The sequence below is a fragment of the Neltuma alba genome, unplaced genomic scaffold (genome assembly GCF_004799145.2).
Source record: "Neltuma alba isolate B1F8T4 unplaced genomic scaffold, ASM479914v2 tig00010172_pilon, whole genome shotgun sequence".
Lineage (NCBI taxonomy): Eukaryota > Viridiplantae > Streptophyta > Magnoliopsida > Fabales > Fabaceae > Neltuma > Neltuma alba.
In genome coordinates, this window is record NW_021635115.1 from 4,232 (window position 1) to 76,320 (window position 72,089).

A 72,089-nucleotide genomic window follows, 5' to 3' on the forward strand; every position below is an offset into this window, starting at 1 on the left:
TTTCTCATTTAGCATTGCTCTAGCCATTTCCGTGAGTACTCTATTCTTTCGTTCAACTACTCCGTTCTGTTGAGGAGTCCTTGGTGCAGAAAAGTTGTGGTCAATTCCATGTTCCTCACAATAGTCTGCAAATTCGTTGTTTTCAAATTCTCCTCCGTGATCAGACCTGATTGACACAATAGATATACCTTTCTCATTTTGAACCTTTTTGGCAAAAACAATGAAAGCATTAAATGTTTCATCTTTAGAGGAAAGAAACAAAGTCCAGGTAAACCTCGAATAGTCATCAACTATTACAAGAGTATAAAGATTTCCTCCAAAGCTTTTTACTCTTGATGGACCGACCAAGTCCATGTGAATCATTTGGAGTGGTCTTTCAGTTGAAACTGTCTTCTTTGATTTAAACGAAGACTTTGTTTGTTTACCTTTTGACATGCATCACAGATATCATTACGTTCATACTGGATTTTTGGTAAACCAACAACTAGATCCCTTTTTATTAATTTTGAAAGTTGATTCATGTTGACATGTGCAAGTCGTTTGTGCCAAATCCAACTTTCCTCCTTTTTACTAATAAAACAGTTTTCAGATGTTTTAGAATCAATTTGAAGTGTATAACAGTTACCGTCCCTCGGAGCTCTCAGCTTTGTATTCAATTCTTCTTTCTTCAAGGTAGGTCATCTTTGCTTATGATTAAGCATTCTTCAGAATCAAAGATCACCCAGTTGTTTTTGTCCGCACTCTGACTGACACTGAGGAGATTATGACATAGACCTTCCACGTAGTACACGTCTTCGACCTTCATGCCTATGCTACTTCCGATTTCTCCAATTCCAGCAATTTTTCCCGATTGGTTTCCTCCGAAGCTTACTTTTCCTCCGTCTTTTGGTTTGAGTGATGTGAACTTCTCAGTGTCACCCGTCATGTGTCTGGAGCATCCGCTGTCTATATACCATTTATTTGTTATGGATGTCTTGAGACATACCTGCAAAATTACAATCATGTTTTAGGTACCCATACCTTCTTGGGTCCTTTTTGGTTAGTGTGAGTTATTTTTGGTACATAAGTACCTTTGGGCACCCATTTTAATGTTCCGTAATCTCCTTTCTTCTTATAATAACAAGAAGAAGTTGAATGGCCTTTACGGTTGCAGTGAGAGCAAAGTGCAAATGGATTTGAAGAGTGCACAGAATTTCTAAAATATGTAAGATATGATCTACCACTACTCTTTTTCTTTCCTTTTGACTTATCTTGGGTTGGATCGTATCCTATACCAGTTTTGTCCATAGAACACCGTTGAGCTCCTAGGATCACCTTAAGCATTTCACTACCTTTAGTGAATTTTTCTAAGGTTCTGGTAAGATCTTTAATCTTTCTTTCGTTCTTTTCACAACTTTTGCAAGTCGAAGTCGAGTCTATATTGACTTCAACTTTTGATTGTTGATCTTCTAAAAACTTTATCCTTTTCTTAGAGCTTACTAACTCCTTTGCAATTCTTACTAATTCTAAATGTAAAGCATTGTATTTGGACTGTAATTCATCATAAGATGGTTCAGAATTTATTACCTCGTCTATTTCTGATTCCTCGTTTTCTTGGGCCACTAGACAGATGTTAGCGGTTTCTTCATCATCACTTCCTTCTTCTTCATCCCGAAGAACTGTCTCCCCAGATTGATGTGACGAAGGCTTTCTTCTTTCTGAATCTTTCTTTCTTCTTTTCTTTGTCCTTCGTTCTGGAGAGTTGGGGACATTCCGCCTTGATATGTCCTGGCTTCTTACATTCGAAGCAAATGATTGGATCCTTTGGTTCGTTCGGATATGAAGAAATTCTGCGTTTCGGCTGGAACTTCTTTCTGGTTCTGTTTTTGTAGAATTTCTTGAACCTTCTGACTATAAGGCCCATTTCATCATCCTCAAGATCATCTTCATTATCATCTTCGCTCTCTTGAGTTTTAAGAGCGATGCTTTTCCGGTTCTTCTCATTCATCTCCTTTTTGTATTTTTGCTTGCTCTCATATTCAGCGAGGCTCCTGAACAGCGCTGCAACAGAACCAATGGATTCTCCTTTGGTTTCTTCAATAGCTGTTACTTTCGGTTCCCATTCTTTTGTGAGACCGCTCAGTATTTTCCTCACTTGATCTTCTTGACTATATTTCTTCCCAAGTGCAGTGAGGTGGTTTATGAGATGTGAGAATCTGACTTCCATGTCTCGGATACTCTCTCCTTCCTTCATTCTGAACAATTCGAATTCGGTGGTGAGAGTGTTGATTCTGCTCTGTTTTACACCGGTGGTTCCTTCATGAGCTATCTCCAGAGCCTCCCACATTTCCTTCGCGGTTTCCAGACTTGAGACTCTGAAGTATTCCCTCTGACTAAGTGCACACGTGAGTATGTTGATAGCTTTGTCATTTAGAGTCACCAGCTTCTTATCTTCCTCATCGAACTCCCTGGGACTCTTGCGTACTTGCTGGCCATCTATTGTGTTCATTGGGACATAGTTCCCGTGTTCTATTACGTCCCACAAACCATACTCTGTGGCCTTGATGAACATTTTCATCCTCATTTTCAAGAAGGTATAATTTTCTCCACTGAAGCCTGGCGGTTTAGATGTTGAACATCCTTCGGGTAGCACGCTATCTCCAAATCCTGCCATTAGATCTCTCTTCGGACTGTTAAATCCTTAGTGAAAGACCTGCTCTGATACCAAATGTTAGAAACAATCTCACCCAAGAGGGGGGTGAATTGGGTGAGTTACAAAAATTTTAAATTAAATGCGTGACAGTATTGAATAAAAACAGAGAGTCAGAGTCAGGAGAAATTTCACCGCAGAGGGAAGACACAAGATTTATACTGGTTCGGTCTTAACCACTTGACCTACTTCCAGTCCCCAGAACACCTCTGAGTATTTCACTATCTTCCAAGATCGACAGGGCTCTTGGTGCCTCGGTACAGTAATTGAATCGCTCAATCACTCCCCCTTACTCCCGTAAGGATACAAGCCCTCTCAAGAGTCCACACTCTTGAGTATCACTCAAGTATTTAATAAGAGTAGTAATTGGCTCTCTTACAGAGTGAATTTAATGATGAACACTGATGCTCGGTAGTAACGCGAAAAACAGAGTATTGAATGCTAGACTTAATAATCACAGATGGTAGTTCCGGTATTCAATCTCTTCATTAATGCTTCTTCGCGCCTTTTATAGTTGATATCGTTAAGTAGCCGTTAGACGGAAGAGCTTCTAGCCGTTGTGACTCCGTTTGCGTGTTTCGCTGGTTTCAACGGTTCCGCCATTAATGCGTCTGAGCTTCTGACACTGTAGGTTGCAGTCTACGTAATCCCGTTGAAGAGCCGTTGTATTCTTTTTCATTAATCTGCATATTTTAAGCTTTAAACAAATAAGAGTCTTGCGGTGAATACTTTAGTCATGAACTAAGAAGAGAAAACGAATTTATCATTCAATGATTTGGGACGAAATGATTTATCTGTAAGAAGAGCAGAAAGACATTCTGGATATGTTTGATCGAAGAGATGATCGATTACTTGTTGATAGATCATGTTATCGATAAACAGAATGAAGACTTTTCGAATTAGTTCAACAATATTATCGATCAAGTGTTGGATCATTGACTTTAAGAATTATCATAGTAAACGGAAATCGTTCCATGATCGAACAAGTGATCGAACACTTGTTTGATCGAACAGATTATCGATAATTCAAATGTTATTGAAATGAAACTTCAGTCATTGATGATCGAACAACTTATCGATAAATGTATGATGGATAATGTTATCGATAAACCATGAGTATGAATATATTCAGTGAAAGACACAGACTATCTGAAGTGATCGAACAGGTGATCGATCAATGAATATTCGAACAAGTGATCGAATAAAGTGAGAAAAGAAATTTAATCCTGTAAGGTAAAGAAACTGATTATCGATCACGTTTTGTGAAAACATGAGTTTCAGGGAATTGAATGATCGATCATATTATCGAAAAGCCAATGATCGATTAGGTGATCGAAAATAGTTCAACATAAGTTAATGCGAATATAGCAATCCTTAGACTCTTTATCGATCATGTTATGTGAAAAGATATTTATGCAAACAAGTTAAATTATCGATAATGTTATCGATAATTTGGTTGCAGGAAAACTAAATAAGAGTAGATAAAGACATTGATTATCGATCATGTGATCGATAATTTTATGATCAATAAGGTTATCGATCCATCAGTAAAGATGATTACCTGCATTCAGAGAGTAAGAGCATAATGTTCGAACATGTGATCGATAAACAAATGATCGAGAATATGATCGATAAATTGGTAACAGAATTAATGTGCAGAACAAGTAGATTGTGTTACCTTTTATCGAAGTCGTTATTGATAACTGATTTATCGATCATGTGATCGATAAATACACTTCAGATTTGGTTCTCTTTATCAGTAACTCGATTGTTTATCTGATATTATCGATCAGTTGATCGATAATTAACCATAATCTTGTGTGATTTCCACGTTAGCGATAATCGATCATTTTATCAATTAACTACTTATCGAATAGTTCTTCGATCAAAATACCTACTATAAACCTGATTTACACTTGAACAATTATCTGTAACCTTAGCGATAAATGATTGATCGATCAGTTGATCGATCAAAATACTTAACCCAAATTATCTGACTTTGTTATCATCAAAACTATAATCCTAACAATAGTGACAGAACATCCTCTTGATTTTCCAATTTTCCAACATTTATTTGTATTTTTGGAGGGGGTATTTATAGACCAAATAATCTGCCATTTCCCCTTAATTAACACACTGAAAATGAAAGATAAGAGGCTGTGTTGGCATCCATCAAGTACCTCAAACCTTCAGATCTCACCATGTGGCTTTTCTGTAGATTTTTCCAAGCATTTATCCATAAATTTTGCATTTTGTTTAATAAAAATGGAGGAACCTGGAATGTGCACGAAATTGGGCTCTTATTGGGCTCAATGTAGGCCCACAAGTGTTTTGGACTAGCCTAAGAAGTTGGCCCACAAACCAAATCACTATCCTTAACCAATTTGAAATTTTATCGGTTACTATTCACTAATAACATTCCATAATTTTTTCAGACTTCCAAAAATTTATTTCTCTCTATGATAATTTACCTTTTTAATATGGAAATATGATCTAAAAATTTTCAGAATTTTTTGCTGCCTCTAGGTATTTATTTTGAATTTTCTCCAATTAGCCCTTTATCGGTGTCACAACGAGAAAAAATTCTCTAAAATGAATTCCTAAACTTCCAAGGCCTAGAACCAATTTTATAAATTTAAATAAATATTTATATGGTTTATCTATCAATCTTCCAAATTTATTGAGGCCTCTAACTAATTAAAATAATTATTTTTCCTTGCTTTTCTAATATTTTCCTAAAAAACCTCTATTTACGCGAAATTCCATAATAATTTATTTGCACTGAAATTCCATCATTCAGGCCTCAAACGAGTTTCCAAAACCTCTATTCTATACTTTTCCTATTTTTTGGGAATTTTCTGAATTTTTCCCCAAATTTTTTTGTTTTGCCCTTCCTAGACCAATAATTACGGAAATGCCAACCCGAACCTTATTAGGATTTCACATCAAAAGTTTTATTTTCCCGTCTAGTTCTTATATTAACCCTCATCCTAATTTTTGATTCCCTATAACCAAGTAAAAATTCTTGGGATGTGACATATTAGAGGCACTGGTGAGGAGGGTAAATCAGCTAATTTGGGGTCCTTTTAAAAGGAGCAGAGGAAGATTGAGCATAACAGTTAATAAGATCATTGAATGGGACCTTTTGATTAATAACGTATCTAAAGATTTGTTGGTTGATAGAGCACAATGGTATTGTGCAATTCATACAGCTAACCCCATCTAATGGGATAAAGTTTGTTGTTGTTGTAGGGGAGAGGACATATGAACCAAGTATTTGTTTTACTACATTTTCATATCTATTTTCCATATTTTTACCTTGTTATTTGATATCTTTTAGAGGATTTTTATCAACTTAAATGAGCCAAATTGTATTTACTACAATTAACTTGAATCAAATATTGGTTTTTTAAAAATAGAGCAAAAAGGTGTATTTTTGTTATATTTTTATATTTGCTGTTAAATGATTAATTTTGGGACTCTCAATATCAAAATTTCTTAAATTATTTTGTAGGTAATTTTGGGAAACTAGAAAAAAAGAAGGAAAAGAGAAGATACTTTGGAAGGCAAGCACTAGGGCATTGTTTAAAACTTCTTGCTCCTCCATAAATTAGGGACAAACCATGATTTCACACTAAAACCAAAAACCCTAACACCATCGTCCATAATCATCGACCTCACCTTCATCCTCTTCGAAAGACCCTGACACCATTGTCCATATATGAGATATTTATTATATTATAACTATTTAGATATTAATTAGGTTAATTAATAAATATCATGAGTGTGGCCCATAGTCATTTTAAGCCTAGTCCAAGGTAGGTATTTGACTCGATTAATTAAAGTTAATTTTTTGATAGTGAAAAATAATATACGGTATACTGAGTGTAGAGCAAAACTCTAATTCTATTCTTTGCTCACTCTCTAAGTGTTTCCCACTTGTGACAGCTACATTCCAGTTGTCATCACTGTGCCAATCACCAGCTGGAAGATTCCTTGTATCATTTTCTCTAATGGTATTCTTGGATTCACAACTTTCTATCATTCAGATCAAGTTTTTCATCAAATCAATTGAGCTAATGGCAAGAGGTATTTATACGCCTTCTGTTGTAAAACTCTTTTGAGTCCCTTATACATGTATATGCTCTAAATTTGTATGAATAATATATACATGTGTTGTTTTGCTTACATGTGGCATCAGAGCTTGGTGTCTCAATTTATCTCGCCTTACTCTTTTATGATGCTTATTTATTTGAAAATTATTTTGATCAGAGCATCCCTTTTGATTTGTTTAATTTATTTTTGGATCTGAGTATTTTTTTCTTGATTTTTGGATTAGGATTATTGGGATGGAGGAAAGATTTTCCTATGAACATCACCACCTTCAGTTCTTGAAGGTTTGATCAAAATTCGTTTTATATTCAAGTTTACATTGAGTTTCATTTTTTACTAAATTTGTAAGGATTTTGAGCTTTGAATGGGAAAGAAATAAGTTTTCATATTGCCTAATAATGATTGTCATCATCGTTTTGTTTATGTTTTTGATTGTTTAACCTTCAGTTTTGGGTTAATGTGATGGAAGGAGATGAAATTTTATCCCTCCGATGAACCTATCACCGACTTCATCATTTTTGGAGGTCCTAAATCTGCAATCACCCTTTTTTCCTTCAAATTCAATGTCTTGCTTTGATTTTGGCTTAAAATTTTGATTAAGATCTATTTGAATTCTGTTTAGTACTGTTCTTTGAGCATTGTGCCATCAGAAATGCCTCAAAATGGGATCCTTATGGTAAAAAAATGGCAACTGGTCACCAAAAAATATGGCAGAACAATTGCAACACCGGCGACTATGAAGGAATATAGAAATGGGTCACACGCTGGTCGGGAGTCGAGTTAACCTAACCCGACTCCATGCAGAAAACAACCCAAGTCCAAAACAATGTCATTCAAGTAAGCCAAGTGCCTTCTGTTTTGCACCCAAAAACAACGTTGTGCAGCTCCAGTGAAAACGCACCATTTCACTTATTTAGGATTTGGGCCAGAGGCGTTTTGGGCCATATTGGGCCTTTGTTAATTTTTGTTTTTGGTTTTATTTGTTTTATTTAATTTCGAACTTGGCTGAGAGTACTTTGGGCTTTTGTAATTTTTGTTTCATTTTTTTTGTCTGGACCTTTTGGTTTGGGCCGCCTTTGTTCAAAAAAATTTCTCTTTTGCACAATTTCACAATAGTGGCATTTTGGGCCTCGTATTGGGCTCATTTTGCATAGAAATTTATTTTTTTGTCTCTGTTTATTTTCTGGACTTTTGTTTTGGACCTTAACAACTTTGTTTTATTTCTAGAATGCTTATTTTAGGCTTTGTTTGGACTTTTAAGTATAGGCCATTTGGATTTATTTCTAGAAAATTATTTTGGACCATTTAACTTGATTTTCCAGAATATGTTTGCACAAAATAAATTACTTTGTATAATTTAATTTTGTTTTGTAATATGTTTCTTTGAATGTTGTTATATGCACTATAACTGTTTAAATTGAGAAAAATTAATTTCTTCAACATTTTGGCATCTGAAAAATAATTACAAAATTTAATTTGATTTTTTATTTAATTGCCGATTTTGGATCATGTTTTTAGGCAATTAAATTAATATTTAAATTTTGTAAAACTCTTTGGAGTTGAAATGTATTGAAATTAATTTTTAAAACAATTTTGGGTTCATGAAATAGTGGAAGAATTTAAATTAAGCTGTTTAGTGACTTTTGTTGATTAAATTAATTTGTTAAATTCTCCATTAAGTTGTGCATATTTGAAATTTAATTGCACATTAATGATATTTGTGATAACATGTAATTATGATTTATCTTTGCCTACAGGTATATATCTTATAATTACATATTTAATTAGGGTGGGATAGAATGGCTTTGTTATTTTCTAAGTAGCCCACAGGTATTAGAAAATATAAATACATTCTAGTTTACATCTAGTTTCATCAATTTGAGATAAATACATGCAATGCTAATGTTTTTGTCCACAGGTAGACATTAGTGATACGCATTTATTACTTGTATGCTTTATTCATTTAAACATGCATACATGGCACAATGAATTGTTATTGCCTCAAATTCTAACTTGTGAGGTTGTTTGTTTGTTCATTTGTCTGTTTTCAATTTGTAGTTCCAATTGCTGCCCCTAGAATAATGACTGATGTAAGCAACAAAACCATCTTAGATGGTAGCACTAACTACACTGATCGGAGAGATGATGTTTTATTCCAGATTGGTTGGATAGACTTGGATTATGCCTTGAGGTATGAAAAGCCTCTGAGACTAGATGATTTCTCAGATGATAAGGAGGCAGAAGAAAGGTATGAATTATGAGAGTAGAGCAACTGCTTATCTCTTCTGCTTATACAACAAAGGATCACCAGAAGCATGAGGGGAGCAATCCCTAAATATGAGAAAACTGATAAAGCCCAATTTTTATAGATTTTATACCATATTAATTTACAATTTAAATGATAATTTCGAGCTTAAATAGATTTTTATGCATTATTAGATTAATTGGTTGATTTTTGGATTTTTCATAAAAATTGAGTTTTTGGATTGAAAATATAAATATTTGTGACTTCCTATTTTCAGCTTGGAATTAATTTTTCTTACTTCTTTGGAAACAAGTCTCATATTTTTAGAAAGATTATTGTTAGAAAATTTTGCAATTTCTTGCCTAATTTTTGCGCATATCTAATATTTAATTTTGATATAGATTATATTATATTTGAATATAATTTACATTAATGGATGCATTTAAATTCTTGTAGGTTAAAAAAGAGCATATAAGAAATTCAGTGATGCAAGATTATTTCTTAGAATTTAAGCACAATCGAATGGTTAATATCAAATAGGTTGATTAATTACTAATGAGCTTGAGCTTTGAATCCCAAAAAATTTTTTTTTCTCCCATTAAAATATTCCCCTCATCCATAGTCACTATATACGCTCACTCCTCTCGGTCAAAAGAATTATTCAACTTCTCCATTCTTGCAAAAGTGCCCACATACTCCCGTCATTCACATGTCACGTAGCCCATCTTGAATTGAATAATTGTTTTCCGCTCACATTCATCTCTCCCCCGTGTAAGGATTCAATTCCTATCCACGTAATCATCATCTTCCCTTCTTTACTCCTCCTGACCGTGGCTTTTGACAACCTTGGAGTAGGAAGGATAATTTTCATGACAGCTTGAGCTTATAGGTAAACAACTTGGGAGGAACATGGAGGAAGCTTGAGTCTTGGATTAGTACTTAAAGACCACATGGGAGTAACATTCCATTTATCTTTTTAATTCAAGGACTTGAGATTATTTAGTTTTAAATAATTTTGAGTTGTATTTTTGTGAGACAATTTAGTTCTAGATTGTCATTTTTATTTTTGGATTGATTGATATTTGGGTCTTATTTGTGTTGAGACACTTGCTGAAATTTATGTTTATTGTTAATTGAATTTATAATTGAGTTTTTATTATGGATTTAATTATTAATGTGGTTTGAATTGCAAATTTGGGTTCTTTTGCCTCTTGATTATTTAATTGAGTTGGTAAATTATCTAATTGTTTGATTGGATAATTTTAAGCATCATTTTCAGAATTAATTTGAATTATTTGTCACTGGTTTTAATAATTAACCAACCTTATACCCTTATGAGTTCTCTAATGGTTTAAGAGTTTTTGAAATTGAAGGTTCCCTTTGTTTCAATTAGGTAATTAAACTTATTAATTTCACTCTCTTATCACTTCCCTTTAGTCTAATTAATTGATTTTGGTTATGAAAGTTAAATCTATACAAATCCTAAGTTGTTCCCTCTACTGTATCTAAAAAGGAACCTCTCACTTTTACTTATTAATTTTCTTTGCTTTTTAGTTAATTTTTTTATTTATCATTTTAAATTTTTTCTTGTAAAAAAAATCCCCCCCAAAAATTGCAGTTGTATTCATTTAGTTTAATTTAATTTTCATATAGATTTTAGGATATTTGCATCTTGCATTTAGAATTAGAATTTGGTATTTTTGTTTAGGTCCATTTTATTGCATTCTTCATCACCTAAATTTTTGCCTAGAGAAACCCATAATTTGCCCCTTAGAAGTAATGACTTAGATTGATCATAAACCACAAATTAATTGTGACCTAGTTTAATTGAGTGCTTTAACGACAGAGGCATCATCAGCGACCAAATGATACCTAGAAGCTTCGTATAAGTAGTTCAAGCCAACAAACAAACAGATGGGTGGTGCCATCATGTCTGAATTATGTGTAATGAGGCTTATAGGTGTTGGTGGTATGAGGCAACATATAATGAAAATGAGAGACCCAGCCTCTTAGCTAAAGTCCTTTGAAATGGAACCTACGGAACAGTTCCTAGTGCAGTTAATCTTAAACTCACTTCTTACCCAATATGATGCTTTCAAGGTCTCATACAACACACATAAGGAGAAATGGCCAATGGATAAACTGCTGTTTATGTGTGTTCAAGAAGAGACTAGATTACTGATAAGTAGGGTGTATAAAAGGAGGCTCATTTAGCAGAAAGTTTCAAGGCTGGTGGCAAAAGGGGAAAGAAAGAAAAGAAAGAGAAAAAGAGAGAGGAGAAAATACCTGCTATTTCAGCTATCAACATAAGGAATGCCAGATGCTTCTTCTATAAGAAAAAGGGCCACATGAGGGATGAGTGTCTCAAGAGGAAGGCATAGCTAAAAAAGAAAGGTATGTTTTCATCGTGTGTTGCTTTTGAATCTAATTTTTCTAGGATTAATAATGACACCTGGGGAATTGACACTGGTTCAATGATCCATATTTTGACTACCATGTAGGGGTTTCTAACTAGCAAGCCTTCACATCCCAATGAGGAAATAGTTCTTTCAGGCAGTGGGAAAGGAGATCCTGTGAAAGTTGTTGGGACTTTTCATATAATTTTGTTGAATAATCATGTTTTGGACCTTCATGAAGTTTTTTATGTTTTCTCTTACAAGAGGAATTTAATTTCCATGTCAAAACTGATTCCATTTGATTACCATTTAGTTATTTTTAAGAAATTTATGACTTTGTCAAAAGACTCTATTTTGATTACGAACTTAGATATGATTGATGGTTTATTTAAAATTGTTTTTGATTTGCCGCAATTCTTTTCTGTTATGCATGCCACAAAAAGAAGTGTCATTGATGAGAATTCTGTTAGCCCGCAGCATAGGAGATTAGGACATATCTCTGTTAAAAGAATCAAAAGGTTAAGTAAACATGGAATTCTTTCATCTTTAGACCATTCAGAATTTGATTCTTGTATGGACTGCATAAGAGGAAAACACACCAACAAGTCACATAAAGGGGCTAAGGGAAGTTCTGAATTGCTAGAAATTATATACACAGATATTTGTTGCACTGATTTGACTGCGCATGGTCAAAAATACGTTATCACCTTTATTGATGATTACTCATGATATATGTATGTCTATATGCTTTATAATAAAAGTGAGGCATTAGATGCCTTTAAAGAATATAAAGTAGAAGTAGAAAAACAAATTGGAAATCAATCAAGATCGTGAGATTAGATCAAGGTGGTGAGTATTATGAAAGGTACACTAGTGAAGAACAAGCACTTGGTCCATTTGCTGATTTTCTTCGAGAGAAAAGTATAGTAGCCCAATACACCTTACCTGGCTCACCTGATATGAATGGTGTCGCTGAAAGAAGAAATATGATCTTGTTGGATATGGTTAAGAGCATGTTTAGTAGCTCTAAACTTCCAACTTCCTTGTAGAAGGGAGCACTCAAGATAGCATACATATTAAACAGGGTTCTAATAAAGGCAGTGTCCAAGACACCTTTTGAAATCTGGAAAGGTTGGAAACCTAGTTTAAATCATTTCAAGGTATGGGGTGTCCTGTGTGATGACCATTCTTCCAAAAACTCATTTGGATTAAATCAAGTAATTTATTTGAAAGATTAACCATGATAGAAAAGAAGAAACTTTAAAATTATAAAACAACTATCATGGTTAAAAGGATTAAACTTATGACATGAGTAATGTCAGTTATTAATTTGGGCCTTGGACTTCCAAAGTCTAGAAATATCATTCAACCATTAGCCCAAACCAAACTCATATTTTCAAACATACAAACTGATAAATCATTTTGATATAATCTATGAAGTCCATTAGTCAAAAGTTAACACTTTTAAAAGAGCATATCAAGCAAAGTCTTAAAGACCTCTGGTCTTCTAATGGCCCCCTATATTAGATAGTATTAATTAAAAGTATTAGTTTATAACATTGGAGTAGATGAACCCTATGTGGCAATATATAATAAATCAGCACATAGAACAAAAGCAGGAAAGCTATATAAGCTATAACAGCACGCTATGCCTCTAGAACCTTTCCTGATGGACCACGACCAGAACTATCACCTGAAGATAATAGAAACCACGGGGTGAGACAAAAGTCTCAGTAACCAGTTTTCCAACTCATCATAGATACTAACATATGCTAGTGTGGTGTTAAGTGGAACAATTAGTAACACTCAAGAAATATAGATATATCAATGGAAATATAAAATATGTATATTAAGATAATCTCAATCATCTAAACCCTCGTTACAGGGGCTAACACACAAGCCACATAAGTTTATCCCTCACGATAGGGGATCAATAAGATATATAAGCCTATCCTACACTCTGGGGGATGAATAAGAAACCACAAAAGCCTACGTCAATTTGAGGACGAAGGAAGCCAACCAATATGCATGAATGGCAGCCTTACCAGGTGGTAAAACAGGACTCAACTTAAAATTCAAATCACAACTAATCATTCACAATATAATAAGAAATATCTCAATCTTTTCTCAACATATATCCTTAAGATATAGATCATATATTTTTCCAAATGGCTCAATCACAACTCCAAAAGTCCAACAAGACAAATTTTCATAGCACAAAAAGTATAACATATCTCCTTGACTTTTAAATAGCACATCAATACTCTAAAATAGTAAAATACTCACCAATAACATATTAGCACATATAACAAGTAGAAAGTGGTTACCTCTTACCAAAACAATAGAAAGGATTACCACAAGGTCAATCTTTTGTTCAACCAATAATTAATCTACACAATTAATATAACCACATATTAATATAAAATAATTAATTAATTAATTAAGCTTATATATATTAGTTGAATTTTTAATTTAGTTTAATTTTTATTCTAAATTCCCACAACTCTCATAACCCAGAATTAAGTATTTTAGAACCAACATATAATTTTTTAACAAGCCAAATTATTTATTTACATCTTCCAAGATTATTTACTTTAATAAAAAGAATTTTCTAAAATTTTCAAATATGAAATTATTATGTTCTAAATTCTAAAAATCTCATTTGAAATTTAAACCTTAAAATCGAACCATAAAAAATTTAATAGTACCTACAATCTTTATAAATAAATAATCTAATTAAAATTTTAATGGTATATCTATCATATAAATATATATATTTTTCATAAATATAAAATAATTATTTTAAAACCTCCAGTCATCCAATAAATAAAATTAAACCGATTAAAATCTCAATAATATGTCAAACAACTCAAATAAATTATTTAACTTACATTTAATCGGTAAAAATATGATATATGTCATATATAACAGACTTTTCAACTAAACAAATTAATTTAAATATTAAAAACTATACAAATGGACAAATCTAAACCGATTAAAATTAACTACTCATTTACCTCTAAATTTCTATAATCATTTATCATCAAAACTCAATACTTACATCATATATAAGTCTTAAAATTTTCTTTAATTGCTATAGTAATATTATTAGAAAGCTTAAAATATATACAAAATATTCATGAAAAAAATTTGATGAAAAGAAGTAATTTTATGTACCTAAATTATCTTTAAAACTTACCCTCTCCCCCTCTAGTCTACTCCTCTCTCTCTCACACACACACTATTTCTCTCTTCCTCTCTTGCTCGACGAAAACTGAATTGTGGGGTGTTATTTTAACACCCCCCCAAAATTTATTAGGGGGAGCTTCCCCCTAGTAAATTCTCTCCCAAATCCCAACTCCCAACTTTCTTCTTCTTCTTTATTTAATACTCAGCCTTTCACCGAATTCAGTAGAAAGTTGTTTCCCTTTTTTTTAAAAAATATTATTATTTTATTATAATATTATAATAATATTATTACTTTTTTTTCTAACTTTTTTTTTCATAAATCCTATAATAAAATTTAGGATATTACATCCTGCTGAAGTGAGAGTGTACAATCTACAGGAAAAGAAACTAGACACTAATACTATTAGAGCTTACTTTGTAACTATGCGGAAAGGTCAAAGGGTTATACGTTTGATTATCTTCCACTTTTTAAAAGATTTGTAGAATCTAAGAATGTCAAATTTCTTAAGAATAATGTGATTAGTGGGAGTGATTGTTCACAAGATGATCACATAGAGCAAACCACTAACACCAATTATGAGAGAACATCAATAGTTAATTACTCTCCCATTGTTGGAGTTGACATTAAATATGATGTGAATCCTATAGCTTAAGTTGACAATGCTAAACAACGGGAACACATACAAGCTGATCAAATTGTCACACAAGTGGAACCACCACAAAATGTTATAGAGGATATTCCTAGTCAGTAGCCTGAATCAACCTAAGAGGTTGAAATAAGGAAGTCAACCAAAAAAAGAAGACTGACATTACCTAATGATTACATAGTGTACTCTGTTGAAGTTGACTGTGATGTAAGTATTGAAAATGATCCATTAACTTTTACTCAGGCCATGAAGAGTGCAAACTCTAAATTTTCATATGATACTATGATTGATGAAATGAACTCCATGACAAGCAACCATGTTTGGGAACTTGTAGAGTTGTCTAGTGGGTCTAAGGCTATTAGCTGTAAATGGGTTTACAAAACCAAAAGGGACTCACAAGGCAACATTGATAGATACAAGGCTAGGTTGGTAGTTAAGAGTTTCACACAGGTACACTACAAGAAAATGGTGAGTTAGCAGCGGAACATTTCTAGTGGTTCAAAAAAACCACTAGAAATTTAAGCATTTATAGTGGTTTCAAGAACAACCGCTAGAAATTAGCATCGCTTTGACCATAAAGACTGTGGGGCCCGCAACTTTCTAGCGGTTATAACCTAACCGCTAGAAACTCACAGCTAGAACCCTTCCTAGGTTTTGGCGGGAACTTGGCACCAAAATTGTAGCGTTTATTTTCTAGCGGTCTAGGTCAACAAACAGCTAGAGTCTTGCAATTCTCTAGCGGTTCCACAAACCGCTAGTAATGATCTAAGAATTTCTAGCAATTTTGACTAAAACTGCTAGAAAATATTTTATAACCGTTGCACTTTCTAGCGGTTTTCAAGCGGTTATTATAGAGATCGCTAGAAAATTTGGAAATTCCCGCGGTGCCCTAAATGCGGGCGGCTGACCGTTGCACTTTCTAGCGATTTTCTTGATAACCGCTAGAAATTTCTAGCGGTTTTATAGGAACCGCTAGAAATTCGCTGCCTATATATAGCCCTACCGTCATTTTCACTGTTTCAGTCGTTCATGAAGCGCAGCTCTGCTGAATTCTCTCCACAAAACATATCCGAGTTCTGATTCAGTTACAGATTCTTATTTTCATGTAGAAGTAGTAATTTATTTATAAATAATTTTTATTCTTATTTTTTATTTAATTTATTATATTTTTGCTTATAAATAGTTTTTCTTTTTATTTTATTTATAAATAATTACTATTTGTTGTTATTATAATGAGTCGTCGGCCAGGGAAGGAGCTAGTTGATCCTAAGAGGGCTGGACCCAGTGAGGATCGTCGTGATGGTGGTCATGATGCTGGTGAGCCATTTCTTAGTATTCATGACTACGATCTCAGCAAGGAGGATATACTCAATTTAATGGAGCAAGACGATGTTGAACGGGCTGAGGAGGCTCATTTTACTGGGGATGAGCAACCCTATGCTGATGATGATGCTGTTGAGGAGGAGGAGGAGGAGCAGGTTCAGGGGAATGAGAATCCCTAGGCTGCGCAGCGTCCTGCTCCCAGACGTCAGGCCGGTTTTGAGGTGGAATTTGTGGGTAAGTATTTATTTAACTTTTTTAAATTTGACAACTATTTAATTATATAGAAATTGTTTTAATTCATTGATATATAATTTATTTCTTAATTAAATTTTGCAGACTCTGAGGGGAACAGGTCCTATAGGAGGCTGATAGCCAGAGAGCTGTCTATGATAACGAGTGGACGAGTGGTTGTGCCGCTCAATGAGTTGGGCCAATCAACGAAGAAAGGTGGCCAGTTGTACAATAAGTATGTGCGTCTCCTTGGTCAGCAGTGGATGCTGTTCCCCATCTACGTGTAGGATTGGAAGAAGATCACCTCAGAGAAGGAGCAGCAAGGCTGGGAAATGATGAAGGTAATATAAAATTGTTATTTATAATTTTTTAATTTAAATAAATGATTATATATTTTGTTTTCAAATAATTTAATTGTTTGATTATAATTTTTTTTTATTTAATTTGTTTGATATTTATAATATTTTTAAAATAGTTAAATGAATATATATTTTTTATTTAAATTATTTTATTGTTTGAAAATAATTTGTTATTGATTTCATTAATTTATTACTTATAATAATTTTAAATTAGTTGAGTAAAAATATATTTTCATTTAAATTATTTAATTGTTTAATTATGATTTGTTATTGATATAATTTATATTTCATTTATAATATTTTTAAGTTAGTTAAAAAATATATTTTTTTAATTGAAATTGCTTAATTGTTTGTTTATAATTTGTTATTTAGTTAATTTATTATTTTAATCACAAAGTTTATTCTGAGGGAAAAGTTGAGGGCCAACACGATCAAGAGGCTTAGAGTGGCATGGAAGAACAGGGAGGCCGACCTGTGGAGGGAGAAGAAAGGTGACGGGACGAGGCCCCTGCAGGAGATACTGGCAGATACACCTAGTGGAGTCCCGGAGCAAGACTGGTCCAGTTACGTCTATTTTAGGATGACGGATGACCAGATGGTATGATAATATTGTATTAATTATAATTTCTTTATTTTTTGTCCAACTTGACTAATTTAATTTAATTTTTTTACATTTTGCTTTAGGCTATTTCCCAGAGAAATGTTGGGAGCGTCAGGCATCAGACGATACGTCATAGGGCTGGATCCAGGAGCTTTGCGATCACCTATGACGAGATTGTGAGTACTTGAAATAAATTTTTTAAATATGTATATGTATTTAATTTGTAACTAATTATTTCTTTCATTTCATTTACAGAGGGAAAAGATACGACAGGAGCGGAGATACACAGGCACTTATGGCGAGATGTGGCCGATGGTGTATAGACCTCGAGACGGGCGTGCATCGGATGAAGTTGAGGAGATAGCGGTAAGTAATAAGTTAAATATTAATATAATATCACAGTGTAAATATCATTTTATTCTAATTAACTTCTTTACATTAATTTTGGTAGGCATGGATGACTCAGGTCAATACCGAGTTGCGTGAGTCTCAGGGGTTTGCCTTGGATCCCACCGCCTCACTTTTAGCGGGTCGTGGCCGGCCGCAGCACCCTGGTCGAGTTAGCGGGCTTGGACTTGGACCTACACCGACTAGGTTGCCCCACTCAAGTGGTGTTGGCCCTTCATATACTGGCGGGAGCTCTCAGGCCAGTGCGAGAGCGAAGCGGCCGGGTTCCTCATCCTTAGAGGAGTTGCGAGAGGAGCTTAGACAAGAGTTAGAGGCCAGCATTGAGGCCAGGGTGGAGGCTAGGATCGAGGAGCATGATCGTCAGTTGCAAGAGCGTGATCGTCAGTTGCAGGAGCGTGATGCTCAGTTCCAGTTGTAGCTTGACCAACTCTTGGCAGCTGCTACAGCTATGTGTCATGTGGTGATCCGTATGGCTCCAAACATCCCAATTCCTGAGATCCCCGACATACGCCTGCCACCAGTCCCGCCCCTACCCCCCATCAGCCAGTCCAGTCCCAGCACGTTGAGCGGCTTGCCCACCCCCAACAGGAGGATCTAGCGGAGGATGATCACGATGATGCTGCTTCTGCCCCTCACCCATGATTTCTCCTGTTTTCATTGTATAGGATTTTATTTGAATTTTGATTTTATGATTTTATATTCTATTTAGATATTTATTTAAATTTTATATTTATTTGTTTACTTTATTTATTTATTTCTATAATTTTATTTATGTCAAGTATTAATTAACATTGAAATATTTATTAATTTATTACTATATAAACATTAAAATTTATTAAACATGTTAAACATGTTAATTAATTAAAATATTTTTACAATTTATTTCTATAAATTAAATATTTCTATAATTATTTATTAATTTATTAAATATTTATAAATATTAATAATTTGTTAATAATTTTGTTTATATCACGTGTTAATTAATACATTATACTAAAAATGTTATTAATTTATTGCGCAGTATTTAAAATACTTTTGGAATCTTTAATATTTAAAAATATTACCATTTCTAGCGGTTAATAAATCGCTACAAAACTGAAAGTGGGAAGCATTTTCTAGCGGTTCCATAACCGCTAGAAAATTCAAGCCAAATTCAAATTTTCCTCCTCGAGTTCGTAGCGGATTATACGCGCTAGAAAATTAAGAAACTAGAAATTTTATAACCGTTGTCACATTGAATTTGTAGCAGTTATTAACCGTTAGAAAATCAAAATTTTCGTTAAAACTGCTACAAAAAATTGACCGTTACACATCTGTTGGTAGCCTCCTTTATAAGCTAAAACACTCCAACTGAAATTCATTTTAACTTCTCTTTGAGCTTCCTGTGTCATATGTTCACAAAATTTGAGCGATATTAGTGATGGATCAGTCATGGATCAACTTACATCGGTCGTCTCCGTAATACCTAGCTGGTCTAAGCTATTTTTTAATTTTGCTTTTGCCAATGCCGCCGTAAATGGTAAAATTCAGTGTCCATGTCCTAAATGTAATTTCAAGAAGTGGCATCCTAAAGATATTGTTAGAGAACATTTGATCTTTAAGCCCTTCCTGTGAGAGTACGTATTTTGGCAACTACATGGGGAACGGCCAGATATGGTTACTGAGTCAGTTCTAGTAGTTTCACAGATAGGAGTTCGAGTGGATGAAGCCGATGCCGTGAACGATGCTGTGCGTGATGCTTTTGGTGTTTACGAAAGCCTGAATCCCAACGAAGATGAACTAGAGGGGCCTCAACCGGAGTTTCTAAGAAACGAAACTGCTCGGGAATTTTTTGACCTCATGAGCGAAGCTGACAAGCCTCTTTATTCTGGGTGCACAAAGTATTCGAAGTTGTCATTCTTGGTGAGGCTGTATCATATCAAATGCTTGTGTGGTATGACTGACAAGGCGATGTCCATGTTGTTGGAATTACTGGGAGATGCTTTCCCCCAAGCTGAATTCCCTCCATCTTTTTATGAAGCAGAAAAGATTATTAACAAACTTGGCTTGAACTACAAGAAGATAGATGCATGCCCAAACAATTGTATGCTATACTGGGGAGATGATAGAAACAAGGAGATTTGTACGAGATGCAAGACGTCACGCTATAAGTCGGTACAGAAGGGCAAAAAGCAAAAGAAGAAACCGGCCAAAATTATCAGGTACAATTTATTACAATATGTTACTTGTTTCGTCTCTAAATATTCAATATTTGAAATTCTCAATACAATTGATTATGATGTGTTACTTGTTCAATCTTTAAATATTCGGTATTTGAAATTTTTAATATATTATTTTCTTAAATACTTTCCTTTGAAACCATGGTTACAAAGAATGTATATATCATCAAAAATGGCTCAGTACATGAGGTGGCATGTGACTGAGGAAAATCCAGATGGCAGGTTAAGGCACCCACGAGACTCGAAGGCGTGGAAAGCATTTGATGCAAAATTTCTAGACTTTGCAAATGATCCTAGAAATGTACGTCTTGCATTGGCAACCGATGGTTTCAATCCCTTTGGAAACATGAGCACAAGTTATAGTATCTGGCCAATGGTGTTAATTCCATACAATCTACCACCTTGGATGTGCATGAAGTAGAGCTCCTTTTTGCTTTCCATGATCATTCCTGGCAAGAAAGCACCGGGAAATGATATAGACGTATACTTGCAACCAGGAAAATTTCTAGCAGTTTTGGAACCGCTAGAAATTTTGGCGCTATAATGCAAATTTTTAATTCCCGGCAAAATGAGATTTGGTTCAGAATTTTCTAGCAGTTATATACCCGCTACAAACTTTTTCCTTTTTTCTAGCAGTTTCTGTCTACTAGAAATTTCATCTCCTACTGCTAGCATTTTCTAGCGGTTATTAAACGCTAGAAAGTTTCTGGTGTTTTGACCATACCGACCGCTAGAAATTTTTTCTTGTGCTTGATTTTCTAGCGGTTTTTGTAACCGCTACAAATATAAAACTGCTAGAAATGTCTCACTTTAACTGCTACAATTGACATATTTTTTTGTGGTGGTAGAAGGAATTGACTATAGAAAAATATTTTCTCCTGTATCCAAGAAAGATTCATTTCGCATCATTATGGCATTGGTTGCATATTTTGATCTGGAATTGTACCAAGTGGATATGAAGATTGTATTCCTCAATGGTGAACTAGAGGAAGAAGTCTATATGAAATAACCTGAGGGATTCATTGCAGAAGGTAAAGAGCAGTTGGTATTATCACACCTTACTTATATAGTACCTTAGCAGTCATTTAGAACCATTCCAAATCACTTTGGATGGTCTTAAACTTGAAAATTTCAATTTGGATGTTAATTTTCGGAAAATTACTGTTCACTGTCTAGTTTTCAGATTACAGGTCTAACTTTGAAAAATCATAACTAATTCTAGAAAAATCATATGGAGGTGTTCTAAAATTCTATGGAAAGAAATTTCAATACTCTTTAAGGGAAAAATACTCAATGGAACTCATCCTCATTGAAAACGTACAGTTTATTGGATTAAGATTACTATTCGTTTGGTAAAATCTGGACTTTCCAGATTCTGTGCCTTAACTTTGAAAATTCATATCTCTTCGTATACACATCCAAATGAGGTGATTTACCACTCATTTTAAAGCTTGGGATGTGTAATATAATTATACAAAATTTCGTAGATTAGATCATTCATATGATAGGTCAAACCGAAGATTGAAACTAACTGCTCCAGGACCTCCGTTTTATCCCTTAACATCTCTTTACTTTAATTCTTTTTATTTCTTTGGCATGCCTAACATGGGCTTACTTTTTCCCATTCATGCTCATGCACTCCTATACATGCCATAAGCTTTATAATTAAATACATGGCATTCACAACATAATTATAACATAGGAGAATTATACATTGAATATTAGTATCAATCATTAGCATCAATAATTCTCCACTTCTTCTCCTTGCTTCTCATGCCATTAGTGCCCATCATTGATTGACCTAAATGGTTAGTTATGAAGGGGTGAGATTCGGGGAGAATCTCAGTAGTAAACATTACCACATACATGCACAAGATGGATGCTAGTGTATGGTGTGTAGTTTTTCATAAACTTAAGTTAACTAGTGACATGCCATCATACTTTATGCTTGGTATAAAAATGCATGGCCATGGGAACATATTAAAAACAGCATTTCCAGCAACAATCATCATGTCACAACATCATTCAAACAACAAATACAAACCAACACATGAGCATACCATGTCAAGCACATAAAGGGTAAGTTCACTACCTTGCACCTCAAGCTTTCCTCTTACTTTTCCTTTGACTCCCTTGACTTTCCAACCATGTGGGCATTCGGTCAACATCACCAAACATCCTCATGGATGTTTCAAAGGTCCTAAACATAACCATAATGATCACACAATCCATTAGGACCATTAGATTACATAAAGTTCAAGACTAGCTTTCTTGAACCTCAACCCTTTCTCTTAGTCTTAGGCTTTTCTTTCTAACTTTTCTAATATAAATCTTATCATTTCCCATCCTTAAGATCTATTTCTTGTCAATTAGGACCACTTTAGATGGTCTTAGATTCAAGAATACCAAATCTGGAAATTTTGGTTCGCATGTACTGCTCATGCAGAAACTCCAGAATTTTTGCTCAACTTCAAAAATTCATAATTAAATCTAAAAAAATCCAAATCGAGTGCTTCCAAGTCTCACTGAAAGCTCCTTAAGTTATATTTAAAGGAAAAATATTTTCAGGAACCAATTCTACGCCAAAAAGTACCGGAATTGTACGGAACTCGACACTCTCCCAAAAGTTCAACACTGTTTCCAGATTTCAAACCCTAACTTTGAAAAATCACCATAAATCGTACACATATCCAAATGAAGTGTTCTACCCATGAATTTAAAGCTCACAGAGTTTACTTTAAGCATGCCAAATTTTAGAACCAGATATGAACAGTAACTAATTCGAAATGGGCATCAAATCAGCACGTAATTCTTCCAATTTTCACATAGATCCACTTGGATCTACCACACTTTGAAGTGTTCTAGCTAGATCTAACATCAAAACTTCCTCCTCCACAATATATATGTTTCGTCCAGCATCAAAAGAGAAGGGAAACTATGATTTTCAACCATACAACCTAAGCAAACAAGGTGGAGAACAACTTAAGAACTAAAACTAACCTTGAATCCTTGATTGGTTGATCAAAGTTGATAGCTTTTCCTTGGTTCTCCTTCAAAACCCTCTCTTTTCCCTCTTCCTCTCACTTGGCCGAAACACCATCAGCAATTAGGGGGAGAAGAAGCTCATTAATGTGTACAAAATATCCCACCAACCATCATTAATGTTATGCCAAGTGTCATTAGCCTACTTAATCTTAATCCTCTCTCTTAATTAACTTAAATCATAATGTAATTAAATTCCAAAGTCAAGATCCTCTCCATTGGTAGCTTGACACTTGGAAAGCTTTAATTACCATCCATTAAAGGCTTGACAAGTGGCGACTTGTGGGCCAAGCAAAGTGCAAGACTCTGATTAACACTTTATCGGTGCACTTTTACTCCGGGTTTAACTTCTTTTCTATAATTACAGTGCTCTGACTTCTGTAATTATTTTCTGTCAGATCTATAAATTCTCTTTAATTCTAGAGAGTATCTATGGATTTTCTTAGGCCATAACACTTCCTTTAAGCCTTGCATAAAATTCACTTACTAAAATACCCTTTTATTGGCAAAACCGGCTCTTTAATTTATTAAAGCCACTCCACTGGCCTTTTGGTTGCGGGACTAATTTTATAAATTAGTACAACCTTTTAACCATTTAATCTCATTTTTGTATACATTTTTGAGTTCTCTTGCTATTTTAAATAATTACCTCAAATGGTATACTTTTTACTGGCCATAACCTCATAAATTCCATTTAAGCTGCCTCAAGGGTATTTTTGTCATTACTCTTCACCGAAGAGTCTTTGAATATTATTTCCCATTTTCTGGGATTTTTCTTAGAATTTTCTGTACCCTCTTCCACTTTTACCCCTGTTGGTCATAACTTTCAGAATTTACAGTTTAGTCCCTGGTTGGACTTAACTTCATATAATCCTCTCTTTGAGGCTTCTAACTCAACCTTTGGCCTATATCTAGTCTCTTTTCTCTCTCTAGGCCTTCAAGACTTTATTGGAGTCTCTGACCTTGATTATACTGAGCCCCCTGAAAAACTTTTACTTTGCAGTTTAGTCCCTGAAACTGCTTTGACTTCCTTTCTCATCTTTGGGACTTCTGCTCAAAAAAGGTTTGGTAGCCTATCCAATTCAGGCTACTTCTGATGCTTCTAGGCCCAATAGTCTGGATGTTACAGGTATGCAAACTAAAAAAGTCAATATATGGTCTGAAACAGGCATCATGGTAGTAGTGCTTAAATTCCATGAAATGATCACATCATTTGGTTTTGTTGAGAACATCATGGATGACTATATATACCACAAGGCTAGTGGGAGTAAGATTGTATTCTTGATTTTGTACGTGGATAACATTTTGCTTGCTACAAATGGATTGGGACTATTGCGTGAGGTGAAACAGTTTTTGTTTAAGAGTTTTGACATGAAAGGCATGGGTAAAGCATCTTATGTCATTAGCATAAAGATCCATAGAGATAGAACCCAAGATCTTGTAAGCTTATCCCAAGAAGCTTACATTGGCAAGATTCTTAAACGATTTAGAATGAAGAACCCTGGTTAGCTATCGATGTGTGGCTAGTTCTGTTGAGCTTTGCTTTGCTTTGCTTCTTATTGTTGCACTTGCGTATGCATATTCTTCTTTTTATTCACTTGCAGCATCTAGCCTTTCTATTCACTCGTGGGATCCGGCAGTCCGGGGGGGGGACCACCACGACTCCTCTCTTCTCGAGAATTCATACATCCCTTATCAGTATATGGACAGCTATCTCTCGAGCATAGGTTTAGGTTTGGCCTCAATGGAAAAATAAAAAGGGAGCACCTAACAACGTTTAGCTCCTTCTACTGGTGATGCTGAGTACATTGCATGTTTTGAGGCAAGTTCATAAGTAATCTGGATAAAGAATTTCATTGTTGGGCTCAAGATTGTGGACTTAATCTTTGAGCTAATTAGAATGTATGGTGATAACACAACTGTGATGGCCATAGCAAATAATAAAAGGAATAAAAGTCAAAGTAAATTTGTCAAACTTAAGTTCCTATGCCTAAGAGAAAGAGTTCAGGATGGCCAAGTTTCGGTTGAACGCATCAGTATAAATGATATGCTAGCTAATCCTATCACTAAAGGGTTGAAACCAAACGTTTTCGTTTCACATATACCTCACATCGGACTTCATCCTTTATTTTATTAGTTGAGGTATGAGCAATGAAATTAAATTTATGGTTTATCATTTCTAATTTATGATTGTATACATTTGTGATATTAAAATTGATAAACATTGAGACAAGAACCGAATAAACCTTGAGTTTATTCATAGAATGATACCCATTAAGTAAGGATGCTGTTTGTAATACATGGAAGGTAATACTCGATAAAAGAGAACTTATCACCATGATTCTTGTAATATGACCTTAGTTAACCTTGACAAGGCAATGACATTGAGTATACAGGCCAAGTGGGAGAATGTGAGATATTTATTATATTATAACTATTTAGATATTAGTTAGGTTAATTAATAAATATCTTGAGTATGACCCATAATCATTTTGGGCCTAGTCCAAGGTGGATATTTGACTCAATTAATTAAAGTTAATTTTCTGATGGCAAAAAATAACATACGATATACTGAGTCTAAAACAAAACCCTAATTCTATTCTCTGCTCACTCTCTAAGGTTTCCCCACTGGTGACGGCTACATTCTAGTTGTCATTACTATGCCCTATGCCCAATTACTAGCTAGAAGATTTCCTATATCATTTTCTTTAATGGTGTTCTTGGATTCACAACTCTCTATAATTTAGATCAATTCTTTATCAAATCAATTGAGCTAATAGCCGGAGGTATTTATAAGTCTTCTATTATAAAACTCTTTTGAGTACCTTATACATGTATATGCTCTGAATTTATATGAATAATATATACATTTGTTGTTTTGCTTACACCATAATCATCGACCTCACCTTCATCCTCTTCCATTTCCACCGTCATCGACGTCACCTATCTCCACCAGCATCATCGTCTTCTTCAGTTAGAGTAGAGACCTATCGATAGTGGCTTTACTTTCTCCATCCTCATAAAAATCGGTGACCTGTATCATTCATTACCAACACTGTCATTCTTCCCTTGTCTCATACCATCCTTTTTCTTCTTCCATACCATTTTCAGAGCATCACGACGTCAGCTCCTTCTCTCTTCACAAATGTCGGCCTTCACTAGTCCATTGTCAAAGCTTCTTTAATGGGTTTTGAATCCTTGGGATGAGTTGTTGCTTGGTTCAAAGCAACGAGTTGGCTGATTTTCATTCTACTCTTGGGATTGAATACAATGACTTGAGTTTGGGAGCTACAAAAGGGAGTTTAATTCTAATCATTAGTTAGACTATGTATTTGACGATTTTTGGTTTAAAGTTTGTTATATGTGGTTTAAGACTTGGAATTGCTAGTTTTAATTCTTAGTTTCGATTGGTAATTGTAAGTTTGAGTACTTGGTTTAAAAATATATTTATGTTTTTGCCTTTGTTAATTCATTGTTAGTATGATTTTTATGAAAGTTTATGAAGGATTTGTACTTGAAGTAAATTTCACAAGTGATTAATGCTCAAGTTGAGTATTAATCTTAAAGGAATACCTTCTCTAAATCAATTCTAATTACTTTAATTACTCTCATATCATTAAGCAAGCTAGGATAACCATTGGTTTATTTTCAAAAAGCATCTCATCATCAATTTCCTTAAAATCCAAATTCATATTTTCATTTATCATTTTATTGAAAAGCCCAAAAAATAGTATTTAGGATTTAATTTATTTAATTTTCATTCTTTTCAAAATAGTTTCAAAAAAGAAATCAATTTAAAACCCTTTCAATGTTTTTAGTACTTAATTTAGCTCTAGTATTCAAACAAAATGGCTCTGCAAGAAAGACGATCTAGATTGTGCACTATATTGTATTTACATTCGGTTTTATCTTGATTTAACTCTAAGGCAACTAAGAGGTTTTAAATCAATAGATAAGACAATTTGGAGTGCTTTTAAAAAGGGTAAAGGAAGACTGAGTGTAACGCTCAATGAAGTCATTGAATGGAATTTCTTGATTAACAACATATCTAAAGATTTGTTTATTGATAAAACAGAATAATATCATATGATTTGTGTAGCTAACCCCACCCAGTGGGATAAAACTTATTGTTATTATTGGAGAGAGAACATATGGACCAAGTGCTTGTTTTTCTAGATTTACATATTTATTTTTCATATTTTAAGTAAAATAGTGATAATATATAAAATGTTAAAAACAGATAAACAATGGGTTTAAGTTTAACAAGTTTTATCTTTATGGGAGTTTCCATCGCTTTTCCCTACATTTGTTTGCCTGTGTCAGAGATTTTTAGGCACCTTTCTTTTCGGCTTTAGCCGATGGAGAGGTCATTCGGTTTGGGGGTTCTCTTCTTTGAGGTTAGGGTCTTTGTTTTTGTTTATTTTGTCCGCCTCCTTGATTTGTGTACAGTGTAATATCCTAATTTTTATTTTTGATATTAAAATAACACTAGAAGGAGATTAATACTTAATAAATGAGTTTTAAAAAAAGGAGAAATGAAAAGGATGGGGTTTTAAATGGTAATATTTATCTTTTTAAATGGGGTCTTTAAGTTCAGTTTGCCCCAAATATTTAATTTGAAGCCGTTGCAGGACCGCGTGTCTATCTTTTTGGGAAAATTACGTACAGGTCCCATAGAAGGTAATTTATTCATCTAAGGTCCCACGAAATGTCAAAATCACTAAAAGGTCCCAAGGGACCTCAGAGTAATATTTTCAATTTGTAAAATGACATTATTGCCCCTCATATTCTAGATTCACATTTGCTCTGTCATTGCGATTTACAACCTCAGCAACGACTATTAACAACCGGATGAGAGGGCATTAACAACCTAAGCAGTATCTGTTAACAACTTACTTTATAGAATCATATAACCTCCATATAAGCGTAAATTATAATCAAATAGTATAATACAACAACTTTAACACTAAAATAGGAAGCTTTTTGATATCATTAAGAATTTTAACTAAACGCAATAGGATTATAGTAATATTTTAATGCGAAGATCCATTTACAACCTCAGCAGCGACTATTAACAACCGAATCAGAGGGCATTAACAACCTAAGCAGTATCCTTAACAACTTATTTTATAGGATAATATAACCTCCGCATAAGAGTAAATTATAATCAAATAGTATAATACAACAACTTTAACAATAAAATGTGAAGCTTTTTGATATCATTAAGAATTTTAACTAAACCCAATAGGATTATAGCAACATTTTAATGCGAAAATCCATTTACAACCTCAACAGTAAGTATTAATAACCTAAAGAGAACTGTTAACAACCTTAGCAGTGTCTATTAACAACTAACTTTATCGGATAATATAACTTCTAACTATAACTAACTAAATTATAACTAAATAGTCTTAAAGTTAATCTTATATAGTTGTTAGAGGTTATATAATTCTATAAAGTAAGTTGTTAACGGATACTGCTTAGGTTGTTAATGCCCTCTGATTCAGTTGTTAATAGTTGCTACTGAGGTTGTAAATGGATCTTTGCATTAAAATATTACTATAATCCTATTGGCTTTAGTTAAAATTTTTAATGATATCAAAAAGCTCCCCATTTTAGTGTTAAAATTGTTGTATTATACTATTTGGTTATAATTTACTCTTATATGGAGGTTATGTGATTCTATAAAGTAAATTGTTAATGGATACTGCTTAGGTTGTTAATACCCTCTCATTCGGTTGTTAATAGTCGCTGTTGAGGTTGTAAATCGCAATGACAGAGTAAATGTGAATCTGGAATATGAGGGGCAGTAATGTCATTTTACAAATCGAAAATATTACTTTGAGGTCCCTTGGGACCTGTCAGTGATTTTGACATTTTGTGGGACCTTAGATGAATAAATTGCCTTCTGTGGGACCTGTACGTAATTTCCCTTTCTTTTTCTCTTTTCTCTTCTCCCACAACGCTGCGTCTTCTCTTTTCTTTTTAATTTGGGTTTCAAATTTTCAAATCATTTTGGTAAGTCAGATGACTTTTTTATTAAATATTTTACTCATCTGAATCTATCTAATGTAATAATTTTATGCGGTTTAGGAAAAAATTTTAGATCTAAAATTTGGAGCAAGTGTTTAATTTTAATGATAGATGAATATAGTATTGTAGAGCTATTTTAGTAGATCATTTTTATTGGTTTAGTTTTATTTATTTATTGACTTAATATTTTTAAATTAATTATTTTAGTTAAACATCTATTTATTTGTGGGAAATATGATATTTCTGCTAGGGAGTTTTGATTAAATTATTTATTTAAGGGGTTAAGATGCATCCAGCATTCTAAAGTATTTTCTCATGTGCATCCAGCACCCTAAGGTATTTTGCGGTGCATCCAGTATTCTGAAGTATTTTTTTTAGATGCGTTCAGCACCGTAAAGTATTTTTTGGTGTGTTCAACATTTCAAAGTATTTTTTTTAGGTGCGTCCAACACCCAAAAAAATTTTTTGGTGCAGCTACCACTAAAGCAAAAAAAAAAAAATCTCAGAGTGCTAGACGCCCCTAAAAAACACTTCGGGATGCTAGATGTACCACAAAATACCTTAAAGTGTTGGATGCATCTGAAAAAATATTTTAGAGTGTTGAATGCACTTTAACCCTTATTTAAGTGTATTTGATGTATATTGAATTTCAAATGGTTTATTTTCTAGATTTAAACTTGGAATGAGATTTTTTTTGAATTTTTCATATGATAATTTCAGATTTTAAAAAATTGAGATATTTTTTATTAAAGTAAATATTTTGAAAGATTCAAATAAAAAAAAGGATTGCTAGAATATTATAATTTTTGTGCTCAAAGATTTGATTGAGGGGTATGGGATTTTAGTATAGAATTAGAAACTTTAACTTATATATACATGTGCTCAAGTAATTAATTAAATAGCTTGTGTATTGATATGTAAATATATTGATTGTGTAGATTAAATTATTGGGTTATTGGTTTGAGCAAGGAGTTAACTTTGCGGTAATTCTTTTTCCCAGTGGGTGAGAGGTAACTAAATTCCCCTTGTTATGCATGCTTGTATGTTGTTTGTGATTGATTTTAAATTATATGGAATTTATAAAGTACTATTGAATTATAATATGAGTTATGAAACTATATTGTTATTGAAACTGTCTTGTGGGACTTTCTTTATAAAAAAAAATACATATATGACTATGATGGTCTTATGTATTTATGGATTATTGGGAATTGGAAATTCAAATTGGTTTTGGCATGTTGATGATTTACTATGAATATAATCTTTTAAGTATTGATATTATAGAGGTGGCAGATGTTGATGATGAGAATTATACCAAAGAGAATATAAGGAAGTGAATTATGTACATATGAGGATATACGGTGGTAGCGTCGTCAAATGTATACTAATTGGTCCTTTAGCCTAATTACTCATTATAGGGTATTGATACCCTACTAGTGGACTGGAGAGGGAACCCATAGTCCGATCTTGTGCTTTGTAGATTTTGACCAGTCTATATCACTTCATCAATGAGCTTATTTAATTACCAGTTACATGGATAAAAATTTAGCCCATAGGTTCAGTCAGAGGATATAAAGTGGCTGTATATAGGGGAGGTGAGGGGATTATCTATTGTACATTGTTACATGCTCTGACAATATGAAATTGGTTTGAATACTATAAAATTGTAATTGTCTCATATGACACCTTATGAGCACTTACTTGTATGCTTGATATGTAGGATTATTGGTTATTGAGGCTTTTGTCTCACCCTATTGATTTAACACTTTGCTAGGTGATAGTTCCCGCGTTGTCCTTTAGGGAAGGCTTTGAAAATCTAAGCTATTATTGTAAATGGTACCACTTCTATTCTTTTGATTTGTGTTGGATAGATGTATATTGCCTTGCTAGGGTACATCCCACATACTCTAATCTATTTTGAAACTAGCTATATTGACTTTGTAATTTTGATTAGTTGTTACTACATTGTGTACTGGTAGAAGGCTAGAGGCCTCTAGGTATTTGCATGTGATTGTTATTGTGAATTGTGGATCCATAATGACCTTTGATATACTTGATGACTTTTGGTTTTAGAAAGTTATGGAAGGCACATTTTAGTAACATTGTATTATGGTCTTCTGGTTGAATGTGATATTTTGAGCTTCAGAATGCCCAAGGCCCAATGGTTGTGAAATATTGTGAACCTAGGCTTGGATGCAGTTGCTTTAGAAAGGCTCTTTCAATCATGATAGATATTTTCATAGATTAGTTTAACTCTTTTCTATTATAGTTAACTTTTCTTGTCATTTATATAACCATGGTAGCATTTTTAAATATTTTACTAAGTTCCTTCTTTATCATGGTTAACTTTTCAATATTGATAAATTCCTAAAATTAGAAGTTTCGTTGTTATATACCAACCATTCAAGGATGGAGGGTATAACCAGAGACGACCTAGCAAGTTGTGGCTCTGTGGAGGATAAGATCTGAGTGCAATGATGCTCTTCACTATTCGATGCCTCTTCACAATACTCTAGATCTAGTTTGCTTCTTTGATTTCTTTATTCTTCATTGGTTTGCCTTGCAATAGCCATTAGATTTGGTAATATGGGTTGGACTTGCGAGTCCAACACATTAAGCAACAAAAAATGCTATCAAATGAAACTCTTCAACTCAGATTGTCAACTCTACAACTCGTTATGAGTTAGCCTACCAACCCGCAGGCTAACCTATATTTTTTCAATTTTATTAATTATTATAATTATATTATTGTATTTTATATCATATCTAAAAAATTAAAAAAAAAAAAAAGAAACCTATAGCATTTATATGGTGTTTCAATCAAATATTTGAAGAAAAAATTTTATTATATTTTATTTATATTATATGAGAAAATGTATTTAAAAAATAAAAAATATAAAAAAGGTTAAAGTATACATTTGGTCCTTTAACTTTATGTAAAATTTCAGTTTGGTCCCTTAACTTTAAAAAGTATACTTTTGGTCCTTTAATCCCAAAATTGTTAGTCTTAAATAATGATTTTTTGCAACTATCATAGTTGTTTTAATATTAAACTTAATATATTAGCATTTAATAATGTTTTATCAACATTAAAGAGCTTAATATCATCATTTTTTGTTAACAGTTTTAGAGTTAGAGGACTAAAAGTTTTCTTTTTAAAGTTAAGGAACTAAAATGAAACCTTGTATAAAGTTAAAAGACTAAAAGTATACTTAAGCCTTAAAAAAAAAAAATTAGTTACTATGATAGGTTAGGGTTAGCTAAAAGCTCACCTATCATCACATGGGATTTTTTTTAACCCGTACCACGTAAACCAAACCTACTCCTATTACCACCCTCACCTGGTGTGTGAATTAGGGTTTTCTACTCAAATCTTGTGGCTATGGGTTAGGTACAGAGAGTGGCTTTGATCAGAGTCTTAATGGGCTGATGTGTTACCGGAGTCAGTGGCGGTGCTCCTCCCTACGTGACAATTGTTACATGATTTTGGTAAGTATGCTCTCTAGGTAGCAGACATGATTTCTAGAGGATGGTTCTGATGGTGTGGTTCCTTGAACCCATATCCCCTGACTTTGGTTTGAATACCGATGTTCCTTCACTTTCCTGGCTGCGGCGGTGGCTTTTATGGCTTTCAGTCTTAGGATTAGGGTTGCTGTTGTTTGGGTCCAGGGCTTTGTTGTTTTGGGTATGGGTCTTGCTTGTTTTTGGGCTTTGTTTTAATTGCTTTTGTTGAACCTGTTTTTTCAATTAAATTTCTTTCTACCAAAAACACTTTTATCTTCATATTTATTGCCATATGTGATCAGGAATTGCTGGATAATGATTGAACCGGTCATGTCTAACTGAGTGTATTTTTTATTTTATATTTTAAATATCATATTAGAAGTTACATTTAAAAAAATATTATTTTAAAAATTGTGTTTATATTATTATAATGAATAATTTTTGTTTTTTGAAATAATCATTTTATTAGTATTTGATGTTACCAAGAAAAATTTAAAAAGATTATTAGTAGTTGATGATAATTAGAAAATCATTTTAAGGATTTTGGACAAACGGAACTGGAAGGCAATAGATAAATAAGCTTATCATATGTCTACAAAATCGCTCTAAGTTTGTTTAATATTCAAGAGCATTTATCCATTATGTAGAAAAATGACAAAGCATTACAATTTAGGAGGTTTTTGAAAGCTAAATTAAAACGCAGATAAATGATTAGAAGGCTAGATATTATAGATTTGTGCTTACATTGAAAAATATTTCAAGACTTAGAAATAAATCATGTACAAATCGATCAAACACAAAATGTGATGCTGCCTAACAACGCCCTAACTGAATATTCAGAAACTATTTCAATGAAGAATTGAGCCTATAATGTGTTAATCAGTTGGCTAATGCGTTTATTGTGTGTTTTTTTGTTCATGAGGTTAGGGTGCAAATTTCGCAGATTTTTGCTTAGCACCAATGTTAACTTATAAGTTTTTTTGCATTCCATGTCACCCTGAAAGTTTCAAAACATGTCTCACCTCGTTAAAAAATTAACGTTGACTGATATTGGCTATTAACATTTTTAATAGTGAGAAACAATAATACTCCAATTTAATACTTTGGGATAATTTTAAACCCAAAAAAAACTTTTGGGGCAATATTATATGATCCCAATAAAATTTTTCAGGACAAATTTACCCTTTTACCCCTATTTATACATGCTTTGCTTTGCTTTGCTCTGCTCACTCTCCCATTCATTACTTTGAATCCTAATGCGTCACACAAAATTCTCTTAACCCAGATCAGAATTTTCAAGCTTTCCACTTCAAATTCCTTGTTTCTTCCTAAACTCGAGATTAATTGATCTAAAGATGGATTTCACCAAGGTTCTCAACATCGAACAATTTGAAAAGAGGATTATGCACAAAAAAAGGTTAATGTATTCTTAGATATTGCAATCATACATTGATTATTCAGTTGGTCCTTATTTTTTGTGCGCTGTATTTTTAATGCAGGTTAGTGGGTCCTCAAGGCCCATTAGCACTTTCTACTCAATGTAATATTGGACTCGGTGGCCCTGTACTATGTATGGATTTTCAAATTCATCGTTGAATTGGTTCTTCCATTTTCTTGGGCAACCCTTATCGTGGCTTTAGAGCCCAAGGTTCATGGCCTAGAACCATTCCATCAATTGAGTGTTTTTTTTTGCTTTAGTGATTAGGGCAGGTACAGATCGCGTCTTGCGAGTTCAGAGAAATATTATCGTGACGGGGAGAGACAATGGGGGTTCAGCAGCCCTTTGGGTGCTGCCCCTGCTCCTCTTTAATTTTAGTGTTCTTTCTGGATATTTTTTTATGATTTTTTTTTATCATTAAATTCTACATAAGTGACATTTTGTTATTTTATCTACAAAAATGGTTTAGTTTTTTTTTTTTTTTGTGATTTTTTTTAAATATTTTGCATGCTAAGTTAAAAAGAAATTGAACCATGCTAAATTTTTGAAAAATCATAAAAATTTGAAAACTAAACTATTTTTTGCAAATAAGATATCAAAATGACACTCACTTTATGTAGAATCTAATAATAAAAAGAATTGCAAAAAAATTTGGAAAGAACTCCAAAATTAAGGAGCAGCAGTGGGTAGCACCCAAGGGCAGCTAACATCCCCCTCCGTGGTAGAGAATGATGAGTGGCAAATCCACCAATGATTCCATGGCGTTTGCATTGAGCTTCACAAATCCGTTCTTTATTTACCCTTCTGATATGCAGGGAACAACCATTATTACTTACATTCTCATGGGAAGTAAGAACTAAACATTGTGGAGTAGGGCTCTGCGAATCGATCTTAGAGGAAAGAATAAGATTGGGTTCATCGACCGATCGTGTACTAAAGATTTGGAAGACAACAAGCTTTAAGACCAACGGGAAAGATTCAACGCAGTGGTCTTATCTTGGATTTTGAATTCACTATCAAGGGAATTGAAGAATGGCGTAGTCTACTATCAAGATGCGCAACTAGTTTGTATGGACCTTAAAAAACAATTTGAAGCTATCTATCAGGAAACTAGCTCATTGTAATAGGGTGCACTCTCTGTCTCATCATACTATTCAAAACTTAAAGAGCTTTGGAAAGAGCAGTTCATACTTGTCGCTGCACTTTCTTGTAATCGCTACAAATGTGGTGCATACAAGGCGTAGGGGGGACATGATTTAACTTGGAATGAGCAATTCATATGGTGAAACTCCAGCACCACATATCTTTGTCAGCTGTGGGTCACTATTTCTTCTCTCAATCTCTTTCTCAATACTTCTTATCTCCACTAAAAACTCATAGAATGCATCAATTATCTGAGGATCCCCTACCCAACCTAACTAATCGTTTCTGTCTCCAATGTATTCTTCATCAGTTTAGTGTGCTGAAATTATACCAATTACAACCATAAACTTTGTTGCCAGAAATAAACTTGGTAATGATGACACAAAGTACTTCTTTGGATTCGCCACAAAACTTGCATAGTCATCAGCATCATTCTCACTAGGAATCAGTCTTCTCATTAGTCTTCTCATTAATGGTGGAAGAGTTGGAACATAAACTCTAAAAAGGTATTGTCCAAAGTTTAAAGCAGTATGTTGTTATGATACAATCCAAATTATTGTGGAGAGTATGAACATAAGATCTTTAGGAGTTTCAAGTTTTGGCCACTATGGAGCATCTTTAAGATCAGTATGCCCCATATTTATGGATTATTTGTACCATGATTGGAGCTCTTGATCGGAAGAAATTGTTTTTGAATCTTTATAATAATAATTTACGTATGTTTGAATCAACTCCTTTGTGCTTAACCATATCAAGAGCCCATCAAATGGATATGGATAGTCTCAATAAATAGCCTAACTCCATGTGGTTGGCTTACATCAGGAGCTGCCACACCTCTGAGCATGAAGATGAAATTTCACATAAATGGAATTTAGAATATTATCATAAAGAAATTTTAAAATTCAAGAGTTATGTACCTTTTAAGAAGATCAGTAGGAAGAGGGTCAAGGTCAAAGCGCCACCAGTCTCTATAAGTAGCACAACTAATTTATATGCAATATTTGTCAAGAGTGAAGTCTGATTCAATTATGCCTCCTGCATTAAGTTTCTCATGAGCTATTGCATTTAGCTTCAAAGTGTATCTCATGTGAGGGTGTAAAAGCATGAACACTAGCTAGATGCATCATACTCAATTGGCTATGTGTGGCTATTATGAATGGTTCCATGCATCTATGAACGCATATGAGGTGGCAGTAATATGTGGAGGTGAGGTAGCCAGTAGTCATCACTTGCGATGAGGTGACAGCTGATGGAGGAGTCATGTGGCATTTTAATTTTTTTTAAAAAAATTAGATTAGTAACAAAATTAGTAACGAAAAAAATTATGTCACTAAATTAGCAACAAAATTCCGTTACTAATTAGGGATAAAAAATTTTCATCAAAAATTAGTGACAAAAAATTTTCTTTACTGATTAGCAATGAAAAAAATTCCATTACTAATCACATGTTTTTTTTTTATAGCGCTACAAGGATGATATTAATCTTTAAAAAATTCCAAATATGCACTACTTTTTTGTGAAATCTTCTTAGAGAAAAATAACCCTTGTCCCTTTTTTGCGAAACGGTTTAATGGAGCCTTAGGGCTTCAAATTAATTAACATATATTCCATAAGAGGACAAAATAATTATGTACTCAATTTTGATATATAATATGTTATCAAATGAATAGTCAGCCCCATGAGGACAAAATGATTAACGGGTGAAAGTTCAATTTTCCTCGGCAAGTTTTTACATGGGAGCTGGAGGTATTTACAAGTCTTTTTATGATCAATATCCTCTCGGAAGTGTTAGGAGCAAAATCACCTTAACTATTAAAAGTTAATGTTGATCATTAATATTTTTAATGGTTAGGGGTAAGATTGCTCCCTTTTAAAAATTTCAGGGTGATATTGATTCTAAAGAAAAAAAAAACTTTTGAATACCAACAGTTTTTATATGAAAACTTTTGGAGCAAAATTGCACATTAATTCTTGATTAATTTATCTTTTGAATAAATGCTTAGTGCTTTATTTATATTGTTTAATATTAACTGGAAAAATTTCAAAAGGGTTATTAGTAGTTGATAATAATTAAAAAATTATTGTAAGAATTTTGAACAAATGACACTGGAGGGCAATAGACAGAAGCTTACCGTATATTCAATTAAAATCACTCTAAGCTTCCCCCCCCCCCCCAAAAAAAAAACAAAAACAAAACACTAAGCGTGTTTAATAGTCAAGACCTTTCATGTTTCATCCATTAGGTAAGAAAATGACAAAGCATTACGGCTTCAAAGAGGTTTATGAAAGCTAAATTAAAATGCAGATAAATACTGGTTCTTAACAATGAAAATTTAAATTCACATATAACAAATATATTTTGAATTACAAAATAAATTGATATATTAAACACGCTTGAAAGACGACGTGCAGCGGAAAATCAACTTAAAATTTTAAAACTTTCAATCCCTTGCCCGGATTTACCGATCGCGTTTAAGTCAGGTAGTAAGAAGCATTACCTTCGGTGTTCGACTTCCTGGTGGCTCGGTGATTCCGCCGTTTAGGATGCCTCTGCTCACCTCCTTTGTCGTTCGAAGTCGACAACTCCGGTCGGCTTCCTCTACCGGTATCCACACGAATAGCTCTCCAGTTACAAACGGCGTGCTAGCGCCCTTTTTGTCCGTCTAGGGTTTTCAGAGAATCCGTCCACTCTTATCTCTCTTAGGCCGTCTCTTATCTGCTGGTACTCTCACGCTTAAAACCCTAGCTCCTCATATCAAATATATAGGATGCTATAGGTTTAATGAATGATATTTAATTTCAAAATTAATCCTAAATTAATTCCGAAATTAATACAATATCAAATATTGCCTAATCAGATAAGAGAACAATTAAATAAATATGGTTTATATTAAATCCGTCTCACAGATTTAATTCACTTATTTATTTAATTCAAAATAAAGATATGACGGAATTAATTTATATATATTTAATTTATCCTTATAAATTAAATCTAACAATTAATATCTCTTATATTTATATAATATATATATACGAATTTATATATATATATACACGTCCACCCTATATTATTCATTGAATCTGGACATATCTTAGATTTAATGAATCTGGACATCATAACTCGTGTTGGGCTATTTTGTGTGCGACCCTGTAGGCCCATATGAAGTTGGCAGTGGGCCATTAACTATAATGACTCACAAGTCGTAAGCGGTCTCTAGCAAGACATCACGACTACCCAAATCATATGAGGATCGTTGAATGATGTAACCTTTCATAGAACCATATCGCGTCCCTTTTGTCACACGACATTTTGGTCATGGATGAGGCATGGAGAATGTCATCCTCCTATTCATGACCGTTACTTTCTCGATCCTTGAGTAGTCTGAGTATAGAAACGGAACTACCTTTCCATTATAGTATGGCCATACATTTCTCAGACTCACTCATCGAGGGGCCCAGTAATATCTCTCTACGAATGTGAGGGACAAATTCCATCTTGACCATTCACATTCCTCCGCATGAAAAACCACTAAGCCTAAACATAGTCTTTATGATCACTCGGTCAAAAGTGACTTTTGACTAGGTCAAAGCTAAGCGTTTCTCATGTAAGAATCCATGATGATCTCAGGTCAAAGGGCACAGTGACATGGTTTATATAAGAGATAAGCTTATGACTTAACCCATGCAGCTCTCTCATAGCGGGTCGGTCCAACACCTTGTACTCTTACATGTGCCTATGACTTTAATTTATATCTCTATATATCTTTAAAGTCATACTGGTCTTATTTCATCTTTGCTCCCACATAGATGACCGATCAGGGACATTTAGGATAAACCATGAGTTATCCAAGGATAGTCATCACAGTAAACATGCAAATAATATGATAACGTAATTAATAAATTCATAAATTAACAATGTTTAAAACATAATAATTGGCCCCTAGAGCACAATTTCCAACATTATGGAGTTGGTGTTATTAAGGGCGACGGCGTCGTCGTCATCGATTTCAAGATCAAACATTGACTGTCGAGATGGGAAGTCGAAGACATGATTTCTCAAAAAATCTTGTTGTATATTTTATTAAAAGCAATTTCTCTTGATCATTAATTAAACAAGCAAATAAGATAAGAATATTAATAGCTTTTTTATGAAAATTAATAAAACAAATAATAATTGCATTACTGTAATACATCATAGAAATCCAAAATGGACAACTTGATTTGTATGAACACCTTCAATTAAAATTATAGGAGTTTTGAATTTGAATAATCAAATAATGAAATTTAATCATGATATAATTAATAACTCATAATACAGAACACTGAAATTAAATCTTATAATAATGTCATTAACTTAATTGATTTTGTATAATAAAATTATTTATTATAATATATTCAAATCATTTAATTTTTTTTATATATTAATTAAATTTTATTATGATAATTATTTTTTATAATTAGATTTTTTTCATTATTTGTAAATGGTTTTCCTCAAATATATAAAAAAACAGATAGGTATATTATAGTATAATATATATAATACTTAATCAATGTTAGTTTAAAATAAAAATTAAATTTAAAAAATTAGCAAAAATTATATTTATAAAAAATACTTAAGATTTTAAATTTGAAATTTGTTTATTTTGAAATTAATATTATATTTAAAATAATTTTTGTATGAATAAAAATTATAAAATAAACAATAATATAAATATATAAAATCATTTTGTCATATTAATAATTAAACTTAAAATGATGTATAATTGATGTTTAGCTTGTAACAGTATTATATTATATATATTATAAGATTGAAGATTTATTGTAGCTCGATTGGTAAAAACTTAAGTGTGGGTACATGAGATCAAGGGTTCGAATCTTGGAAAAGTCAAATTCGACAAATTTTCCATGGCTCGAATTCTTCATGTCGTGTGTGCTTGTTTAAGTTTTTATCAGTTCAACTGCAATAAATCTACAATTTTTTTAACACAAAATTATACATATACATAATTTTAATTTTAATGATTAACATAAGAAAATAATTTTTACTTTTTATTATAAATTAAATAAATGAAATTTAAGCTGATAATTAAAAATGGTGGAGCACCACATCAACATAAAGTTGGTGAAAGATGGAGATTTAACTGTCAACGTTGTTTGATGTTAGAAGAGGATGAGATTCCTACGTTCTTAATACTTCAAGGATGACATTAACATTAAAAAACTTCTAAATACGCACAACTTTTTTGTGAAAACTTTTGAGAGAAAAATAACCCTTGTCCCTTTTTGGAGAAATGGTTTAATGGACCTTTTGGGCTTCAAATCAATCAACATGAATTATTGTTTGATACATACACTTGATATAACAGGTTTACGTAAATTAAACAAAATAATTACGTACTCAATTTTGATATATAATATGTTGTAAAATGAATAGGCAGCCTCTCTATTCATAAGCTATGTGCCAGGTTATTGCTTTGGCGATAACTTCCAATGGCTTGAGAATCTACCTAGATTTTTGATGTGCTCTTCCTTGATTGCTGATTCTAGCGGACCATACATAGAGGGATGCAGCTTGCTTTTAGGTGGAAATTCCTATTGGAAAAATGGCAGTTAATTAGGAAAGCAACTCGCATTCAAATTCTAATAACAAAAGTGGACACAGGTTGATGGCAACATGTAATTTTAATTAACAGTAACTTTGTGTGAAGATATCAAATTATTGGTATAAAAGATATTTTCTGCTTGTATGAGGAAAATGAAATATGCTTATTATACACTTACCTTAAGTATTTCGATGCTCAGAGGGTTTATAGCAGGAAGCATTTGGCGCGCAAATTCATCATCTCGTAAAAAATAAGATGTGCGTCCTGAAAAATATAAAGCTCCTTTTAAGTATCATCTAATTTCTATATAAAAAGATGCGACAATAAAAGTCATTTCCTAAAAGATTGATTTAATAACAGTGTGGTTATTTACAAAATTTTCTAAAAAATGATTTGTAATTATGGATTCAAACAATTGCACCTAATTATATGTGTGTGTGTGTGTATCAAGTACTTTACTTACTTGAAGATATCTTTGGAGGACAGAATTTGAGAAATTCATCAATGACGGCTTGCAAATTATTGAAAATCTTGGGCAGTGATTTTGCGGACTTCATCATTCCAAAATTTGATGGTTCTTTAAAGATGTTGTCAATTTCTGAGACTTCGTCACTGTCAGAAATGTTATCTAACAAAGATGGAACAATATTCCCGAGACTTCCTTTGAATTTTCCTTTGTCAACAGTTTCTTTCTTTGAATCCTCCAATTCCTCATCCCTTAACATATCTTGATTCGAACTCAGGCAACCTTGATTCTGCTGTCACGCCTGTTCATACAATTGGCATATAAAATAAATAAATAAAAGAAAGGAACGCATGCATACACACAGATATACTGCTTCCGATTTTTAATATAAGTGTTAGTTGACTAATTTGAGTAGATTAAGAAAATTAGTTATGTTAGTTATTTGTAATAAATAGATGTTGTTTTTTCAAAAATATCCATACCAATTAAGTGTATTGGCTAGAACTATCATTATTATAGGGATTACCTTGAAAAAATAGATAAATATAAGAAACAAAGTGAATTGAGATCTTATATTTAGAATTAAAATAAAAGTTGAGCTTTTATATTAAAAATTAGAGGTAGTGTGTGTGTGTAGTTATACGCCATGTAATGATCACAAATGCACATGATACAAAAAAGTTTATCATTTAGGGAGAATTACATTTGAAATCAAGACATAAATATAATTTTAATTTTAGACAAATAATTAGATAATAATATCATTATATCTGACCCGGCAATGATTTAAGAGTCAGTGGTTTAATCGAGATTAACCCAATCAAATTAAAATAATATAATATAATATAATTAAAACATATACAAAATATTCATTTATATATATAACCCTAAAAAAGAATAATATTTAAATAAGAAAAGCGTTAATCCACAAGTAATGCGGCATCTATATGTATAAATCACACATGATTCAACAAAATATAGTTACTAATGTACAATATATAATGGATTTTATTTCACTCAAAACAACAAAATTTCAAGCTTAGTAATGAAATAAAAAATTATAAAATTCAGTCTGATCAATCCATCTAAAACTCTTGACCCGACTCATTGGTCTAATTGGTCAATCAAAGTTGGGTTTTATTACTAATACAAAAGTACAATTATATAGGTATATTTATAACTATACTTCAATTGGTGTACGAGGCTTACCGGTGGTAGTAGATGGACGACTAGTACGACATCGTCTAGGATGAGGGTTGGTGGAGCCACCAAGCATTGGTCTTTTATATTCTTCTCCTTTGTCAGGATCACCCACATCATTATAGACATCATAATCATATATGTTTTCAGAATGAATCCTCCTTCCTTTGCCATCACCTCTTATCTCCGTCAGTTCTTGTTCTCTTAGGTTCTTTAATCCTTTTGGTGTCTCACAGGGTAAATATGCCTGTTAAATTAGGTTTATGATGATCATGAATATTAGTTTTATCTCCTAAAGCACCCACACAATTAGATTAAATCATTGTAAAAAATGTATAAAAAAAAAAGAAGTTTAAAATCTGCACCATCCAAATTAATTTTGATTAACAATGAAACTCAATTCCTTAATTAAAAATGTTTACAATATATTAACGCAATAATTAAAACATACATAAAAGTCTAGTAAGTTCAGAACTGTTTCAGTAAAAGTCTCAGCTCGTAGTATAGAAATATCATTCGATTTTGAAAAATGACCCTCTTAGCAATTTACATATTTATCCTCCAATCAATTAAAATATGACTTTTGGCTGTATATTTGTCCTCATGGGGCTCCAATTAAACTTTCTTTTCTGTTTATTTCCCCTTTCCCTTTATACAAAAGGACAATCCTGTAACAATAAATATTACATACACACAAACACCCTTGATAATAATTTTCAAACCTTTATATTTGTGAACTTGTTTCCACCAATTTCCTTTATTTTCTTGGGAAAAAATACCCACAGATTCTGATCCTGGTTAGAAAATTAAATATAAATAGGCTCCCGAAATTTAATTTAAAACAGGTCTCAAGTTATTTAATATTTACAAGTCAAATTTTTATATTTATAAGTCGAGTTGCGTCATCTATAAATCAAACTTATAAATTAATGTTTACAAGTCAAATGGTTTATATTTACAAGTCTGAGTTATGTCATTTCCAAGTTTAACTTTTAAATATTAAATCCCTTGAGACTTGTTTGAATTAATTTAATAAATATGATGTATGTAATTTGTATTTAATCTTCTTACTTGACTCCTACAAATAATTTTCCTTTTTTTTTTTTTAAATTTGAACCAAAGGGTGAAGATTAAAATCATCACCAACTTATGCCGACACAACCATGTAAGTCGGTAACTAATTGTATATACTCCACATATTATAAGGCACCTCCAATCACCTCATAGAATCAAGGTAAAGTAGTTAAGTCAATAAATTTGTTTGAAAATAAAATAAATATGATATTTACCTATATTTAAAATCATGATTTACATTTTGAGATACTAAAATGAAAAATTGCATCAAACTTTAAATCATAATAATTTTGGAAAAATATAATTAATACCCCACTTAGTGACTTATGTTGTAAGAATCCTCCATTTCTCCTAAAAATGTCTTATACTCCTCCGATTCTAAATATAATATTTATTTTGCAGTGTAAATTATACTACAAAATAAGTATTATATTGAGGATTGGCAGAGTAATACGAATCAGAAGAGTAAATCTGAAATTCATCAGAGAAATGGTGAGTGCGGATTCTAAAAGTATAATATCAAATTATCAATAGCTAAATACACCTTATTTGTGAAGAATGCAGTCTTGTGAGGATGAAGGGCACTTGGCTAAATCCAAGACTTGCAAGCAAAATGAACACATCTTTCGACGGTTATGCTTTCAAGGAAGAACTCACTTTCATAATTGTTAATAATGGTAACTGCCCCAGGAATCCCAAATTCTGAGTCAACTTCGAATTCCACTTTGTAGGTCCCACACTCATCAGCTCCAACTCTACCCTCCTTGGACCATTCCAATGCAGCTTCCTTGCTCAGCTTTGGTTCCAAACTCCCTTCAGTTATGAAATAGAGTTTTAAAAAAGGAAAAATTTTGATTAAGGACCGTAGATGGGAATTAATTTTAAACAGCCCCCAAAAAAATCTGAAATTTCAGTTAAGAATTCTAAAATTTTATTGAAGGACCTGGGGGCAAACTGAAATTAATTTTAGAGAGTAAAAGACATTTTACCCCTCACTTGTAACCCTGAAGCTCTTTACCCTCTCTCTCTCTTAAATCTATCGAAACTCAAGCTCTTCTTTCTCTCATTGTCTGAAAAAATACTGTTGGGTTGAAAGAGATCATTCACCATTGTTGTTGTTTAGGTAAGGAGAGCATTCGCCGTCGGTGCCATTATGGTAACAAGAGCCTTGCTGTCACCATAGTCTCTCTCTCTGTGCATGTGTGTGTGTACGCGACCTCTTTTACTACATTTGTATTTAAAAATTTCTGTATATAATACTGTAAAATCCTTCTCTATTTCTTCTATTGTAGATTTCATCAGTTTGATTTGGGTTGTTGTGAAGTTATGAACTAGCGAGATTTGAGATAACATTATAGAGTGGGTTGATTTTATATTCATACCATTGAGTGTTGAGAGTAAGCACTTTTGTTCCTGTCATGAGTTATGTTATAAATTTGCAAATTTTACTTTGCCAGAAAAATGGTGATTTGGTATTGTGAAAACTCGTATTTTTATTGTGAATTCACAAATTCCTGTTGTAAACGTATACTGTGTTTAATTATTGAAAAATGATTGAAATTAATACTTGAATGATGTGCAGCAACATATTATATATGACTAGTAGCAGTGGAATTAAATTTTTATTAATTCATTGATTATTTTGAGTTTTTATTGTTGCACCTGTGTGAATGTATTCATGGTTCTTATCTTTATGCCATAGGAACAACACACTGTACTAAAGTCTGAGTTGTTGTGATGGCTCATTGTATTACTTACAGAAAAAATACAAAGTAAAGACATAACAAGGAAAAAGTGATGACATAAAATTGTTATATTTCTATCCAAGATGTAATTTAAACTATTTTAGAATGTGTTCAAATTTGTGCATATAAAATTTGTACAATTTTAGTTTCAGGGAATATATATTATGAGTATGTTTCATGTCAATTAATTCTAATCTTCTGCTTATCCCCACTAGTTTATAAGTATATGATATACTACTGACAAATGAAATTAGGAAATTTGTAAGAAGGATATAGTGCTTAACAACTTCATGTTTTGGAAATGTGGCTGCTATATTGACAATTGAAATTAGAAAATATGCAAGAAAGATACATATACTGACAACAAGAATATGCCCATTTGCAAATGAACTAGTTGAATTGAAGAAGATGAACATAATTCACAAGTCTAGGAGGGACAACTTACAAGTAGAATTGAACAATTTGCAACACGGATACGCCCATTAACAATATAAATACGTCCATTTACAAGTGGATTTATTTTATTCATAAAGTTAAACAGAATAAGTCACAAATATGAGATCTACTGTAAAATTAGGACATTTGCAACATGGGTATGCCCATTAGCAATGTAAATATGTCCATTTGTAAATAGATTTATTTCATTCATAAAGTTGAACAAAATAGTTTACAACTTCGAGAGTGACAATTCAAAAGTAGAATTAGGATATTTGCAACATGGATACGCCTATTAACAACATAAATACATCCACTTGCAAGTGGATTAATTTGTTCTACATTTACATAGTTGCCAGCCAATTTCAGTGCAGTACTTCATGTATCATTTTGCTTTTTAAGGTCTTCACAGATTCGCCTCTCGCATGAAAGATACAAAATAATTGCTTTCCACTACTGCTAGCCATATATAATACATTGGTGCACATCATTCAAGTATTAATTTTAATCAATTTTCAATAATTAAACACAGTATATGTTTACAATAGGAATTTGCGAGTTCACAATAAAAATATGAGTTTTCACAACACCAAATCACCATTTTCCAAGAGAAGTAAAATTTGCAAATTCATAACAAAACTCATGATAGAAACAAAATGTTGAACTCATGACAAGAACAGAAATACTTACTCTCAACACTCAATGGTGCGAATCTAAAATCAACTCACTCTATAACGTTATCTCAAATCTCGCTGGTTCATAACTTCATAACAACCCAAATCAAACTGATGAAATCTGCAATAGAAGAAATGGAGAAGGATTTTGCAGTATTATATGCAGAAATTTTTGAATGCAAATGCAGTGAAAGAGGTCGCATACACACACACACAGAGACTATGGTGATAGCAAGGCTCTTGTCACTAGAACAGCACCAACGATGACTGCTCTTCTTACCTGAACAACAACAATGGCGAATGATCTCTTTCAACCCAACAGCATTTTTTCAGATAGTGAGAGAAAGAAGAGTTTGAGTTTCGACAAATTTAAAAGAGAGATAGGGTAAAGAGCTTCAGGGTTACAAGTGAGCAGTAAAATGTCTTTTACTCTCTAAAATTAATTTCAGTTTGCCCCCTAGGTCCTTTAGTAAAATTTCAGAATCCTTAACTGAAATTTCAGATTTTTTTTGGGGGCTGTTTGAAATTAATTCCCATTTGCGGTCCTTAATCGAAATTTTCCCTTTAAAAAATGATAAATATGTTATTGTAATTTTTTAAGTGCAATGAAACAAATTGCACTACTTCTTGCTTGCTTGTCTCCCTGGTCTAATCACTATAGAATCTCTAGAAAATAGTTTAGGATTAAATTTTGTAGCGAAATTACCTCAACAAAAAGATGAAATGATAACAGCTTAACAAGTAACAACTCTACCTTATCAAATGACAACAATTAAGGCAGTGACAACTATTGCGTTAAGAAGTGTTTCATTCATATCCCACCATAATTTTCTCGACCGTCGTCTATCACTTGGCAGATCTTGGCATTACTTCACATTTCTCTCTGTTTGGTGTTAAGTCCATTTCTTTGCCTTATTTTTTTAGATTTTCTAGCTGTCATAGTGATGTTTTAACTATATGTAATTTGTAAAACGTGTGTTTACTTAATATCATTTTGTCTTGAATAAAGAAAGGGGAGTGACAACTAATTTTACAAAACTTTTTGTGCTGAATATCAATGTCAACAATAGTTTGGCATGTAACAATTTTAACTTATCAAATGATAACAACTAAGATAGTAACAACTAATTTCACTGAGAGTCATTAGGTTATTTCACATAAAAAAAACTTATAATTACAGAATAAACTCTCTAAATAGTTCACAAGAATTAAGTCATTTTAAGAAACCATTTTTGAGATTCAAATATTTTGGTGGTCTTTGTGTTTGTCTCGCCCTTTTTTTTTCCTTTCTAAAACGTACTGAGAGAGAACTTACTGTCATCAAGTTCTGTGTTCACAGGCCGCATAAGGACAACGCCTTTGCTCTGACGTTGAGGCCTGAAATTGTTTATTACTTTCTTCACCATTTCTTCGGCATCGCCCTTATGGTGTCTGACAGAAACCATAGACACTAGCTTCACACTCACACTCGCCCTCACAAGCTTCCCAACCAACGCCAATTTCACAGGCATCAATTCCTCACTCAGAGCCGCCGTTATAGGCGGCGTTCGCTTCACCATCGTCTTCTTCCTCAGCCCGAGTTTTGCTCTTTTCCTTTTGAGAGAAAACACCTCCAATTCCTGAATGGAATTGTGGTGGAGAGGAAGAACACGATTAACACCAAAGGAGTTCAAAAGCATCTTCTTCCCCCCTCCCCCCTCTCTCGCGCTTTTATCTCGAGGACAAAAATTACATGCATATTTATAGTGCTATTCCTGGTTGGCTCGGATGAATAGTGCAAAACTGCAAATATAAATAAAACAATATAGGTAAAATTGCATTCAGCTCTCACTAAAAGAATTAAATACAAAAAGATCTTTTGAAATTATTAAATTAATCTGAAATTTCAAGGGATTTCATTGCTAGAGATTCCACTTGTTCAATTATTAAACTGCTCTTATCTTTTTTTTATAAAACATATGCCTTGACAACTAAAAAGACAATCGTTAGCAACTTATAGTGCAACGATTAATAACTATCATAGCAAGTATTATCATGCACTATTGCTGAGTGTGGAAAGTTGCCAAAAAAAAAAGAATTTAAAAATCTAAATATTTTATAATTCTTCATCATTTGAAATAGCTTCTGAAACCAACGAAGATATTGCTCAGGAAAATGAGGATGATCTAGTTGGAACAAATATTAAAGATAGCTAAGCAAATTATGTGAAGGGGAGAAACCGTTGATTTTGACCGTTAGATTCTGATCGTCAGATCTGGACCGTAAGATTTGCCTATATATGCACATCGAGCAAAAGATCCTAACCGATAGTTTTGAGTGTAATATCTTGACCTTTGGATATATCCACTTTTTAATGTAAAAACCATGCATGTTTCCTTTTAAGAGAACGTCTTAAGAATGTTTAAAATTTTGTGGCAGACAAAGTTATTTAAGACTTGATTGTTTACATTTGGGAATTTCAGGATTTTAGAAGAAAATTTCCCCCAAAGATTTTTTATTGTTTATGGGATTATTTATGCATTATTTGTTGTGGAGAAAATATATGACGCATGTTCATTATTAGACATATTTTGGTTTGGTTTCTACGAATTTTTAGGCTTACACACACACACACACACACACACACACACTTGGGGGTGTTAGCTCAACTGGACCAAGCTAACATAGTCTGATATCCAAGGCTTTAGTCCAGGTAAGGCCACTCATTCTCAACTCATCAAAGGGCCACGTTAGGACTCTCAGCTTTGAATACCAGATCCAAGATAACTGAAAAGATTGTCACTAAACACTCCTTCATGAATCGTGGTCAGATTCTATTTTCTGATGCACAATATCCTCTTAAAGAGGTAAGTGCAGAGCATACTTAGAATCTCTGGCGACAAAAGAAAGACATTATAAGCGAGGCTTTCAGAAGAAGAGAGAAGTTTAGAGAGAGCTCATGAGGAAAGCACACTAGTATTATACAAGGAAGTCGATACAACTCCTTTTGCCTGTAACTGATGGCAGAGTGAGGTTTATATAGAGTCTCAGGGTTATTACATGACAAAGTCCTAATAGTAACTATCATTATGACAACTAGGGGTCATAATGACTTTCTAGCCTAATAATGACACAACTGTCATGATGACCGGCTATCCTAATAATGACATTACTTTAATAAAGGCAACTATTTTACTGATTACAAGAGGACAAAATAGATTACAGGACAAACTACTTTAATAAAGTAAAAGTAGATGGCGACATAAAGTAGGAATCTGACGGGTCCCGCTTTATCTTCAGAGTATCTCAAAAGGAGATTTTCTAATGATGGTGTTCCCTAGTCTTTATAGATAGGCTCATGGCTAGGGGATAGGTTCATGATACCTTCTAGGTCAGGGTAATCTGAGTCATAGTGTCTCCTCGTGCAGTAGGAGTCTTCGAGCTCTGGGTCAAGGTCATCCTGGTTAGGATCTTGGGATTATCCTGCAAGGAATGGGAGTTGTGACTGGAAACTTGGCTGAGGAAGATAGAGTCTTTCAGGCTGAGTTAGTTGGATCTGCGAGTCTTCATCATAAGGGTCTTGGGAGGCTTTTGTCGGTGGAGGGACTTGTGACCTATTTGGTGGAGGTCTGACAGTACTCATGATGAAGTCTCTCTGGAATTCTTCAAGTGTTGTGCTGCTGGCCGACGATGAACTTGGAGGGAAAGGTCCAAGAGAAAGACATGAAGTGTCTTCTCCCATGTCAGGCTGATTGAGTGCAGGTAATGTCTTTCCAATTTTCTCCATTAACAATGCTTCATTTTTTGGCCATGAGGGGGTAGTGACTTGGAGAATCAGACGGTTATCTATGTAAAGCCTCTGGTCAGCACTGATACCATAGTTCCTGAAAAAGGTATATAGACAGAAAAATCTCTTTTGTTTGGGAGTTGGTAAGTCCCAGATATTATGTTTCTTGAGAATTTTTCAAAGTTTTCCTCTCCAGTAGGGAAGAGGAGCAAGCATCTCAAAGAGTGTGGTAAGAGGAGAATTTTCATTTCTAAAGTCATTCAAGTGATCATGTACAACTACAGCTGAGAAAGCTATGGCACAAGTATAACTGGTTGAGACAGACCGGATGTACCATAAGAGTTCCTCTGGTATGGGTCCTTTGATGATGGGAACAGTGAGGTATGGAGCATCAGCATCAAAGTGCTGAGGGTAAGGGTGGATTCCAGTATCTACAAAAACACAATGGAGCCAGTAGAACATAGTGCTTCTGGCAAGGTTTTGGACATCTGCTAGAGATTCAGGACAGGACCCTGGAGGGAAAATAGTGGCTCTCATTCTGTGAGGCATTTCTGGTTCAGAGATGGTTAGGATGTAGAGGGGTTAATGTTTGGAGAGTGACATGAGTTTCGGAGGCTGGGAAACTTTCTGAGGTCTTGTGAGGAAATCTGCTATGATGTTCTGGTGGCCTTTGAGATGATGGACGGTGAATTTATAGCGAGAGAACCAATCTTTCCATCGGAGTAACTGGCTGTCTGGCAAAGTCTTTCACTTGGGATTAAGCATTCTGGGAAAAGATGTATTGTCTATTTCTACTCTGAACTGATAAGGGCTGAGATGAAAACTGAACTTCTCGATTCCTCTTTTGACTGCAAGGATCTCTTTGTAGGTAGCATGATAATGCTTTTCTGACTCCTTGAACTGGCCGCTTGCATGTCCACAGTAGAATCTTTTTCCATCTATTTCTTCAATTAAGACAGCTCCCCAAAAGTCATCATTGGCATCAGTCTAGACGATCCGTAGCCCTCTGTCAGGAATCTTTAAAGGAGGTGGTCGTTGTGCAATTCTTTTGAGAGTCTTGACAGCTGAGGTCTGCTCTGTTCCCCACGCGGGAGGATTCCTTTTGAGAAGTTTGGACAGTTGCCTGATATGATTAGACACATGAGGGATAAAATCCCTAAGATAATTAATAATCCCCAGAAACGGTTGGATTTGCTTTGCTGTCAGATTATCGTATGGGAATTTGAGCAATTCTTCTGCAATATGTGATCCAGGATAATACTGACCATTTTCAAAATTCATTCCAAGAAACTCTATGCTACCTATTTCTCCTTTCTGTATTGACAACATAATCCCATATTTTTCAATTATTCCCCAAATTGGGTTAATAAAAGTTTATGGGAATCCTCATCTTTTAAGAAAAGCAAAAGGTCATCAATGTAAATAAGGAGGTTATCAAGCATAGGTTCAAAGATTCTAGTCATGGCCTTTTGGAACAGTGATGGGGCGACTTTGAGCCCAAATGGCATAACAGTCCAGTGGTATTGGGCATTTGGAATACAAAAAGCAATTTTGGGTCAATCTTCTGGGTGGACACCCAATTGCCAAAATCCTGCTTTAAGATCAAACTTGGAAAAGATTTTTGTATTTCTAAGATGGACTGTAAGTGAACTGCTAACTAATAAAAAAAGCTCCAACTTTGTGGCTTGAGTACATATTATTGAACATTGTTTCTTTCTTTCTTTCTTTTTGTTGTTGTTGTTGTTATTGTTGATGAGGCACATGATGGATGGTAGAAATTAATCTTTTCGGATTGTAAGGGCAAAAGGTAAACTTTTTCCCCTTCTATGTTACAACATACACAAGGGCTGTAATTCCAACCATCACCACTTTTTTAAGTGACAAGAACCTTTGAACCTAAGGTAGTTACTGTTATTGTAATTTTTGGAAATCTAATACTCTCTCTTATCCTATTTATAAGCTTCAATTTTAGAGATGGTGGTCCATTTTATGAGCTTTCATTTGAGTTGTAAAATTTTGCCCTTATGTCACGTTTCCTCACACATTCTCTTTACTCCTTTTTCTAATTTATTATAAGGGCGTATCTGAAAATAAAAGTATATTTCTAACCTATTTATTATTTTTAACTAATTTTTATAAATTGTTTATTATCCGCAAAATAGTTATTTGAAACTTATAATAAGGACTGGAGAGAGTATATTTGTAATTTGAATATAGGGTTAAGGTGCAATTTTAACAACAAACTTTACCCGAAAGAGCATTGGGCACCATAAAGTTTATTTGGGTGTAAAAATATACATAAAGTTGTCAAAAGAGAGCATTTGGCACCATGCCGTTAACATCCGTCAGTTTACCATTAGAGGGGCCCAGAAAGTCAGTTTTAAGGTGCATTTTTAACAACAAAGTTTGCATCAAGGGGTATTAGGCACCATGAAATTTACTTGGGTGTAAAAATATACATGAACTTTGTAAAAGGAAAAAAATAACAAAATTCTTCAACCTCCATAAATATCCATTAATTTTATTCTTTTTGGTCTCACCAAATGCTATATTTTCTCTCTATAAATTTCCACTTCCAAGCCAATCCATCTTTCTCTCATCATAGTCAACACGCACACTCTCTCTGTCATGTTGTTTTCTGAGCCTCCAAGCCTTTTATATGTATTTAAACAAAACACATCTTTCCCTTCTAGGATATAAGGTTCATTACTTGCACCCGAGTACTACCTCCAGTCCTTAATATAGGATCCAATGGACTAATTTGAGGAGATTAAAATAAATAAATAAATTACTTTATATATTATATTATTTATTTATTTGACGCAATAGCATATAGTACATGATCTCTCTAAAATATTTGTATGGATCATTAAATTATATATTAGTTTACAAGCCAAGAAAATTAATTTGGAGAAAAAACAATAAATATAATATTTTAAAGTAATTTATTTATTTAATTTTAATCTCCTCAAATTAGTCCATTGCATCCTATATTAAGGATTGGAGGTAGTAGTTAGATGCAAGCAATAAACCTCATATCCTAGAAGGGAAAGATGTGTTTGGCTTAAATACATATAAAAGGCTTGGAGGCTCAGAAAACAGCATGATAGAGAGAGTGTGCGTGTTGACTATGATGAGAGAAAGATGGATTGGCTTGGAAGTGGAAATTTATAGAGAGAAAATATAGCATTTGGTGAGACCAAAAAGAATAAAATTAATGGATGTTTATAGAGGTTGAAGAATTTTGTTATTTTTTTCCTTTTACAAAGTTCATGTATATTTTTACACCCAAGTAAATTTCATAGTGCCTAATGCCCTTGATGCAAACTTTGTTGTTAAAAATGCACCTTAAAACTGAGTTTCTGGGCCCCTCTAACGGTAAACTGACAGACGTTAACGGCATGGTGCCAGATGCTTCCTTTTGACAACTTCATGTATATTTTTGCACCCAAATAAACTTTATGGTGCCCAATGCTCTTTCAGGTAAACTTTGTTGTTAAAATTGCACCTTAACCCTTGAATATAAATCACCAAAAAATTATTATTAATACTAATAATTATGAATCTGGAAGGTCGTTTTTATGAAAATTTCAGTATTCCTCATATCTTTAATGTAAAACCTAATTATTGAGTTGATATTGATCTTAATTATAAAACCTATTTCTCATATTTATTAAGCTTTCCTAAATTACCCTTATTGATACTCCTTTAACCATAATCAAGTAGGAGAGGGAGGAGAATATTAAAGAAGATAATTGTGGTGTTTTAGAAAAAAACATGTGATATTTTTTATAATTAACCGATTTACTTAATTTTTTAATTTAATTAAATTAGTTAAATAGATATTACATTAAGAAAAGGAGCAGTACTTTCTTCCTTTTGAAATCGATGATGATAAGATTGACAACAACGCTGAAAACTTGTTTTTGAAAAAAAAATGAATAATGCTAAAATAATTAACTGTTTTTTGACAGGTCACGTAGCCAGCGTAAAGATAGAGATGACTATTTTTTTGAAGTCGATACATGCAACGTTCTCAGAAAGAAGGGCGTAATAAAAGGTTTTTTATTTTTATTTTTGGGTATTACAAGGCAAGTAAGAACTTGGAAATGAGGACACTAACTAGGCTAGACCGTTGGGGGCCTAGCTTACTTCCACCCCTAGCTTGCAGGTTTATTTTTTCTGCCACATAAACTCCACTTTATCACCTTCTAATATAGGCCCTTAAAGCCTCCTTTCCTCCTCTTTTAAGCTGTGAACTCTTCCAAGCTTTTGATGTGGGATTTTTTTTGGTTAGTTTGTCTTCTACTTTTCATTTTCTAACCTTACTTACTTACTTATTTATTATTTAATTTTAATAAGTCTCTTAAGCGTGAGAAAATAAAAAAGGATACCAAATGAATAGTAACTCAAGTGACTAAAATGAAAAATTCAATTTATTGGCTTCAACTTCCGTTTCACTTGATCAATATTCTTCCAGTTGCATAATAAAAGTAGGGTTAAGATGCAATTTTAACAAAAAAGTTTATCCTAAGGGGCACTGGCAACCATAAAGTTTATTTGGGTGCAAAAATATATATGAAGTTGTCAAAAGGGAGCATCTGGCACCATGCTGTTAACGTCCGTCAGTTTACCGTTAGAGGAGCTTAGAAAGTCAGTTTTAAGGTGCATTTTTAACAACAAAGTTTGCATCAAGGGGTATTAGGCACCATGAAATTTACTTGGGTGTAAAAATATACATGAACTTTGTAAAAGGAAAAAAATAACAAAATTCTTCAACCTCCATAAACATCCATTAATTTTATTCTTTTTGGTCTCACCAAATGCTATATTTTCTCTCTATAAATTTCCACTTCCAAGCCAATCCATCTTTCTCTCATCATAGTCAACACGCACACTCTCTCTGTCATGTTGTTTTCTGAGCCTCCAAGCCTTTTATATCTATTTAAGCAAAACACATCTTTCCCTTCTAAGATATGAGGTTTATTGCTTGCATCCAAGTACTACCTCCAGTCCTTAATATAGGATGCAATGGACTAATTTGAGGAGATTAAAAATAAATAAATAAATTACTTTAAAATATTATATTTATTTATTTTTCTCCAAATTAATTTTCTTGGCTTGTAAACTAATATATAATTTAATGATGCATATAAATATTTTAGAGAGATCATGTACTATATGCTATTGCGTCAAATAAATAATATAATATAATATTTAAAGTAATTTATTTATTTATTTTAATCTCCTCAAATTAGTCTATTGTATCCTATATTAAGAACTGGAGGTAGTACTTGGGTGCAAGTAATGAACCTCATATCCTAGAAGGAAAAGATGTGTTTTACTTAAATACATATAAAAGGCTTGGAGGCTCAGAAAACGACATGACACAGAGAGAGTAATCTCCTCAAATTAGTCCATTGTATCCTATATTAAGAACTGGAGGTAGTACTCGGGTGCAAGTAATGAACCTCATATCCTAGAAGGAAAAGATGTGTTTTGCTTAAATACATATAAAAGGCTTGGAGGCTCAGAAAACAACATGACAGAGAGAGTGTGTGTGTTGACTATGATGAGAGAAAGATGGATCGGCTTGGAAGTGGAAATTTATGGAGAGAAAATATAGCATTTGGTGAGACCGAAAAGAATAAAATTAATGGATGTTTATGGAAGTTGAAGAATTTTGTTATTTTTTTCCTTTTACAAAGTTCATTTATATTTTTACACCCAAGTAAATTTCATGGTGCCTAATGCCCATTGATGCAAACTTTGTTGTTAAAAATGCACCTTAAAACTGACTTTCTGGGCCCCTCTAACAGTAAACTGACGGACGTTAACGGCATGGTGCCAGATGCTCTCTTTTGACAACTTCATGTATATTTTTGCACCCAAATAAATTTTATGGTGCCTAGTGCTCCTTAGGGTAAACTTTGTTGTTAAAATTGCACTTTAACCCATAAAAGTATTAAAATGAGAATAAGACATCATTGGCATATAACTCGAAATATGAGAGATGATTCATTTTTCGAAGTAAATTAGATTTTTAATCTGTTGTTTACTATTCGTTTGTTCGATTAGGCTCGATCTCATCTTTTTTTATTTTGTTTCTTTACCGTTTTATTTTATAGACAAGTTGAACACACACACACACACACAGAGACACATACATATATGACTACTTACAGTATCAATTAATTTTAGTACGTCGTAAATAATATTTTGATATGCACAATTAACAACCATATATAGTTTTGTAAGTATCTATGATCTTTAGATGTTATATTTTAATTTGGTACCATGGATCATGCACTGTTGAGAGAGGCGTGATAAATAAAACTTCAATATTGATTTGTACGAAATAAAATTAAGTCAACAATTTTTAAAGAGGACAAATTTTTTACAGTTGAAAAGGATTCTCAAAACAAATCATCAAAAGATTTGGGTTGCTATAAGGATCCAATCTCAAGCTCTTTCAACTGTATATTGCATGTGACAGACTCATCACAAATACATGTGCCATATTACCTTTTTTTGTTCAATTATAACTTGTTGGTAAAAAAGAAGAAGGTAGGATTACAGTTTATGAGGGCAACTACAATGTAACTACAGAAATCTCACTAACAAGATTTGGTTCAGTGATAAAAAGTCAGCTCATAACTTATAAGGTCGTGAGTTTCAATACGATTGTCAATGGAAAGACTTTGTTAGCAGGCAATCTGTAAGTACATTTGTAAGGGCTCTAGAAATTTGGAGGTATGTTCTGGCCTTGATAAGCTCCTAAGATTCAACTTACCTAAACTTCTTGTATAAAAAAAAAAAAAACTACAGAAAGTTTTAGGCGAACTTTGAATTTTGAAGGACAATCTTGCCCTAAAATTATTTTCAAAGGAGTCACGCGGGCAGTCTAAGAAGATTGTAGAAAAATATGACACGTAATTTTTCAAAATTAATGCAATATTACCTTTTTTTGTTCAATTATAACTTGTTGGTAAAAAAGAAGAAGGTAGGATTACAGTTTATGAGGGCAACTACAATGTAACTATAGAAATTTCACTAACAAGATTTGGTTCAGTGATAAAAAGTCAGCTCATAACTTATAAGGTCATGAGTTTCAATACGATCGTCAATGGAAAGACCTTGTTAGCGGGCAATTTGTAAGTACATTTGTAAGAGCTCTAGAAATTTGGAGGTATGTTCTGGCCTTGATAAGCTCCTAAGATTCAACTTACCTAAACTTCTTGTATAAAAAAAAAACTACAGAAAGTTTTAGGCGAACTTTGAATTTTGAAGGACAATCTTGCTCTAAAATTATTTTCAAAGGAGTCACGCGGGCAGTCTAAGAAGATTGTAGAAAAATATGACACGTAATCTTTTAAAATTAATGCAATATTATCTTTTTTTTTTCCAATAGTTAATGTAAAATCAATTATTAGTGCAAGTCAGGAGATATTTTGGCCCAACATTTATAGTTAGAAATGCCAAAATATTGCACCCCTTTTGAAGTATTCTTGTTAGTTGAAATATTGATCCGAGAGAAGCTTCAAATGGAAAGTTGTATGTGACATTTCTGACATTGAAGTAATCTGCAACACGAATTTTTGTTGTGGCTTAATCCTTGTTTAATCACCTATAATACTTGAAGTTAGCAACTTTAATACATATATAAGCACGATAGATAGGATTAATTATACCATCTTATGACAGATTAAAACTTAGTCTCGAAGTCAGGATGTCAGGGAACTTAGCTTAAACTGGAATAAGCACAGGCTAACTTGGATAAAAGTTGAAAGGAAAGTTCTTTAACTTGAAAGCTTATTTCACATAGACTAGAAAACAAAGTTCGAAAGCAATAATCTCGGATAAGAATAATCAGTATTCAAAAAATATTGTATTTACTTTTTAGATCAGATCAAATACTCTAATTTAGATACTAGAGAATATGATTAGCAAAATTTCATATCCGAATATGATTGGAAATAATTTGAATGGGTAGACATGAAAGCTTAGAACTTCAAATATAATATCCAAGTAAGGTCGAATAGGATTGGTTGCACAAACATACTTGACCTTGGATATGCCTGGAGATAAGACAGAATATCTAGATATCCTTCGACTTAACTCGAATAAAAGATACAAGCTAGAGACAAGTCAAAATAGGTCTCTTTGGCAAAGATAAAATTGGAGATAAGTCTTTGACAAAGAGATGAAAATACACGATTCAAATAATGATCAGAATATATTCTCATGGATTTGACACTGTGCAGATGGATATACCTAGGAGTTAGAATGTAATATTCACAAAAAGCTCAGACTCGAACAGCCTTAGGAGTATTAGAATAGGAATATAACAGGTCTAAGATACGATGACTTTCATCTGATTCAAATAACTCAAGCTTTATCATCTACATATAATTGAGATGTAACTTGAAATAGCGCAAGCAATTAATGGATTAGAAATCTAACTACTTTTGTTATTTCGAAACGCAATATCCAACAAAAACGACAACTTATCAATCAAATGTTTTTCAAGTCTAGTTGCTAACACAACAAGACTCGTTCAAAAATATTTTTATATTCCGAATGACATTATCAAAAGAATATGTAAAGGTTTGGGACATTTTTTGGCGTAGAGTGAAATCCAAGCAGAAGATTTCGAAAGACATATCTACTTCATATGAAATTTGAGATTGAAACAGGTGTCACTTCACCAAAGTTTTGAGTCTATTTTCATATGAGACAAGTTTCACTAGCTGTAAAAAGATTTGTATCTCGGGAGATATTACAGAATTACCAAACAAATGCCAATAATGCTAAAAGAAAAATAGAGTATAGCAAAACTTTCAGTGAAGACTTGTGATTAAGAGATTAAGTTGATGAAAGGTATTTGTTAATATAACTTCACGGACACGAGTTGCTCAATCTCTCTAACTCAATCAAGTATGTAACTTCTAACAATGGCCTGAGTTCACTAAGGATTAGAAGGTTTGAGTGTATGACTCAAATTCTTTGACTTCAATTACAAAATCAATATAATGAACAGAAGTTACACATGCTAAAAATATAGTTCGAGTTAATGACTCGAAATACTTAAAACGATAGGCTTGAATTACTCGACTCATAAGAATATAACTTTTAGAGCCCGCTTGGTTCAATCACTTTGCATATGTGCAATAGTAATTCTGATCACATTACCATAGATGACATGTTTAGTTGCGCTTAATGATGGTAAAAAGGGATTGCATTGGTAATAAAGATTGCACATTTCTGGTAGTATCTATTCCTAAGAGAGACCCTATGATTGATCATTGCAGGGTTGCAATTGCTTATAAAATATCTATTTAGTCCTCAACAAGCCATGTGAAAGGGCATAATTTGCCCTCAACATTTTTTTCTACGCCTTCCTTTCTCCCCAAACGTCCTCCTTCATCTCCCTCCCTTTCCAGCCGTCATCTCCCTCCTTCCATCACCATTAGCGCTCCCTCTCCTCCTTGTCGAATAGCTTTTCTTCATCTCTTGTAACATCACCGCTCCCTCTCCAGTCTTCGTCTCCCTTTGTCCATTACCATTATCGCATTACTTGGATTCCCCTTACTTGTGCGTTACTTTTCCACCTGTTCGAAGGAATCACTAATGTTAACTCAGATCAGAGATTGATGCAATGAAATCAACGATGAACTCTCGGAATAATCCTCCCCCCATCACATAGTTGTTCAGCAGGGAACACCCCGAGTCGACCCAATTGCTCTACAAATGGTCTTTGTGCTTCTAGGTCTGGTTCATGGCGGCCAATCTCACAATCCTTGAAGCCACATTAATGAAGAAATCAGCTAGTGGAAACAAGATCCATGTGGTTGATTTTGACATCAGACGGGAAATCAGTACATTAATCTTTTCAACGTTAACCGTGAAGATCCCTATTTTTACTGAAAATGGCGTTGAAGAGGGGTTGAAGATGGGGCGTGGATGATAAAATTGTTCTTTTCCTTTTTCTTTTCGTTTTTTTTTTCAACTGAGGGCAATATAGGTTTTTCATTCTCCTTTTTATTTGATTAAATATAAAAGATAATCTCTCTGTCCAATCTTCCTAATAAGATACCAAACATGTTAATGGTAATAAATAATATTGCATTACATTTCATTGCATGTCTCTAAACATATGGTAGTTGAACCAAATGGGCCCTTAGTAATAAATTGACTCAAATTATACATTTGATTTATATGCTATATACCACGGTCCCGTTTTGTACAACGTATTGAAAATGAGGGATAGAGACTAGGATTATAATTGAAAAACAAAATCATTAAAAAAGTCTTTAGTATGAATAATTACTTGTTAGATGGGATTAGGTAAACCAATGGAGAGAAGACTGGGGAATACCACTTCCCCCCATTGTATTCCTCAATCCCACATACTAAGCAATTTCTCATACTAAATACTCTTTTAATAGATTTTCTCAGTCCCAATCCCAAGCCCTATCTCTCATTTTCAATGTTTCGTACCAAACGGTACATAAGATTAATGAATTAGTCGATTAAAGCATAACCTATATATGAGAAAAGTATAAGATGCAAACTTTTTACTTTGATGTTTAACACCATCAAAACTAATTATATACGTTATCAAACCTAACACTTTGAATCAGAAATGAGGTTTTGGTGATGGAAATAATTATGAAAGTCTTTCCCTCTCTAAAAACACTATAATCTTTTATAAATGACTTCTTAAACTTCTCTCTCTTCCTTCCTCTTGTGGCTACAGAACTGACCGAATGGAAGAGGAAGTGTGTGATTAAATTGAAAAATTAAACTACATTTAATAAAATTTGGTTTCTACCAATCATATTTTGACAAAATTGTTAATTATAACAGTTAATCCTACCTCTGAAGATTAAATCTTAGTCGTCCAATTTGCTCTTCTATCCTTCCCCTTGAGATCACTTTTAGACTTCTCTTTTTCCCCAATATGTTAATGTTTATTTACTAATCTTGCCATTATTCCTTTTTAACCTTAATTAATTTTTTTTAATTATAGTTGCTTTCCTCTAATCATAATCATTATTACTAAATTTAGTTATTTTTAACAAACTATGGTTATTTCTCCAACTATGGTTAGTTTTACCAAACTCAGTTACTTATAACATTGTATAATTTAATCTTAATTAATTTAATAAGATTAATCTTCTTTATTACCATGATCAATTTTCTAATCACCATAATTAATTTATTAACCATAAATACTTCAACATTTAATTATGGTGATTTCACCGCCTCTTTATTCTTTCTAGATGACATTATTTTGGGCCTTATTGAGCCTACTATTATGCTCTGAATTCAGTTGGGCTTTAGGCAATAACTTACTCGGCCTGATACACTAATTTTTAGCCCAATTAAATCTTTGATCTAATAATCTTTCTGATTTTTTTCTCCAGATATTTTTCACTTTAATACATCTAATAGACTCTAAATATTACTTAGGAAAATTTTTCTATTTTTTAAAATTAATTTAAATTTCTGCACCGGTTCTGTTTTAAAATATTTTAAAACTAAGTTATTAGAATTGTAAAAAAAAAAAAAAAACTATTTTCACCCTTTTACACCAGTTAAGTGTGTGCAACTGGCAGAGGTTAGAAAATTAAATTTATTATTTTAAAATTCTCCCGCTTTCTACATTATGTTTGATTGTTGTAAAAAGTAAGTAGCTAAACAATTTATTTATAAAAATATTACTGCCTCCATTTTCTACCCCAGTTCTTTTTAAATTAGAGTAAAATATATGTGTGAAAGGTTTTCTATACTTGTGAATGGTAGTTTTTGGTGAGAAATGGTATAAAGTTCAGATTAGTGATTTTACACTCAATTAGGGATCCTTTTGGATGTGGTTCTAATTAACAAATTGAGATCTATAGAAGAGGTGGACTTTTCCAGACTTCCCGCTAGATGGTGTCTTCCTGATATGGAATGATTTACTTCATTTTTATTAGTTGACATTTGTAATAAAAAAATTATAAAAAATGCCATTTTTATTAGAATATATTGAGATCCCTGTTCCCCGCGGACCAGATGCATTATTTTCTCTACACATGAAATATGCATGGCAGTATGTTAAGGAATTGGTTTACTATTGAAAGGAGTCGTCATAAATTTAAGAACTTGAGAACGGAACGAAAGTAGAGATGCTGCTATGGGGAGGAGACAATTAGAACTAAACCAAGGACAGGGAAAAACACATGGATGGCATTAAAGATACGATGGGGTTAACTAATATCGTAATAGGCATTGGACAACTAGAAGAATATACAACTCTTTCATAATGTACCACTTTTAAAATTCCAATAATTTGTTTAATCGATACAAATTGTGGGCTTATCCCACGGATATTTCGATTTCAACTAATGATGATACTATAGCTTCAGTTTGATTAATTCTCACCAAATTAACATCCTCTCACAATTCGTGTCATAATTAATGTATCCCCATTTAACGTTATTTTTTCCTAAATTATTATAAAGTGTTGTTTTTAGGACGACAAAGAAAAGATTCCCAAAAGTTGCATTAGACATTTAGACTCCAGATAAACCTAGAAAACCAAACGAAAACTTGTTAAACAAATTGAACAAATTCACTTGCAGATTGAAAGGAAAGAAAAAAATGTGTGTATAATGAATATATTTATCTTCACAGCTACAAAAAAAAAATTAAAAACAAAGCCAAAATATTAGGTCCTCCGCCGGCCAATTAGACGATTGTAGTCTAGGATCGAATCAAAGGTTATTTCTGTCTTTTTAAATAGAGTACCAGGCCACAAATAAAGACATGTTAAGGGCAATAAAATCAATTCACATTATAACTTAAAATATATTTGCACACTCGCTTGCTTCATTTTCATAGATAAATTTATAGGCGTCTATTCACAATAGTAAAATAATAAATGTCTATATTTCATATACAAATTTACAAGTGTATATATGCATTTTAATAGCTAATAATAGCAAAATAGCAACAGTTCATCTAAAAATATACAAATCCTAATTTACAATACAGAAAATGATACAAAAGTTTACAAGTGTTCATAGGTGAATTTACTAATGCACATGCATTTTAACAACTAACAATAATAAAATACAAGTGTAACTGAAAAACTTAATCCTAATAGATATAAGTAATTTGACACAAGCCTTGTTCATAATAAGCAATTGGAGAAAAAAATTCCCTACAGTCGCTATTGCTGGAACTGGAATATATGCCTAGATGGTAACGAGACCCAAAAAACAAAATACGGATAAAAAACCATTGATGATCACGCATTTTAGCTATAAAATTAAGATACACAAGATTTCAGATATCAGGGTAAGAGGAAAAAAAAAAGATTCGGCATATTACAATTTTCTTTATTGAGTTGGCATAAAACAATGTGCGGTATCTAACAATCAAGCCATAGCACATTAAATAATGCTCAACTTAGATATACAAAATCCCATTAATAGTCTCCTTAGTATACACCTGTCTTGGTTCCAATACACAGCTTCAAACTGCATTTACTTAAAATATCACCTGGAGCACATGTTCATGCATGGGCTTAGTTAAGTAATTACCAGGATCCTCCGAAATCGATTCTTTGAGGAGTATACTGTTTCCGCAACCTTGTTTCCTTTTACTTGTTCCTTTTTTTTTTTTTTGTAAATTAATTAAACCCAACTCATGATTAAATCTACATTTCGTACACTTACACGCAACTTACGAGGAAACAGCTTCAAGGGATCTGGATTCAACTTCCTAATGTACAAAGTTTGTTACCTCTCAAAGTGTCTCAAATTGTTCCAATCTTACCTCGAGCAAATAGAATGGCCATCATCATCTAATTGAAGTAATCTCATGAAGATGTTGAGCTTTCTGTCCCTAACTTAATTCTGCTGATAAAGTCATCAACAGACATGGTTCCAAGCTCTCCTGCAAACCTTGATCTAACTGTAACTGTGTGTGTTTCCACTTCCTTTTGACCCACAACTGCCATCAATGGAATCTTCTGCTTCTCTGCATTTCTTATGAGCTTTGGCAGGCGCTCTCCATGGCAGACTTCAGCTCGAATTCCATTTGCTTTAAGTTGGTCGGTCACATCATTGCAATATCCAAGCTGTGTGAAGATACAAATATATCTTTTCAGCTCTAGATAATCTGCTGTTTCCTACCCAACAAGAAAAAAGGGCATCTAAACTATGATCTGCCTAGATGGAGATTTGACTAGAATACACAATTATGCAACTAGCAGAAGGTGAAATCAGCGAATTCAATGATGAATGATGATAAGTTTCATGTAATTAATCAATTAGCTTTTTGTTTTTTTTTTTTTGTCCTTTTGCCTTTATGTTTAAGTATCCCCATTCACCTGTCATAAATCTCAGTTAGTCTCTAATGAATAACACGCCTCAAGACTCATCATTACAGATCAACTATGGCATAGCATGAGAAAATAGGTTAGATTTGAAAGCCATACTTCCATCTCAATATTCTAAGCAACCAGCATTAGGGGCAGGGAAGAGGTAAAAAAACCAGCCAGTCCAAGAAATGAGGTTGACCTGGTTCAGTTATCAACAGTCACTAAACTAGTACAGCCGTGCTGCCACTTCTTCAGTTGATGCTTTTGTTAACTAATAATGCATAAGGTTATTCATTTTACCATGTTTTCAAAGTAAAACAAATCCCTTAAATACTATATCATATTGATGGATAGTGGCAGAGAGAAAGAGGTAAGAAGAGGAGGGAGGGAGAGAAGGGAAGAGAGAAGAGACAGCCAGAGCCAGAACGAGAGAGAGAGAGAGATGAATAGTGCACTGAATATTACCCAAAAAACATAGCTTCTGATTGCAAGTCATCTTCCTTATACAGGCTTCTTACTCATGAGCCTTCTAACGACTCCCTTATTACAACTACCTTAAAACTACCTTACACATGTTACATGTCTTACATTGTGAACTTCTTTTATGCATAATGGAGTTATCCAATGATGTATAGGTAGTAGATATTGTTTGATCATTTTCTTTAATCACAAATACTTTTAATTTTCACATACTTTTAGTTTCCTATGTGATATAATTGTTTTAGAAAGAAAAAAAAGGCAACTGACAACCAATTCAATCATTGTTGGACCAGTGAACCTCCCCTGCATGACAGAATTGATGGAATCACCAAAGAACTTCCAGAAAGAGACATAAATAAAAAGCTAAAAGACTAATTACTTGGGCATCAGTAACTGGTAAAACCCGTGCTTGCACCGGAGAAAGCCATAATGGAAAATCACCAGCATAATGCTCTATCAGAACGCCAAAGAATCGTTCCAAGGATCCAAGAATTGCTCTATGGATCAATATAGGTCGCTTTTTCTCGGTGTTGGAGTCCACATAAGTGATGTCAAAACGCTGTGGTAAATTAAAGTCAACCTGTGAAGCCATAGAGAATTTAAGTCAAACATTTGGGCAAAGAGCCCAAAATAATTTTTACATTTAAAACGCAGGTCTACTTGGCCCCTCATGCCATATACTCCCCCCACAGAACAACATTTCCATCAAAATCGTACTTAGTTATCTATCTCACAACAACCTAAAGACAATCCTTTCAAAGGTCAGGAATACCTGTATGGTTGAACATTGCCACTTCCTACCAAGAGCATCCTCAATTTTGAGATCAATCTTTGGCCCATAAAATGCACCTCCCCCTTCATCAACTTGATAGGACCACCCTTTATCATCCAAAGCATCTCTCAAAGCAGAAGTTGCTTTTTCCCATATATCGTCATCTCCAACATATTTCTCGGGCCTTGTAGATAAATTTACTTCGTACTTGTCAAAACCAAATTGCAGCAATATTTCTTCAGTAAGATCTAATACACCTCTGATTTCATCCTTAATCTGGTCATCTAAACAAAATATGTGTGCATCATCCTGCAGAAATGATTGAGATTAAATGAGAGTTATCTATTAGCATGCGTTTTGCTATAAGAATTCTAAAGAAAATACAGTTCTACTTTAAATGTCATCCATAAAATTTTCACTTAAGGAGTCACATGCTACATATATGTTATAAGAAAAAGTTTGTGGATTAATATTAAAATCAGTTGGATCTCACTACTAAGTTTAAAATAAATAAATAAATATTAAAAACCATACAGTAATAAACTTTTAAGCAGGATATAACAACATACTTGGGTGAAGCCTCTGACACGGAAAAGGCCATGTAGGCTTCCAGATAACTCGTATCTATAAACAGTTCCCAATTCTGCAACCCTGATAGGGAAATCTCGATAAGAATGAAGCCTCCTTTTGTATACCAAAATATGATATGGGCAATTCATTGGTCGAAGTTGATAAAGCTCTTCTTCAATATTCATCTGATCATACATATTCTCTTTGTAGAAGTCTAAATGGCCACTGATTTTCCAAAGATCTGCTTTAGCCACATGAGGTGTGTACAGCAGATCATAACCACGTTCCATATGAACCCTTTTCCATAAGTCTTCAATTATGTGTCTCACAATAGCTCCCTTTGGGTGCCAAAATACTAAACCCCCACCAGCCTCGTCCTACTAAAAATTAATAAAGGTCAAATACATCAGGTGCAATATTTTTCATCATGCATCAAGAGTTGCATAACACCAATTCATGAAAAAAGAAAAGTTGAAAACTTAACTCATGGACCAAAAGAAGAATCAAAATTAAAATAGTATTAGACAATAAACTTAACTAAGAATCCAAATCAAGATAGTATTGGTCAGTATAAGCCAATCATTTTAAAAATTATCAGCACCTGTATTGAAAATAAATCAAGATCTTGCCCAAGGCGCCTATGATCCCGACGCTTAGCTTCCTCTTTAAAGTGAATGTATGCTTTCAATTGCTCTTCATTTTCCCATGCAGTGCCATAGATTCTCTGCAACATTGGCTTCTTTTCATCTCCTCTCCAATAGGCACCAGCAACAGATTCAAGTTCAACTGCCATTTTGTTAATATTTCCAGTAGTTTCAACATGAGGTCCAGCACATAGGTCCCACCATTCATTGCCTTAAATGAAAAAGGAATAAAAGGTGAGATAACAAACAAATGGAAGCTTCTCACAAATAACTCAATTCTTAATGCCATATGAAACCTGCATAGTATAGTATTTTACTTGGAAACAACCTTACCTCTTCATTTAAATCTACTTAACAGTCTTGATATTAAACAAACTACATTGCCTACTGGCATTCACTTCAAGCATCTTAATTGGTCAAGCTAATAATACAATAAAAGTTCAATTCTCTAACTACTTAATGGTCAAATAAATGGTGAAGATAGACAGAAGCCTACCAATATGATAAATTGTGATGGGTTCTTCCTTAATGCTATCCAAAATCTCTAGCTTGTAGGGTTCATTCAAAGCCATTATTCTTCTCCGAGCTTCATCTCTCGAAACTTCTTCTCTTACAAGGGGCAAATTCCTTCTGATAATGCGGTCCTACAAGAAATTCCGGAAATAAAATTTCATTACCTGAAATTATTGCTTAATGCATGGCTTCCAAAGCATTGTAAGCCCAGCTCTTACGTATGAGAATTCAAAATAATCTAAATCTAATGGATTTACTTGTCTTACCATCTCTTTCTTGATTCTCTTCAAATCTTTATCAGTCAAAGGCTTCATGTCAAAGTCATAATAAAACCCATTTTCAATCCAAGGGCCAATTGTAACTTTTGCATCAGGAAAAAGCTTTTGAACAGCCATAGCCATCACATGAGCACACTGCATGTAAACAACATGTTAATGCATCTAAAGACACGGTAACTATTATATCTATTTTACACCCAAAAAAAAAAAAAGGAGAGAGAGAGACAGCTAGTATTGAATCAGTCAATTCCTTCTGTACTGAACTTTAGAAAATAAATCATACTTATTCTCTAAGAATCTGTTGTGTGTATCCTATACATTAACACTGCAGCTATCTCTATCTTTTTCTCTTGTGTCAGAACAAATTAGATATCTTATATAGTAATGAGAACTAAATATAGAATACCTAAGCCCCATACTGGGTAGCATGGGACACTCTATGGAATATTCTAGTGGATTGGTTCTTGACCACAGGTGCCCATCAGTTAGTGCTGACACTGGTGGTCAGTAGTTCCATAAAAGGACTCCAAGAGGGTTTTATCAAGCGAGAAAACCAAGTGAAATGCCATAGAGTGTAGGCGTCAAGATGTTAACTTTTCACGTGGGATTAGAGTTCCTCACCCCGCTTAGGCGTGCCTCACGCCATTATCTTGCAATTACATTCGGTCCCATATCTGCGTGATTTGTGATCCTTCCCCCCTTCCCAGACCACCAAAGACATAAAACTAAATGAAATATTTAAATATACAAATATTTGTTTAGGTGCGAAACGTGTTTGCTATCAATTATAAAAGCCCAAAATAGGACAATTTTAATATTCCCTTGAGCAAAATCTTCTCTTATGTTCATAACGTCATTACCTAATTATTCAGTTATATTTGCGAAATTGAACAATGATCCGTCTACACAGATCTCCAAAATAAAATACATGCCTCCTCAGTCAAGCAGCTGTAAGTTTCAACCAATTACATATAGCATCAGCACACAAGTAAATACAAATCAAAGATAAATGCAATTAAGCCATTAATTGATAATCCTCTTCAATTAAAGGTGGGGGATGAAAGCAACTACAACGGGCCATACTGCAATACCGTATGACGAATTCTGAGAAGCCTCTGTGACGACTCGTTCGTAGGAAGAACAACTTTCTCTTTCTTCTCGTTCTGGTTTTGCTCCGTGGAAACTGTGGCCTCCAACGAATCAGTAGCCACAGCCGAGACCATTGAAACCCACTTCCTGCTGTTGTAGTAGAGAAGCATCGCCTTGAGATTTCTCCCATGGAGTGCGGCGTGCATCGAAGCCATTTTTGAAGAGTGTTTCAGAATATAGGGAAGACATGTCGTGTAAGGCTTTACGAAGGGAATTGAAGAAAACAACGAAGTTGTGGGTATGACAGCCATGGAGTTTCGATGGGGATAGGACGGAGGCGAGGACGGAGGCGAAGACGTCCACTGATTTGAGAAGAGTTATTTTAAAATTTTTAATATTCAATTTAACGCAACACCAGTGGACCCCAAGGAACAAGAACAGAAATGCAAGTCTGTGGGCCCAAGCCCAATGAACAAACCCTGCTGAAACAAAGACCCTAAATCAGGCCCATGAGAAAACATTACCCGTGCTCAAGTTTGGTTTGGCTCGCTTTGTTGCGTTTGGCTTCTCTCCTCTGCCTCCCCATCCGCTGCCGCTCCCACACCAAGAAACGTCATTGTTTTTGCCTCTTCAAATGAGATCTCAGCCCTTCAGTTCTTTTAATCCAAGTCGTTTGTTTTTTAGAGGGATTATTGTTTCAGTATAACTTAGAATACGATCAAGTCATTTTAGACTTGACACTAATCTCTGTCAGATCGGGAGTATTCAAGTTAAAGTTCTCCCAATAAGTGCATTTCTCATAATTTAAATTTGTGTTCTCTTTCTTATAAGGGTGAGACTGTTTATTATTTCAACCAACAGCTTATTAGTCCTATAGGTCCTCTTTTAATTTGCTAGTTATTTACCTATATTTATGCTATAATGTTGTTGTGTTTATATAAAAGAATAGTTGGGGTGCAATTTTACACTTTTTTAGCTATGAGCACACTATACTAAATATGGACCGAATCATCCTAAAATTTCTTATTTACCGTCAGAACAAATTCACCAGTAGCATTTTTATTTTCAGAGGAGCTACCCAGAACAATGACAAAAAACCAGCACATAAGCCCTCTAAATTTCTTTTTTTTCCCTTTTTTTAAATAAAAAGACAATATACTAAAAGAATTATGATGTTCATATGACAAGTAACAGAAAATTAGAAGAGGCTACCAAAAAAACTAAGATCATTAATACAAAAGAGTTAACATTGTAGAAGGATTTGAACACCATTGGGGAATAGTGATGAAGCAGTCCTATTCATTAGGAAAGTTCATTTAGCAAAAATGACCATCAGGTTGTCATGAGGTCAAAATACACACACTTTTATATATATATATAATATATGAGAGAGAGAGAGAGAGAGAGAGATTAAAAGGGATATTTTGTCATTGTTATATACTCTTGTTTCTCCCATACCTTTCAAAATTAATTCATTTCCAATAAATTCCAACTATGACCACGAAGGCAATCAAACTAAAGAAGTTGCAGAGATTGATTATTTGAGAAAAAAATTATTCTTTTACTCATTAATAATCTTCAATGTCCGGTATCCAAAGACCCTTACTTGCTAGAACTCTTCTTTGAAAACTTTTTCCCACCACCACCTTCGACTTTCCTGTACTACTGGACAAAGAAAACTGGGAACGGTATATGAAATATAGAGAAAGTCCTAGGTACACCCAGTCCACCGCCTAATTTGTGCACTGGCCAATAAAATGAAAACATGTCAAGCAACTTTATCTCATGTGGCAACCTACATGTGACCCTTCACTCTCTTATTTTAAGCATTTGTATCGGAATCTGTGTTTTTTAAAATTTTACTTTCTCATTTGCATATCTTTCAAGGAAAAATGGCAATAAAAGACTCATGAATTACTAAAATTGTGAAATAGACACATCAATAAGCTAAATTGCATGGGGGATGCGGTCTTAAATTGTAATAAATAAATCATGTCTAAAAGACTAAAATACCCCTTGGTTTCTCATATTCAATAATGAACGTAGAGACAAAATATTGATGGCAGGAGAGCTTTTGGAGAAGGAAGATTGGATGTTGTTTGCAATGCACAAGCTTGAGAATCAAGTGAGCAGTGCTTCTAACAAAACTCTTGTTCTTTTCTACCCTTGAAGACAAAGGAATGTGATCTTATTCTTCAATGTAGTGAGTTGCATTAGGGTCATGGGTTATAGGTATGGAGGGGGTGAGAGGTGAAGTTGATGACAAAGATAGTAGTTTGAGGAAGTTTTGGTTAGTTTGAGGTTGGATATTTTTGTCTTTGTAGTCAGATTGTTGGTCTCTGATTTTTGTGGGTAGGTTGTGATGGACAAGGTTAGGAATGTCACAAATGGTAGAGTGTGAGAGGGAAAATAGAAGGAGGTAATGTTGTTAGTTTGAGTGTAAAGTTTCATGTGGTGCAGTAGAAAGGGAAAGATCTTTTCATTTTGAATGTTGAAGTTGTAAGAACCAAATATGAAGCTAGGAAGAGAAGAGTTTGTTAGTATTGATTTCCCTATGTAAATGATTCATTTAATTGAATAAAATGATATTAAAGCTAATATATTTATTATACATAAATTCTTGTTACAGGTTAGCATGAAAATGAATTGTAATAATAGCTCAAACTCTAGGAAAGATTTATTTTGTTTTTTTCATTTTGGTGGAGATTTTGAAAGAAACAATGAAGGTGAAGTTAAATATGTTGAGGGAGTGTGAGGGTAAGTTAAATACATTGGAGGGAGTGTGAGAGTAAGTAGCATAAAATAATGGATAACACTTAAAGAATT

At 33.4% G+C, this 72,089-nt stretch overlaps 2 protein-coding genes and 1 pseudogene across 3 annotated transcripts; all 3 read right to left on the reverse strand.

Annotated features, from left to right (window-relative positions):
• Positions 1-35,693: 35,693 nt before the first annotated feature.
• Positions 35,694-36,842, reverse strand: LOC114754607 (lipoxygenase 3, chloroplastic-like; annotated as a pseudogene).
• Positions 36,843-39,520: 2,678 nt separating this feature from the next.
• On the reverse strand, positions 39,521-41,908 carry LOC114754608 (lipoxygenase 4, chloroplastic-like). The gene is made up of 3 exons (XM_028943405.1): positions 41,647-41,908; positions 41,362-41,447; positions 39,521-39,604 (listed from the first exon to the last, which is right to left on the reverse strand). Exons 1-3 carry the CDS (start codon positions 41,906-41,908, stop codon positions 39,521-39,523), a joined length of 432 nt encoding a protein of 143 aa, XP_028799238.1.
• Positions 41,909-63,910: 22,002 nt separating this feature from the next.
• LOC114754610 (threonine--tRNA ligase, chloroplastic/mitochondrial 2) lies at positions 63,911-69,591 on the reverse strand. Of its 2 annotated transcripts, none has more exons than XM_028943408.1 (8): positions 69,266-69,591; positions 68,163-68,309; positions 67,880-68,027; positions 67,341-67,594; positions 66,739-67,116; positions 66,170-66,478; positions 65,777-65,977; positions 63,911-64,725 (listed from the first exon to the last, which is right to left on the reverse strand). In XM_028943408.1, exons 1-8 carry the CDS (start codon positions 69,572-69,574, stop codon positions 64,414-64,416), a joined length of 2,058 nt encoding a protein of 685 aa, XP_028799241.1. In that variant the 5' UTR covers positions 69,575-69,591; the 3' UTR covers positions 63,911-64,413. The 2 variants fall into 2 exon arrangements, with proteins under 2 accessions (XP_028799241.1, XP_028799242.1); XM_028943409.1 differs by having other exon boundaries at positions 63,911-64,674; positions 69,266-69,590.
• Between the last annotated feature and the right edge of the window lie 2,498 nt (positions 69,592-72,089).

Coding starts and splice junctions, on each gene's coding strand:
- LOC114754608 (XM_028943405.1), bottom strand. CDS start 41,908: ATGTTAAGGGATGAGGAATTGGAGGATTCAAAGAAAGAAACTGTTGAC. Junction 41,448..41,646: donor TCCTCCAAAGATATCTTCAA/GTAAGTAAAGTA, acceptor TATATTTTTCAG/GACGCACATCTTATTTTTTA. Junction 39,605..41,361: donor TGAGCATCGAAATACTTAAG/GTAAGTGTATAA, acceptor CCATCTCGACAG/TCAATGTTTGATCTTGAAAT.
- LOC114754610 (XM_028943408.1), bottom strand. CDS start 69,574: ATGGCTGTCATACCCACAACTTCGTTGTTTTCTTCAATTCCCTTCGTA. Junction 67,117..67,340: donor TTGATTTATTTTCAATACAG/GTGCTGATAATT, acceptor AATTTTTAGTAG/GACGAGGCTGGTGGGGGTTT. Junction 65,978..66,169: donor GGCAATGTTCAACCATACAG/GTATTCCTGACC, acceptor ATGGCTTCACAG/GTTGACTTTAATTTACCACA.